Below are 62,965 nucleotides of genomic sequence, written 5' to 3' on the forward strand. Positions count from 1 at the left end.
CTCCAATCAGCCGCTCTCGAGATCGCTGCGCGATAGGTGGCACGCATTTTTTTTGTGGTTTTGTATAACTTCATGAGGCAATTCATGCAACTGAGTCCTACCAATTCGTCAGTAATTCCATAGGCTTGTGGCATTAGGGTTAGTTTGCTCAACAGGTGATGGGCTTGAATCAGCCGCTCTTTAAACAGTTACACAATAGGTGACGTGCATTTATTTGTGGTTTTGTATAACTTCATGTGGCGATTCATACAAGCAAGTCCTTCTACCAATTCATCGGCAATTCCATCTGCTTGTGGTATTAGGGTTAATTTGCTCAACAGGTGATGGGCTCAAATCAGCCACTCTCCAAGCTACTGCACGTTAGGTGGCATGCATTTATTTATGTTTTGTATAACTTCAATTGGCGATTGTGTTTTGTGATATATATATATATATATATATATATATATATATATATATATATATATATATATATATATATATATATAAAAGGTGTTACCTGAGATTTTGTTTATCAAAATCAATGTCCCATTTTTAGTATTAATTATTTTGCATAAATAACACGAAAAAATTAATATGCAAGCAATTCTATAAATTTCACAAATTAATTTGACTGAAGTTTTCTTGGAGCATTCATTAAAAAAAGGCAAAGATTGAATTGAAAGGTCTTCTTGGAAATGGAACACCTCAGGAGAACAGGCATAATGACATTAAAAGTGATCAAAGTTTCATGCGGCTCTTACTTTAGTATCACTTTTTAAAGAAAAAAGCCAACTTTGGTTTGAGTCACTAAAAATTCAACATGACTATATTTCATTAATATCTTCGACCGACATAGTTCGCCGTCATGTCCAATCAACATATTATTCCATAAACTTTGTTGTCTATGAGTCTTGCCCCAAATATAAACCCTAAATCACCAATTCAACGAGATTCTCAAATTCCAAACCCTAAATCAACCATTTAATCCTAAATCGATTTGCTCCCAAAAATTGACAGCTCAATCTTTCCTCAAGGCAGGCAGGTTAATCGGTCCAAAACGTATCCTCACAAAGCCGCCTGCGCGTCGCAGTCAGCATCATCCACCACGACATACATCTAAACGGCAAGAACGATGAAACCGGCGGCAGAGGAAAGGAAAGAGAACAAGCTAAGTCAAACACGCCTTGAGCTTTCAACAAAAGAAATGACAATGCGTCTCCGTCAGCAATGATGCACGCCTAGCCCTCTGCAACGCCTCCTCGAGCTTTTTGGGGAGCTCCGAATCCAACAGTGCGCTGTTCGCCTAAGCACTGATGGAGGCCTAGAGGGCGCGGATGGAGGAGTCAAGAGCGAGGGTGCGCTGCCGTAACAACTGCTCCTTGATCAACGTATGGGCAATGTGCACGACGGCGTAGGCCTAGAGCTCCTTCGTCTGCTTTACAACCCGCCGCGCCTCCTCCTCCAACCGCCTCTCAGCCTCCTTCGGCGACAGTCTCCCATGTCTCCTCAGAGAGAGAGAGAGAGAGCACCTCAGGATAAACAGGTTCAACAACAGAAACAGAAGACAAGCATGCGACATCGATTTTTGGAAGACTAGCCACGTCGGCTCATTCGACCTCGTTCAGGATGTCCACGTGGACCGGTTTTTTTTTAATCAAAATTCAATCCACATCATATTAAAGTTCTCATTATAAAAGTCATGTTGAAATTTCTCGTCAAAGATACTTAAGTGATCATAATTTCTCTGATTTGACCCTCAATGTGAGCTAGCAAAAAAATTTGACAATAAAGGGAGGATCATACGGAACTTTTTACACTTTTAGTATTTTTATGTTGAGAGAACATGTGAACATTGCAAAGTAGTCTATAAATATAGAGTTAACCTAAAAATCATCATCTGCTTACTGTTATGAGGACTTAATATTATTTTTTTATAATTCATAGACACAATGGAATGATAGTTGAAAGATGCAATATCCAAAAATAAAACAAGTCAAATTTTGCGCCCACAATGACTAGTCCATCTCCCTTTGATCATATCAAAAAAATGAATTTGTTAGAATATCTAAATAATAAACAACGGCTTCATTTAATAGTTTAATTTTTTAGAACAGTTAATTGTGATCTGAGCTAAAGGTCTTGAATTCAAATCTTTTCAAGTTCCATTGGTTTCCCCAATTAAATTTCCAAATTAAGTATTGTGAGAAGTATTAGAATATTTAAATAATAAGCCATACATTCATCTAATAGCTTCAACTTTCATAATAGTTTATCGTGATCCCACAAAATCTTTCTTAATTATTTACATTAAGATTAGGTAGTAAAATTTTCCAAAATGTCCTTCAATCTCAAATTTTTCAACTTTGCCAACAAAATTTTGATAATTTGTTAATTTAGTCATGAACCTTTTGACAATTGACTAATATAATCATTTCGACTAATTTTGACCAAAAATTGCTAACTTAGGTCAAGTACACATTAGCATACTCTAGCCAAAATTGGCTAGAATGACTACATTAGTAAATTGTCAAAAAGTTTAAAACTAAATTAGAAAAATTGGAAAGATTAAGACTAAATTAACCGATGTACAATAAATTTATAAATTTTTGGAAAAAGAACGTACAATGTTTTTATTATATTGAACTTGACCCCGACTCAGCCTATCATGTCAAGCAAATGACACAAAAGTGAGGTTTCATATTTGAGCCTCTAAGTCGTAACAACAAACCAGCATGCTAACCCAATGGTAAAGAGATCGCAATGTTTTATGTGAGACCACAAGTTTTACCCAACCTCATGTAAAAAATTTCCCAAGCTTCCAGCACACTGGCTGGGATGTGCCTACGGCTACGATATGTACACCCGCGGTGATTTAGAGTAAGCATGACTTAAACCAAACATTCCATAACAAGCACAAGAACACTTGTAGTAACCACAAGAAAGGTAGTTGCACCTGTCGCCTTTCTCGTACCTTTCATTTCTTTAGCGGAAGGCAAATTTGCCTTTGCAAAGTGTCCGATGTCGAATTAGAAAACAAACGCTAGATGGCCAGGAAAAAAAGGGCAAATATTTTCCCAGCGCAAAATATCAATTGTGCTGCTCCGGAATATTTCTTATGCCCCAATCCAAAATCTTCACTTCTCTAACATTAATCTTAAGTAGATTCTTTCCCTTATCCCGAATCTCTCTAATGATTCCCCAAGAAATGTTACATATATGCGAAATGAAGATTTATCTTGCTCTTTTTCCAAACTGCAGCAATAAGGAAAGTAAATCGCTGCATTGCGATCCATTATAGCGGACCCATTCCGTGGTATGGCGTCAAGAAGCATGTAGCTGCTCTATGCCTGACATCCACCAAAATCTGCAGATGCTAGGAAAAAGAGAATGATGAAACATAATGTATCTGTAGGGGTCATTACATGATTAATCAACCTCTCCTTTTTTGCTTCGGTGCACAAGCATTGTGTGTGAGAGAACAAGCATATCAACATTAAACTCAGAAGATAATGAAACAGAAGGTACATGAACTAGTCAGTAGAATTTGGACATCAAGAACAAGCCCTGGAAATCATGCCCAAGAAGGCCATTCTTAAGAATCAAGCTCATATTCAAATCCAAGGGCAGGATATGGACTTGCAGAAGTAACAGCATATTTTGTATATAATTGACCATCGTGGGCAAACATGCGGTGCCTGTTGTACGGCCAATGACTCTGTCCTGTGACATGCATCCTTAAAGATCAGCAAGATTCGAAGCTACCTCGGTTTTGCTTTAGTAGAACAATTGTACGCCCTCGACTGCAGGGACTTACCCTCGAACGTCTTGCCTGTGATTGCCTGTGACTAACCATTGCGCTGAGATTGTAAAACTTGATGGCCCAGATGATGTCCTAGTCCTAATTTTGCTAAAATCGGGTACATAGATATAAGTTCCCGCTCAAACGCTATAAGAAGTTACTAGTCAGACTCTGAGGACATTGAACATATTTCTTTCGAATACTTGTTGCATCAACGACATTGACCAGATTACTTTTTCCTCCGATCAGCACTAAAAACATTTAGACGGAATTGAAATCTCGTACAATAGAACCCAACAAGTAGCAACCGAGCATGCTCGATGTTTACTTTAAGTCAGATCAAGACAGATTCAATAGGAGCAAAAAATGTGGACGCATGCTACAGTGATAGTGAGAAGGCAATAAAAATAAATGAGGGTCCCTGTTCCAATTGAAATTCGGCTTCCTGCACTTGAAACTTACAATTCTCTATTATATGCTTAACATTAAAGGACATAGAGATTGTGGAACAACCAGCAACGATTCTTTTGGATATGATTTTCCTGCCTCTGAGCAAAATCATATATGAAATTAAAAGATGAGCGTTCAAATGCAAAAAGAAAGGGTGAATTAAAGCCAGATTCCATTATTATCATTGTTTAAAACCCTTCACTTAGAGGTTAAGTGCTACCAAAATCAGATAACTGGACAACCTTTTGATCTGGGATAAGAGTCCCGCAAAAACTTTCTGGAGAAGCATCAAAACACTCAAGCCCGCAAAAACTTTCTGGAAAAGCATCGAAACACTCAAGCTTACATTAAGTGTTTAATCGTGTTGGTATTAATACTCTAATTGATCATGACAAAGCCAAACAAGCCAAATTCAAGATCTTGTTATTTGCTTCTTATTTTCTGGTCTGCTCATATACTGAAATTGATCAACATCTGCACTACTGGACGGGACACCCTAATCAGTCCCAGATCGATACAAAAGTGAAAATGCTGCAGATTATAAGAAGGTTGTGACTTTTTATACTTTTTGTAATTTGTTTGCGCCATTTGTGTAATCATACTATGCTTCAGCTGTTAGAATTGGAAGCCAGAAGGACAGAATTGGAGACCGAAGACCAAAATCGTATAAAAGCCATAAAGTTTGAAGCCTCAAGATTCAGTTGAACATCTAGAGAGGGTAGTTTTAAATCTGAAAGATTATGTCATGATAAACCGATATATACACAAAGTACAAGCACAGAATTTGAAATGCAAATAATTACCAGAATCATCTTTTCTCTTGATTGAAGAATTAAGTTATAAGAATCCATGTCTATCACAATAAAGCTTTCAACTGTGATCTTATAAAAGATCTAATAAGAAATCTGATACGGTATCGCTGATTGCTTATGCCTATTACTGACCGTTTATTTCATTGTGTCTGCTATCTGTAAATTAATAGTAGCTTTAATTATTTGACAGCAAGACATAAGAAGTGGATAGTTCTTAGAACACAACTTAAGCACACCAAACAATTAAAATAGCCACGTACGATTGCAAAAAAGACAGCAAGGTGCCATCAACATCCGACTCAATGCAAATTATGTCAATACCAACTTTGTTGCTATCCACCCTGTCCAACGTTCCAACCATGTCGATGTGTATTGTTCCAAACTATTTAGTTGCTTGACATTTCAGAATATAGATTCATTTACAAAATTCTATAAAACCATTTAGCATAGATTTTGAGTGGAAATTCAAATAAGGGATTGGATATATCTGAACACCTAAAAGAGCTTGTGATCTCTTGATAGAACTCATTCTGTGAATAGCATTACAATTATTCTAGTCTCAAGAAGAGAATGAATCCTTTGGGACTGATCTCCCCAAGTTATAATGTACAAAGACCTTCTAAAATTCGCATAATTAATGAAGAAAATCTTGCGGATGAACTTACCTTCACAAATGGCCAAGGTCTGTCTTCGACACGAGTGCTGCCTCTACCTGTATACCCTGCCCAAAATGAGCAGGGAAAAGCAAGTGGATAGACAATAGCATAAAGATTTCCACTCGAATCTTCAGCTATGAAGCTTTAGAAAATGTCAGACCAAAAGAAAAAGCTTTATAAAAAGACGTTATTTGTACTTTATATCTAAAGCCGCTGATGGACATGACAGGACTTAAAAACTTGTAATCCGGTGATGTGTTAGTGAAGAAAAGTTGAAATCCATTACGATAAGGGAGGATAAAGGAGTAAAATAGGCCACAAAACAGGATATTACGATGAAAACAGCCATTTCATAAAATCAGCCTTTTCCTTTGTTTCTCTTGTACCCTTTCAAAGAAATCCGAAAGGTCAAAAAACTAAGAAATCAACGTGTTTTGTACTTCATCTCTTATCATTTATCACCACATGTATAACATAGATAATAACCCTCCTCGTCAACTTATACTTTGAAATGAACTTAAAAATGTACTCTATAACATGATATCGGACAGGGTGCATTTAACATGAAGAGACTATCTAGTACAGTTGGGGCTGCACCGTGGTACCATTCATTGCTGCTCTGTGATTGGATGTTTAGTAATACATGTCTTAAAAACATAGCATCTTAAAATTGGGTGAGGCAGCTTCCTAGACCATGCTATAGCTGTTGAAGCGTTTACCATATACTTTTTAAAGCTGTGGCTTTCCCCTTTTCAATTAAGACAGCTGTGGGAACTCAATTGCTCTCCTATCTCATGAATATACTACCATCATCGTTTTCATCAATAAGAGCCCGAACATGTGAAAAATATGTAAATGCATCATGTCAAATAGGATAATAAATAACCATTACGACTAGTTAGCTGCACTATGAGCTGAAGCACAACAAAAGCTATCCATACGAAACATAACATATGATAGCGGTAGAAAGGCAACAAATTGGCCAAGTAGTTTGCAAATTGAGGATCATTTGTTCATTCGAACCAATCAATTAGCACACTAGGTGATCATGACAAAGCCAAAGTTGAGTGTTTAACCGTGTAGTTATCAACATTCAATTGATCATGACAAAGCAAACGAGTCAAAATCAAGATCTTGTCATTCGCTGCTTATTTTCCGGTCTGCTCAGATACTGAAATCAATCAACATTTCAACTACTGGACGGGACATCTGATGAGTCTCGGTTTGATACAAAAGTTTAAATGCTTCAGACCATAAGAAGGTTGTGCTTTTCTATAATTTTTATAATTTGTTTGCGTCATTTGTGTAATCATGCTATGCTTCAGTCAATAGAATTGGAATCCAAATGGACAGAAATGGAGAGTAAAGACCAAAAAATCATACGAAAGCCATAAAATTTGATGCCCAAAGAATCAGTTGAACATCTAGACAGAAAACTAATAAATTTTAAAAAAAATTGTCACGAAACATCAATATTTAGACAATGAACAACCACAGAAAATGAAAATGCAAATACTTAGCAGAATCATCTACTTCCTTCCATTGAAGAATTAAGTTATAAGAACCCATGTCTATCGTGATGAAGTTTTCAACCATGATCTTATAAAGATCGCTTAAAAAAAATGATTCAGTATTTCTGACTGCTTATATTATTGCATCTGAGATCTCTAAGTTAATAGTAGCTTAATTATATGAATAAGACATAAGAATTAATACAGTTCTTGGAACGCCTAACATAGTACAGCAAACAATATATATCGCCATGTACCATTGCATAAAAAAGCAGCAATGCCCGATCATCATTCTACTCCATTTTTGTCAATACCTGATGTCAATACAAACTTTGTTCCAAAACGTTTAGTTGCTTGACATTTCAGAGTAGAGTGCTAGATATAGATTGATTAGCAAAATTTTATGAGACTGCTTAGCATAAACTTGAAGTGGATATTCAAATAATTGATCGGATATATCCAAACACCTAAAAGAGCTTTTTTTCACTTTATACAACCCATTTTGCGAATTAACCCTAGCATTACAATTATTCTAGATGAGCACAGTTTCAATCTTCATTTCGATACTGATATAACCTAGTCTTGAGAAGGAAGTGAAGCCTTGGGGACTAATCTCAGTAATTTATAATGTACAAAGGCCTTCTAAAATTCCTTAATTAATTAAGACAATTTTGTGTACGAACCTACCTTCACAAATGGCGAAGATCCGCCTTCGTACGAGCGCCTCCTCTATCTGTATACTCTTGCCAAAAAGGAGAAGGAAAAAGCAAGTGGATAGATAATACCATAAATCTTTTCACTCAAATCTTAAGCTAACAGCTTTAGAAAATGTCAAGACCCCCACCCCCCTAAAAAAAAAAAAAAGCTTTAGAAAATGACGTTATTTGTGCTTTATATTTAAGGCCGCTGATGGACATGACAGGACAAAGCTTTTAAACCGGTGATGTGTCAGTGAAGAACAGTCGGAAATCAAATATGATAAAGAAAGATAAAGGAGGAGTAAATTAGGCCATGAAACGGGGGGATATCATGACAAAATCGACCTTTGCCTTTGTTTTTCTTATACCCCTTCAAAGAAATCCAACAAATCACGATATTCACAAAACGGCACGGTTTGTACTTCATATCTTACATTTATCACATACATAATATATGTGATAACACTTCTTGTCAACTTATATTTTAAAATGAACTTAAAACTATGATACCGGAACAGAGTAAACTTAACATAAAGAGACTATCTAGTATAGTTGTGACTGCCCTGTCATTGTATTGTATTATAATTATGTTGTGACTATATGTCTGATAACACATGTCTTAAAACTATAGCATCATAAAATTGGATGAGGTAGTTTTCTAAATTGTGCTACAACTTTAGAGATACTACGTCCGTTGAAATATTTACTTTGTACTTTCTAAAATTGTAGCACCTCCCTTTTCGATTAAAACAGTGGGAACTCAATTGTTCTCATATCTCTTGCATATAATTTGATCATACTTTTCATCAATAAGCGCCCAGATATATGCACAATATGTAAATGCAACAAGTCAAATTGGATTAAAAAAAAAAACAACCATTACGGCTAGTTGGTTGTGCTATGAGCTAAAGCACGACGAAAGCTATCCATATGAAACATAACATATGATAGCTGTCGGAAGGCGACGATCTGGCCAAGTAGTTTGTAAATCAAGGTTCATTTGTTCATTCGAATCCCTGGAATTAATGAATGACCTCAGAGAATATAACGAGGCAAAAGTACTCGAGCATTGGGGAAACCCTAGATCCAGCTTAGAGAAAGCCAAGGACAGCACCCGCTCACGAGTTCTTGCCCCATGTTCCCACCTGATATTAAGAGATGCAATCTACTGAATATCTAGAGTTCTCTGTGATTTGCTTGATCCGCACTTCACTGCCGTTTGAAATCTCCCGAATCTCTAAACAAGAAGGAGCTAAAAAGCCCAAGGAAACCCCCCAAGAGATCTCCATGTCTTGTGAAGATAATAGATTAAATTTACCATATAGGGGCCTCAAGAAACCCACTAAAGAAAAGAAAAGAAGAGAATATTACCATGATCCCTGTGAGATCTGACCATCACGGACGCTAATCACCAAGAATCAAAATGGCATTCATCTGCACCTGCACCTGCACCTTTCAAGCGCCCTGCTTCTTCATCTGCAGTTTTTTTCTTCCTAGCTTTCCGGGTTTCAGGGAAATATCAATTCGAAACACGTTTAGGGGCAACTTTTTTTTCCTTCTCTTCGAACAACCCTTTTCTTAGTCCCTCGAGATATGGCTCTGGCAAATCTCGGCAGAGAGACGTACGCAGGAAAGAACCGAGCGCGATCTAAGGTGCAGGTGCAAATGCAGATAAAGGCTACACCTTGACGAAATCTTTTGCTTCGGAACTCACTCTCTCTGGGCTCCTCTCTTTCATGTTTTCTTCAGACAGAGAGGAGGAGGAGGAGGAGGAGGAGGAGCCATGGCATCTTCGCAAGTTAACGGAAGTCTCTGGCTTTTTATTACATGAAAAAAGGCGGAGAAGGGGGGAGACAAAGGAGAGAGAGCGGATAAGGATTTGACAGGCTCCACCCACCCACACTGAGGAAGAAATTGAGAGAGAGAGAGAGAGAGAGAGGGAGGGAGGGAAACGAGTACACTATGTGTCTGTCCTATGAGCCTACCAGCACGTGGGACAATAGATACATGGTAAGAATCTCCGTCATCTCCGGCCACGTGATGCAGAGCCCTACCAGCACCAGCACGTGGGACTTCCCCCGGTGGTGGTGGCTCCCGCCAGGCGTCGTCCGTGCCCGAGGCCGGCCCACCTCCTGATTTCCTCACCCGATCTCTCTCTCTCTCTCGCCAGTCATAAATCCGCCTGCGGAGTTCAGGTCATTTGATGAGGGCGGATTGGCCGAGACTTTATCGCCATCTCGATAAACGTCTCCCTCACGTGATCAAATCGATTGAAACCCGAGGCGCCCCCACCACCTTTGGAACGCTCGAGAGGGTGGAGGGAAGCAAAAGGGAGAAAGATGATTCGGTGAATTCTTGCCCGGCTGCGAAGGGCACCTCTGCAGCATCATCAGCAGCACGGCTGCAAAAACACCTCTAAAGACTGGCAATTCCGCTGGCATCGATTGGAACTTGCTTTTTTCTCTTCACAAAGCGAGGCCTCGAAGGCAATCCTGACCAAGAATGCAAATAGCAGCAGCACGCGATGCAAATCGACATCAATCTAATTCGAGCGAAAGCTTTTCTGCTCTCCCGCTCTCTGCTGAGCTAGACTCAATCTCTCGGGCAGCGCCTGAAGTTCCACCTCGAGGCCAGATGATATCCCAATTTTGCCGCGGCAAAGGTCTGCCAACCAAGTCTGGTTGCGACTAGGTATTTCATATTGGACTTTCACGCTATTGGTGTAGAGGGTTTTTGATCAATTTAGCGCGGATTATAAGTAGGATACTATATACCGGCCTTGTTTTATTAGTGATAAATTCATTCATCAGAGTATATATTCTTGAAGCAAATCAACGCGAGAAAGAAGAAAGTTCTTGTCTACCCTAGCATGATTTCGCCGAACCAGACCTACTTAATTTGTGCATTAATAACCATTCAATATTTAAATAGTAAATTTCAAATGAAAATTATAAATTTGATGATGATATGTCGATTTGACACATGATATAACATATAAATAAGAAGCTTTTCTATAACAAGATAGAACCGTCACACATCAAGCCTAACCCATTTTTGCTACACCATGCTAAAAAAACTCTCCACCATCAAGGTGGAAGCCTGATTTAGACTAAAGTCAAAGGGGTCACACATCTTAAAACGAATCTTCTTTTATAAAGTGAAACTTCTACCATTGGACGTGACAGTATCAAATATATTTGCAAATTAATTGGCTTTTTCATCATTTGCGATAAGATCAATGTCACTATCAATAAGTTGCGATCCGTGCATGTATCAAAAAAAGCATTTTATTATTTTGAATATACATGAACTTATCACCAAATAAATCTTGTGTATATCTTTAGAGCCCCCCCCCAAAAAAAAAAAATTGTATATATCCCTATCGAGACTTGAACTTCATTTTGAAAGAATTATTTTTGCTTTTTGGTTTATTCTAAATTTTTCTTCTCACATATCTTGACTCTTTCTAGATTTACGAGTCTCGATACTTTAACAACAATCTAATATTAACAACAAAAGTCATGTATAGTTTTTTTTTTTTTTTTCCATCATCTTTTGATAATTAAATGATATTTCGAATTTTGGTGGAACTCTTTTTACTTTCGTTTAAGTGTAAACAAAAAATTTATCAATGTAATTTTTATTGAGATATATGATCTTACCTACACATGAGGTAGGATCTGGGAGGACATGTGTCACCCTCTCCCTCGTTGCCTCTTTTTTATGTCCCTATCTTACTGAAATAAAAGCTCCTCCGATATCACTGTCTTCCTCTTTTTTCTCCCTTTTATTTGCTTTTCTCTTGCAAAATATTAAAAAATAATAATAATAAAAATCTTCCCATATCTTCCCTTCCCTTTTTTCATTATACTATAAACGAAGCTTTTTCTTTTTTCCTTTTTCTCAATTTTCTTTTGAAGTGAAATTTTAATTTCCCTCCATTCTTTTTGCGTTTAAAGTGTTAGTGTCAGGATGAATCATAAGATTTTAGTCTTCATTATTGTATATTTCAATATTATTTTCTTCCAACGATTTTTTCATTTCCAAGTTACTACTATTAAATCCTATCTTGAAAATTTGATTTCCAGCTTAATTACAATGGGATAACGCCAATTATTTTCTTTAATATATATCACATACTGAAAGTCATACAGTTCATTCTTTTAATTAATTATTAATCTACTAATCTCTTAAATTTCAAATGAAATCATTATGTGTATTTAGATTATGTTTTAGTTGAAAGAGAAATGAACGATCTTAATATTCTTTTGATTTCTATTTGTATGTCAAAATAAAGTAAATAATAACAACTTTCGTGATGAAAATATATACCTTGCCAATGTGCGATATCAAAATGATTAATCAATGAAAAATGTCTTTATTATCATCGATAATTCATGTCTAAATAATTTCAAAAATAATTCATTCATTTTCGTAGACAGTACAAGTGATTAATTTTAATAAAATATTTTTCAAATCATTCATTTTTCATAAATAAATGCACCTTTCGATTTTTTTTTGCATATTTGTGCACCTCATATTTTCTAATATGACAAGACACAATATCACATCATACCATATGCCATAAAATAAGACAACTTGATCTTTCTAATTAATTAATCAATTAAAATTTATTCTACTTACTCTCATAAAATCATACGTTAATGTATTTAATTCAACTTTTACATTTTACGTAGAGATGACACACTTTTAGCAACGCATATATACGCATTGACTGCGGCCTGTAATTAGCAAAGCCAAGTCCATATTAATCTTATTTTTTGGATAAAAACCTTGCCAAGCACTAGAATTTTTGGAATATAAATATACGAAATATTGTATTCATGTTCTCCAGCTATTACAAGATTTTGCCAGAATTTTATCCGATACAAATTCAATTTTTAAGTCAAGAATAAATTTGCTCAATTTACGAATTATTCATCGTGCCTTCACTAATTATTCGCTAGACTAGACAAGGCCCCACCTACTCTCAATTATTATTAGGTTTCGATGGAGACAGCTAAGCCCGTTTTATCAAACCCAATCTCTTGTTTTTGTCTTTCATTGTGGCCCTACTGACTTCTTCTTTTTTCATTGTCGCATATTAATCCATCCCTAATTGTGACATTATACACGTGAGAAGGTTTTGGATTTTTTATTTTTTATTTGGGAGAAAAGAGACTCATTTTCATGTCATTTCTCGTTTTGGCCCTTCCCCTCCCCTTTTTTCCTTTCGTATCCTGGATATGTTTGGCGTAGTGGAATAAATTTACCTCTCTAGGTCCAACGCAAGCCATGAATAAATATCATTGATGGTAGGCGTATTTTAACAGAGAATTTACATTATTAAGCTTTGAATTTTTAATCAACATAGATGTACTCAATTAGCTTTCCCTTTTCTCTGTATTTGATGGATTTGGTTGAAATCCCGTATATTTCTCAGGATATATTTGGTCGAACTCTTGGTAGTTGTTGAAGTGCATGAGGACCAATGAAAAGAATGATTTAGAAGGTTATTGCTGTGGAGTTGCATTCACCAAAGATGCCCTCTGACCTGGCATTAGATTGCCAAATCCCCGTGTTGGATTCAATTAAGGCCTCATCACCAAAGGAGAAAGGAGTAGAACTCGCCAAATGGGTCGAGCTGATCGGTCGATTTGATCTTGAAAGAGATGAGGAGTTGATCGATTTCGTATTGGTGGGCAACGACGACATGCTCGTTAAAAATGAACCATGGCATGAACTGGAGAGCAACCACAGTCTGGCCATGAGGCTCGGCGAGGAGGGCTAGGAAGTCTTCAATGGGTTCAGAGGCCAGGGAGGCAGGGAAGCATGGGTTTTGGGTAAAGAAAAACCATGGGGACGGAGGATATTGAGCGTTAGGGTTTTCTTCTCATTCCTTTTTGAGTCGCCCTGGGAGACACATCCAACAATCGTTTGACAATAGTTTAAGAGGTAAGAATAGGATTCGTCCCCCTTGCAATCACCTCAATATCAAATCAATCACATTTATAGATAAAAATAAAATAATTAAATATTCATAAGATAATTCAAGATTATGTCAAATTAGATCCAATTTTAGCATATTTCCCTCAACTATGTCGGCATTAATTAAATCTTAAGCTAAATATATGAAACAAAGAAAAAAAATTATAACCATCCGACCTTTCTCCTTCTCTTTAAGACAATTTATTGAAATCAAATGCGTTAACTAGGAAATAGTAAAAAGAATTCAAGAAAAACTAACTTGATAAATAGAATTGATCATTTGTTTGGTAGTTCATGCACTTAGCAATTGTTATTGTATAGTTTTTGACCTGAGTATGCCGTTAACTTGTTTCGTCTGAACTCTGGGATATAAAATTCAAAGATATTTAGATTCACATAGACTTTTCGTCTTTTCTTTGGAGAGATAAGTAAGTATAGTAGCCTCTCGTATTTGAGATGAGACAGCGGAACTCATAAGGTTCATATTGGATTGACGTGTATTTCACACAATATATTTCAATCGACTTGTCAATTCGATATCATTGATTGAAAGGTATTGTGCAATTAAACAAAAGTACTCATTTGACTTTTCTATCAAGATTTTAAGAATTATTTAAATCTTGAAAGTTATGAAATTTTTTGGCTTGATATGACTTGATAGAGAATTTAAAAGCAAATGTCAGTCTAATCACTCTGTTAAAAGCGTTTATTCTTTTTCACAAAACAAGAGTCGTAGAGCCAATTAGGCCATGAGTACCTTTTATTTCTATTAAACAAAATAACCTCCAATCACAACCTTTAGGACAACCTTTTTTATAATTTGGTAATAAGTCGAGATCACGAATTTGATTCCAGCTCACATTTTCTTTAAAGTATTTCTAGGTTTTCATCACTTTATATATATTTTCACTCGCATGCTTCACGTTTGCATGTTTAGGGACTTCGTCGGTGGCCTCTGTGTAAAGAGAACGCAGCTTCGTTTTTCGGCTTCCTATGTATTCAACTTCAATTAAATTTACACGTGGCAAGAGTGTTAAAGTCTCATTTCGCTTTAATATAAGCTTAAATGGGCCTTATATGTACATGTAGTCACCTCCACTCATATATAAACTCAAGTGTTTAAGTCAAACCTTGTAACACCGTATAAATACATGCGTTTTGCTGTCTATCGCACAAAATAACTAAGATATATCACTATAAAAAAATTAAAGGAAAATGTGCATATTATTAATGAAAATCCAGTATCCCTAATTTAATTCAAGAAAATCTACCACTTTTATGTACGAGATAATTTACATATAGCCCCACATTTGACAAGTTAAGAGAGTAGATTGATATTTAGCAAATGCTGTCTTAGAAAAGTTGTAGTACCCTTTTTCACAACTACAGTTGCTGAGGAAAAATAGCAATTACACTCATAAGCTTAACCTAGTACAACAAAAAAGAAAAAGAAAGAAAAAAAAAAAAAAAAGAGGATAAGTGTAGATTTAGTGCTCTAACTTTCAACGTTTGTAAAGTTTGATCCCCAACTTTTATTTTGTGCAACCAAATAATATAACTTTCTGAATTTGTGCAATCATTACAATCCTTGATTTGTGAAGGTGCTCCTGTGACCAATACTGTTAAATTAGGTTTTCTTTTTTCTTGCTTATTCGGCGCCAAATTAACATCACTTTTTCATTTTCTGTCACATAAGCAATGAGACGTCATTAACTAATGTGATGGTTTAGCTGTTAAAGGTAACATGGGCTGAGTATCCATCCATTCTCTTGACTAGAAAGCCCAATAGGTCCAGATTTCAGGCAATCTCTCATTCTATTATTCCTCTCTTTTATTTCCCCAAAATCTTCAATTTCCCATAGCTGATGAAAGGAGATTCTTAGAGAAATATTTTTTTTTTCAATGACCCAGACTTCATGCTCATTGGTGCGTAGAGTTTCCTTTGCTCCAACAATTCAACCGACAGTCGATATTTAACTTTACTGTGAAATCTAACAAATTATCTCTAATTTACAAAGTGAAAATTGTTAATGGAAAAAATATGTGGTGTTAATTCTCATTTCATGTTCCAACCCCAAATAAGGGTGGAGTGGACATTCTTTAGTCATTTTTTAGTTCGTGCAATGAAGTGATAATATGGGAAAATGGCAAAAATAATCCATAAACTTTAATGGCAATATGTAATGTCATCTTTGAACTTATATTTTTTTCAATTTGGTCTCCAATGATGTACAACGTCTCTCATAAATTTTTATTTGTTCTATGTGATCCTCAAACCTTTTTACTACTAAAATATATAAAGATATTTGATGTTGTCATTCCATTAATTTGGAAAAAAAATGATTATCAATGTAAGATATTCAACTTAAATTGATAATGCTTTTAATTTGCTTAATTTGTTCAATTTGGAATTAAAATGATTATCAATGTTATTTGATGACATCCATTATCATATTCCAATTTGAGTTGAATATCTTACATTAATAATATATGCGCAATGTTTTTCTTTTCTAAAAAACTTACCGAATCGGAAGCCAAATTAGCAAACTTCGTTAACTTAAATTAATATAAGAATAATATTGAATATTTTCATATAGTATATGGATTATATTGAACATCTACCAAAAATTTAAGAATCATATTGAATGAATTAAGATTTCATGGATTACATTATTTATTGGGTTAAGGTTTAGAGATTTTTTGTAATAACTCTCAATAATATAGATACTTATAATAAACACGAATGAATAACATCTTGTTTCTCACTAAAAAAACATCTAACAGAATTGGCAGAGACATGATGTGAAATGCAGGACGACTGAGATGGAATGCTGAGCATTAGACTCGAGAAGATTAGTTGTCTTGTCGGCGTGTTACGTTACAAGAATTGTATTCTTTATATGGTACCCTGGTTAATAAAATATATAGTGTCCTAAATCCACGTCTGCGTGTACTGACGGAATGATATCCCGTGGTGGGTGGCTTTGCAGATTCCTCTTTGACTCTTCTTTTGGTATTAGGTTGCAGGAGATTTATCATGATTAGGTATATTTCTTCTTCTTTTTTCTTTCAAATCATTGATGTATATATGAAATAAATTACCGGACAGGTCTTAAAATTTATAACTTTCATCCATTCATGCCTTTTGAGTTTTAAAGGGACGGACATCTACACATGACTCTGTTAAGTTTTTTTTTTTTTTAATAGTTGAACATAAAAACATTGTCATTTTATAACTCCACGTCATAAAATTAAAAAAAAATTGGAAATAAATAAAAATGAAAAAATGAAGATAAAAATCAAGTATCAAAATCGAAAAGAATAAAAGAAGAAAGAAGAAGATACAATACGATCGGGAATGGTAGTTTAAGGGGCAATGGTCGGCTTGCCCTTGCAAGTGGCGGGGGCAAATCTCGCCACACTAGACAAGGGTCGCCCGGCCCTCGCATGGCATGGCATGGCAATCTCGAGAGCTAGGGAGGAATATTGAAATTGAAAAACAATTAAAGAAGAAAAAAGAAGACGATGGTTTAATAGCAACAGCGTCCTCTTTATCAAGGCTCAGGCGACAAGCCCAAAATACAAGCAAAGGAGGGCCTACACGCCCTCGCTTATGGCGATTCCGACCTTCGGTCACCCTCACCACAACCCCAGTCGTTCCAGCCAGCAACCTCCCCCTCCACGGGCTCTCATCAGCCCACTTACCTTTTTCTATGTTCTGGATTTTTTATTTTCGATTTCGATCTTTTAAATTTTCTGATGTGGCACCCACAAAATAATGTCATTGTGTGTTCAAAAGCCACATGAATTTGGATAAAATAATAAGAAAAAATTAAGTATATAGACTGATAGACTTAACGAAAGGGCTGAAGCGTGCAAAATCAATAAGTTTTATGATTTAGGTGGACGAATCGAAAGTTTTAGAACTCCCACCACCGTATTTTTCCAAATATTTTATCTCAATCTTCATTTTTAAATGTTCAACTTCACATGCATTTCTAAATATCGAAATTTACAAGAACAATGATCGTTAAAGGGACACCGATGCTCTTTTACAAAAATTCAAGTTTTCTTAATTTCACACCCACTTTTCTATCTCCTCCTCTCGCCCTAAACACGTGAAAATAAAATCAATAGAGAAATCAAAAAAAGGAAAAAGAAAAAAGGGAAAAAGGGGAAAAATCAAATATCCTCCAATTTTTTACTTCAATACCATCTAGTATCTTTTATTTTGTGCGGAATAAGGAGGAAGGTTGGTTGTTTTTTAGGAGGATAATTGCTAGTATCTATTGCACCTAATTTTGTATTCTGAGAGACAGAATTATCCTTAAAGAAAATGCTAACATGCCTCAAATATTTTTGTTTAATTTTATCTTTTTCAATAGATTTCCTAACAATTCTTATCTCTCGTATATTTTTTCTAACAATCTCAAGAATAACCGCCTTATGGATTCTCAAATTAGGACTGCCACTGCTACTAGCGCTATTGGAATTGAATGACGACTTAGAGATAGTGAGAGACAAATATCACATATTTGTGGGTGGTTTGTCGCAGAACATTACTGACCATCAGCACAAAAGAGCTTTTGGTTGTTTCAATAAGACTATTGTGTATAATATCGCCTTTTGAGACTTCAATACCTATGTTTTTGTGAGAGGAAGTTGGACTTTCGTAGGTTTTCTCTCTCTCAAGTTCATGGTTATCTTTTTTAAGCATGCATCTAGAACTGGAAATTGGGGCACTCATATGACTTTCTATTTTTTATTCATGAATTCACTGGTCTGCACATGATTTTTGGTGAAGATACGAAATCGTGATCACGTAATTATACATCGAGCGAGGCATAGTTCGATATTGTAGTGGGAATGAATGGCTTTTAATACCTTAGTTGAGTTTGATTTCAGAGATTATTTTGCCTATTTAATAGGAAAAATTGTTGCCAATGAAGAGGCTTTGTTCAGAACCAACTTAAGGAATACGGTGTCAAGTGTTGGATTACTGAGCTAAAGTGATGATAATTGCTGACTAGCAATGTGTCAAGTGACTTCTGGAAATGAACAACATCGTATTAATTTTGTTATCCTTGCTGCTATGAGCAAAGTGTTGTTTCTTGAACCAATTTTCTTGGATTACTTTTCCACGAAATTAAGCTGAACCTTGGGCGTTTTCTTTTTTATGTCATGTAATCCTCTTCATTGAAAATCTAATAGCATAATGTTCAGATGGATAACGGTGATTATATAATGTGTGGATGTATGGGAAAACACTAAATCTCGTTATCAAGAAGATAAGCCCTTCATTCTTACGTTGGGATATATGCATTTATTCTTCTTTCCCTAAATCTTCTTTATGTGGGAGTTGTTTATATGATTTTATTCTCATCTTTTACTTCTGGGTCATATTGGCAATTTCAATGTGCTAACTGCTAAATTTCTGTATTATTCTGAAGTCTACGTGCGACTGATGCTACCTACATATATATTTATAATTTGTGAAATGGGCTATCTTTTAAATTGCTGTATGAGAATTGAGCGTCCTGTTTTATGTGCGTGAATATGAGACGAAATGAGCAAAAGTGTGGACCAAACATAAAGATATGAATGTCAAATATGGACTTTAGAGTTGCAATTTTGCAGCCATATCGATATAAAATTATGGCATTTTACATGGTGGATTTCTCACTATGTTAAAAGGAAACGATGATGTTAATTAGATCTCACATTCATATAAGGCAAAATCACTATAGGATATGGGTTCACCTTTGATGGATATGCTGTAAGTTGGAAATTAACCAAACAAAAATTATTGAGGGAAATGATGATCCAATTAAACCAAAAAATAAAAAAAGTGACTTGGTTGAAGCAAATGATCTGATGGTGTAGTTGTTGTAGTCATTTCCCAAGCCAATATAGTGACAAATGTGAAAGAATGAGTGGTAAACTCAAATATGGCAAATAATGGTGAGTAGCTAACAAAATTCTTAGTAGATATTCCTTTGTAAATAAAACCAACACCTTTAATATCCATGCATTGCCAAGAGGCAATAACAATTGCCATGAAAAAACTTTCAATGGTAAAAATAAACATATTTGGTTGAGGCATGATGTGAAAAGCAACCGCTTAAAGATGAAATTATGTTCATCGATTATGTAAAGTTAAATGTGAATTTGTATGATTCTCTACTTATACATTGAGGAGAATGGGACTTAAGCCAGTTGAAAAAAATCAACGATGATAGTAACCCAACTCATGTGATTGGCGATTCCATTAATTAGGTTTCTATAGGTAAAAACAAGTCACTTGTTGTTATAGTGATGTACTATAAAAAAAAAATAATGTAATAGTGCAAGATTGCAATGAAAATGAGGCTAAGCCAAGCTCTTAATAAATTCTATAGCTATTATTGGTTGTGTATAAAATTGTAGACCATGCTCAATGGAATCATCTATAGAAGTGTGGAGTGGGGGCGCTCCTATAAAATTATTGGCAATAATCTCTAGAGCACTTATGAATAAATGGAGACGCGCATGACCTATTAGTGCAAAACCACATTGAACAACGAAATTGTGGGAGCATAAAGTGATCGGTGAAAATTATAATTGACAAAAAAAAAAAAAAATCTTGATTCATAACAGTTTCAAACTTTACCAATGATTTCGTGATTTTAATTCCATTTTTTTAAAGTCTGGTTCATAGCCTAACAAACACCGATTCCGATGTATTATACTCCATTACAATAACTTGGCATTATATACAAGGGATTGTTGAAACGGTTTTTGTCCATCATTAATATGTAACATTTTTGTAACATTCTACAATGGTTTAAGAACGGTTTGACCGTTCTCCATTTGCAACGGATTTGTAACATTTTTCAATTAAATGCAAGAATTAATGATAGAAAATTGTTCCGTAACGTTTTTCAATTAAATGTAAGAATTGATGGTGGAAAACCGCTCCCTCTTTCTTCAATCTACAAATTGTTATTGAAGAATATTATTGTTTCTTTTTACGTATATTTTCTTTCAATGCTAGGTTATACGCAGAACATAATTCCTGTTCTTTGAATCTGATGCCTTTCCCTCCAACACAGACACCTATTTCTAATCTTAATGTTAGATCCTCTTCCTCAAATCATCATAGCTTAGCTTTAGTTTCTTCCACCAGCAGTCCGACCTTTAAATTCAAAACACCTCCGGCCACCATACCCCATTGTTGAGCCCCCCGTGAGATGGCCAAAAGATGGCAGCTACTGCTAGTGCGGCGGTCGAAGCTAGGCGGAGTGGTTAAAGTCACGGTTTTCTTAATGAACAGGAATTTTATGTAGTGTGGGAAAATTTGGAATCACAGTCGGGTTGGGGGGTTTACTTTAGGAAGAAGAAATAGCGGCATCATAAATCAATAAATAAAAAATGCCAATTCACGCGGGAAGCAATTCGCCGTCCGAGATGAAATTTTATTTTTTTATGCAAAGTCGTAGTTTATTAAAATGGAGGATGGAAAGTGGCGCAGGGTTAAAAAGTGAGGATGGCTTTTTAGAAATTTTTTCAAAAGAAAAAGGGTGAAAAGAAAAGAGGAAAAGTACACTCCCTCCCCAGCAAATTAATTTTCAGTGATCTATCATGGAATGATCCATTGTCCACCATGATGCATGATGCATGATGCATGATGTGCATGATGTGCATGATGCATGGTGCACGAGCCAGGGCCATGCCCATCCATCCGACTGCCATCGCCACTTCCGTCGCAACTACTCCCCCCTTTCGCAAACCAAAATGCTCGCTCGCTCGCTATAAAAATCACCCCCGCACTGAATCCACCGGTACTTCCTCCTCCCTCGATCCCCCGATTCTATCTTCCGAGTCACGCTCGTCCGCTCGTCCGCAGGCGAAACCCGAGTCTCCCCGAATGGGCAAGGTGGGTCGACTCGTCCTCGTCCTCGTCCTCTCCCCGAGTTCACTCCTTTTTCGCTCTCCCCTTCTTCTTCTTCTTCTTCTTCTTCCCTTCCCTTATTGTCTCTCGTGTTTTGGGCTTTTATCTCGCCGTGTGCAGAAGAAGGGCAACAAGGGAGGTGGCGACGCGAAGCAGGAGGCGAAGAGCAAAGGAGGGGAGGTGGAGAACAAGAAGAAGGAAGGCGAGGATGGCTTCACGGTGGTCCTGAAGATGGACATGCACTGCGGGGGTTGCGCCGACAAGATCGTCAAAAGGGCCAAGAATGTCAAGGGTACTACTAAACATCGTCTCCACTCTCTCTCTCATTCAGATGATTTTTGTGTAAAGCTGCGCGACGAGGCTCTGCTCTGTTTTTCATTTGCGATTTCGAAGTCCCGATCTTAGATTCGTATTTCGCCCCTCTCTCGACTTCGGAGTAGGCGCGCTGAATAGTGGGTCTTGCTTCGTTCTTCACTTACTGCGACTTTTCCAAATCCCCCGATGCCAAAACCGGCTCGGTGCTCTGTTTTTTCCCCTCCTCTGCACCCCGCTTCGACTGTTTCTCGCCCTGTTTTTCTTTCCTTCTTTTTTCCATATCGAGCTCACGGATTCCGAAGATTTCGAGTGAGCCGAGAAAATCTGACTCCGACCCGCGTTCTGCGGTTGGTCTGTGAAGGGGTGGAGAAGGCGAAGGCAGAGTGGGAGGCGAACAAGCTGACGGTGCGGGGGGAGATGGACCCGTGGGAGCTTCGGGAGGAGCTGGAGGGGAAGACGAAGAAGAAGGTGGAGGTGGTGTCGCCTCAGCTGCCCAAGAAGGACAAGGACAAGGACAAGGACAGCAAATCGTCGGCATCTCCGGACGGCAACAACAAGAAGGCCAAAGATAAAAAGGCCGAGGACAAGAAACCCAAAGAGGTTGGCATTCTCTCGACGTTTGAATTTTCACTCCCGGGACCATTTTGGTCTCCTGCTTCGTGTATTTATATCTCGTTTGTTCTTGGGATTCCACGCTCTGCATGTGGCCTTCCTTTCATTCGCTTGTCTCCTTATGGTTCACCAGAAGAACCCCTCCAGTCCGTTTCAAAAAGACTATCCCCTCAAGAATAAATTTGAAAAATAGATTTTTTTTTTTATCTTTTTATTAGTAATAGTTTATGTTAATTGTCCAAGGCTATGAATTTTAGTGAATTTCTTTTCTTTTAAAAAAAAAATATAATTGGGAAGAAAGTTAGGTCCTCTCCATTATGCGGTTAGGTGGCACATTGAATGAATGTTGTGAACTGGGAAATTGTTGTCCCGTGGTTAATTTCTGTACAATTTGTCACGAAATTATGATCATCACTGTTTTTGGGATGCTCGAATTTTATATTGACGAGATTCTGAACGGTCACGTTAATGCATGAAATTGTGGTGGTTGGGTTCTCGTTAGGTCAGAATCTGGAAATGATTGTTTATTGCAAGGTCTAAGGTTTGCTTCTTGACCACACATACATATAATCGCATTTATATCTACTGATAATTAGAAGCTGTATATTTTAATTCAGCCTCCGGTGAGCACGGCGGTTCTGAAGCTGGAATTGCACTGCGCGGGGTGCATCGACAAGATTTACAAAACCGCCACGAAAGTCAAAGGTAGGTTCAATTACTTTAATCTCACTCCCTGTTTTTACCTTACCGTCACGGTAACATCTTTTCCGTAGTTTAAATTAACATTTTAATTTGTGGGTTAATGAGATTTCGCGGCATGGGCAATCGCTCACCGATTGCTTCTGGCTTTGATCCTAGGAGTACAAAACATTCAATTTGACAAGGAGAAGGATTTGGTCGCGGTGACGGGCACGATGGACGCGAAGGCCCTCATGGAGAGTTTGAAGGAGAAGATGAAGAGGCCGGTCGAAGCCGTCCAACCGAAGAAAGACAAGGATGGAGGAGGAGGCGGCGGCGGCGGCGGCAGCGGGGGCGAGGGTGGAGGAAAGAAGAACAAGAAAGGCGGAGGGAATGCGGGTAAGGAAGGAGGGGATGACGGCGGCCATGATGGGGTGGAGGAGAGCTATGGCATACCTGGAGAGTATTTCGGAGGGAGCAGAATGGAGTACTACGGATTACCGCCTGGTTACGGCTACAATTACGCGTATATGTATGGGAACCACTTGCACGCGCCTCAGATGTTCAGCGACGAGAACCCGAATGCATGTCACATCATGTGATGTCCTTGAATCGAATTATGATGTCACTCGAGCTAGTGCTTATCATACATGTGATATGTTTGGAAGCAGGTATTTGGAAATTACTGTATATACGAGGAGAATAGAGAGGCAGAGAAATTTTAGAAAGGTAAGATGGTGGTGGTGGGGTTGACTTTATTAATATCTTTTGTGGGTAAGGGTTGACTTTTCAAGACTAGTTTTGTCAATTAAGTTTGATTCGGACTATGGTTATGGAGAATTGAATTTTTGTTTTTTCTTCCTTAGTTTTTGGTACCTTTTTGGCTCCTCTTTGTTCATTCGTCTTGAATTGGATCTTTTCTTCGTTAGTTTTTGGTACTTTTTAGCTCCTTTTTGTTCAATTTATTTCGAATTTTGTATGGGGTGGGGTTCTTGTGTCCCTTTTGTGGCCAGAATCAACGAAGCTGGGCAGGTGCTATTTGGGGATTTTTGCGATCGGAAAGTTTATGATGTGAGTTGGAATTTGGTAAATGTGAACGACATGCGATCCTTTGTAGTATTGATCAAAGGGTTGTAGTTTAAAACCCGACAACACAAGCTCGGATCAAAACTTTCAAAAAGCGAGAGTGGTAAAATGAAAGAGAGGAAAGAACTTGAATAAAATAAGTAAATGAGAAATGATCATATAACCGAGTAACAATATCACCATTATATGCTGACCACAAGTGTAATGAATGACAAAATAAATATAGAAATAATGGTGGGATTCACCTTTGGTTTTGTGGCTAACATTCAACTATGATACTATGACATGGTTATGCTAGAGGTGCTCTAAGTAAATCTAGTGATTTGGTTGAATGTGTGTATCCTTCTTCTCCATCTCATTAAAGTCTTTCTCTTTCTTTTTTATATATAATTATGAATATTTGGGATTCCACTTTCATATTCTAAGACTTGTCTCTTTTATTATGAATTTGTCCCTTGAGTTTTTGGACTTGGGTTCTAAGGTTTGGTAATCATGTCAATCACTTCTGCTATGTGTTTGGTCACTATCTTAGTCACGTTTGCATCAGCTTTATCATAAAAAATGACCGTCGTTCACATCAGCTATTTCCTATTAAAATTGACTAAATGAATTATATTTTCATCAAATAATTACAATTTTGAAAATTATCTCTAATTTGATAGCGTCAATGGGCGCTTTTTCGGTGTAACAATTTCATGACAAAAATAAAATTGGTTCTTCTTTTTTAAAAAGAAAAAAAGGGAAGATAAAGGTCCATTAATTGAATTTCATAGTTGAGCTACTTTTTTTTCTGCTCACAAGCATTTAAAACTTTGGAGGAAGACCGTTCAAAGACGGGGGCACATGCCTTTTTAAAGTTCGAGACAGGACAGAATGTGGTCACTGGACACCATTCGCCAAAATCCAGGTAGCATTATGGCAACCACTTTCATGAATTCAAAAATCGAAATTGGCACATGATCTGGAAGATTCTCATCGTGCGGAAATAAACCACAAAAGATAATATTAAATAAAATAAAATAAATTATATAAGTTGAACGTGGAATATACTTGGCTCGATTGGTTAGACCTAGACCCACGTTACAAGAAGAATGGCGCAAGATTTTGCTATAAATAAGCGATATATTACAAACACACTCGATTGATTTTACTATAGATCAAAAAGTATATATATATACACGTGACTCAGATTAACATACTCAATAAATTTCTCTAGTGACCTCATACCTTGATTCATCTATTTGTAACTTTCGTGCATCACTCGTATCATTTATTGTTGTGAAAAATAAGAATTCTTTTCATCATTTCATTGTCAAATTTTCACTCGAGCTTTGTCTATATATACATATACTAGATGGAAACAAACGCCCCAAACCCTAATTCAACAAAAATGCGAGACATCCATGACTTCCTCCAAAAAAATCACTTCAACTCAGATAGCCGGATTTAGAAAATCTGATTGGCTTTGGAAGTTTGTAAAGCCCAATTTTAGACTTTCCTTCAATGATGCCGCGTTTGGGTTTCAGCACTTTGACATAACCGGCCTTTTGCACAATTCAAATCCCTATCAAGTTTCATTAAACGAGCTCAAATTCAAAACTTATTTTAAGCACAAATAATATAACAAAACGTCACTTCTTCCTCATTTGTGGATAATAACAAGCTATAGTCTTAAAAGTCCATCAACATTGATCACGTGTAAAACACCACCTTCACCTAGCCGATATGGCCCACTAATCAAACATTCGCCATCCTCGATTGAATGCATCTGTCCTTCAATGAGGCGGGCTGTCAATCTGCATTCCTTCTTTTAACACATCAGTATCCGCACACCCTACTCTCGCTTATTCTCTTATGTATCTTTCTTTTCTCTAGAATGAGATAATATTCTCTAGGTATTTCACATCTGGAAAATCCTGAGGTTTAGATTGAACCGAGATGAAGTTTTTTAAGAACCTCTTTATATCCAAACTTGTTTAGGTCCAAACTTCTTCTTGCTCATAGATAATAATAACAAGCTAAAGTGTCTTAACCGATCTCGTGTAAAACATGGCCTTTGCCCAATTGACATGCCCCACCGATCAAAGCATTCGCCATCACTCAATCGACTTTCTATTGGTAATGCGGATCTCAAAGACCATAATAAATTTTGACTAACCCAATTCGACCAAATTCAATCGCGACATTAGTCGAAAGACGACAAACGGGCGCCCGGTCGGAACTCCGCACGAACCTCTCGTCGCATTCGCGCTGCGTGCGCTCCCGTCTCCTTTACTTTCCAATGGTTGCCCTTTTCGCTAAAAGCAAAAAATGGTGGCGTTCCACACCGCATGCTCCTCCACCTCTTTAAGCAAAAAGGCCTTCCCCGCTCCTTCCTCGGAAGCTGGACAGCAGATACGTCCTCCCTTTCCACCACGACCCCTCTCGATTTAAGTCCATTTAACCAAAAGTCATGTGTCGGCCTGTTGCATTCAGATGCGAAAGCCCCCCCGCCCGCTTCAGTGCAGATCTAATTGTGTTGGTGTCCATCACTGATTTCTTCTTTATAATACTAGTCGATATGGCATTATTGGTAAATAATATGATATCTTGTACATCGAAACTCATGATTATGGATTCCGAATCCATTATTATTGAATGTTTTCTTTTTCGAATAAAATCTCCTAATATATGATCGGATGAAAATGTGGAACATACTTATTGTATCGCATATTCAGAGCAATAACATAATTTGATTGGGTATCGAGAAGGCTCTAGTGCCGTCTTATCGATGGATGATTTGTAAGGTGATTTTTTTTTTTTTTTGTATTTTTTTTCGTCCAAGTCACAAATCAATAATGCCGGGTTCGACGGGGTGTGAAGATCGGAAGGTAAGTGCGTATGTAGACTTGACTTTCGGGGGTCTTTGCGGGGTAGGTGGGACATTGCTAATTATTGAGGTAACAAAGAAGCTCCCCCCTTCAATCATCTCGTATGCTTCCAAACTTTTTTCCAATGTCCCATCTTTTTATCTTTTTCTTTTTCTTTTTCTCTTTTTCTTTTTTTCTTTTTTGTGTCGTACCTTCTTTTAAAAAAAAAAAATTTGTGATGGGAGCGAGAGAAAGGGTATATCTAGGCAAAAAGCCATGCCAATGTCAGTCGCCAGTGCGTGCGTGGAAAGTTCAGGCACCTTCCTCTTCCAACCATTGGTATCCGCTTCGGTAAAGATAAAAATGGCGAAAGAGAAAAATATTCCATGGCGTTGATTGGGTTTGCTTGTGTTTTTGCCAAAAAAAAAAAAAAAAAAAAACTTTGGAAAAATGTAAATGACTTTGGATTAAAAGAGCAATTTCAAAATGTAAAAGGTGTTGGTAAAGTGTAATTTAAAAGTTCATTATGAAGTAATTTGATTTAAATGGTGTTTCAAAATATTACCTTATAAATGACTTTTGCTAAATTCTTTTTATAAAAAACGTACCCTCAAAGTATTCACTAGGCACCGACGACCAACGACCGATAGTTATTACCAGTGGTCACGAGTGCCAAATATAGCTTGCTGGCTATCAAATCTAGCATCAATGGCGATGTCTCGTGAGGTGGAAAGCGGTAAAGGCTCTTATGGAATTTTGTAAAATTAGCGAGAGCAAGATTGAAAAGAAAAAAAAAACATATAAGCATTATGAAAATACTAAAGCCATAACTTTTTTATGGGTTCATCTTGAGACTTCAAAGGACATTGGAAATGCATTCCCCCCAAAGTCTTTAGCAAAGTGCTTATCAAACACGGTCATTATCTAACATTGCTCCTCTCAAATCAAGTTGTCAAATATCGCCCCTTGAATTATATTGAATTGATTAACTAAGGATGCCTTCGATAAAAATAAATAAATAAATGAACTAAGGATGTCACGTCATCATTAATCAAATACAATATTAGAGGATTTCCAAGGCATATTCGACCTTGAAGGTCACACTTTATGGCAATAAGTCTTTAGTGCGAGAAACATGGAGTACCTAGAAAATCAAATATGCGATCATGTTCGTTCTTTGACGAAAGGAAAAACGACAATGTTGACTCAAATTCACACCATTATTCATTTAGACTTATGGAGATTTGAGAGCAATCTCGACCTTTGCATCTAGATTTCTCCAATTGGTCCTGGAATAAAAAACTAAATTAGTAAAATAAAATTACTTATAGTTAAATTGCTCGAGTAACAAGATATTTTTACGAAAAGAAAATAAAAAAAAAAATGACATTAAGAATAATTTTTATAATAAAAAATAGAGGGTGACATTGCATGTATATTGTTACGGTAATTATAGTGTATACTGTCAGTATAAAAAATAAAAAAAATTAAATGAGCGACTCTATAATTTTAGTAGTGGTATTTAATTTAAACAGGCGATACGTGATCAGATTTTTAATTTAATTCTTCCACGATGTGCTAGAGATGGTTGAGCATGCATGCGTGAATGCGCTAGGCATGCATGCATGCATGTCAGTGCCAGCGACATGCCACTCATGTGTACAATGCGGGCCCCACCCGATGTTTCCCTCCCCATCTTTAAGAAAGATCATAGGGACTTTACATAAAGTGCCCCGGGGGGGAAGGCCAAAATCCATTCTTTATTACAACAAATAAATGAAATAAAATGGAAAAAGGAAAAAGAAAAAACACACCAAGAAAAGGGACAAGTGTCTGTATTTTTGTTTCTCTTTTGGGTCAGAAGAAAAGGGAAAAGTTCAACGTTGTATTGATTGGAGAAGCAAATTGCACGTTGGCGTCAGGAATTTCGAATATTCCCCGTGGGTTCAATTAGGGGAAATTGGAAAGAAGAAAGAAAGAAAGAAAACTGAAAAATAAAAAAAAAAATGAAGGAGATTGTAATCCTTTGTGCTGGAAATGGAATCCATTGAATTCGAGCATATCCTTTGCATTTTCTATCCACCAAACCAACTCAACGAACCTCATCAAGTCTGTCATTAATGTCCACCAAATTAGTGAGAAACCTAAATTTAATATATCGAATCGAATCTAATCTAATGAGTCGGAATCCGATGAAATTTATGTGGTACCCACAAAAATCCATCAATTCGTTTGACTCAGACTCTGTGTTCAGACGACATTTTTATAGTAATTTCACAATCTTTTAAGATGTGATTGATGGAATTTAATCTCGACTTATATAATTTTAAAGGCTCGGGAGTGTGCATGCGTGCATACGTGGATGCTTTTGGGACCATTAAGACTTCTAAGGGATGGAAAAAAAGAAGTAATTGGGGTTAGATTCCCATCCATGTGATTAGAGAATTTTTTTTGAAACATTTTCACACTAGACGTGATGATTGCATGAGCACATCCCATGTGTCGTAGACCTAAAATGCATAAAAAGTAGAGGGCTTTTTTTACCCCAAACCCTTCCTTTCTCCTTTCCTTTTCTAAACTTTTTTCTTGCCTTTATTTTGTTTTTGTTTGGCGTATGAAGAGAGGTTGCCAATTTCAATGGTTGTGAGCAAAAGGTTAAAAGAAGAAAAGTGTGTCAAAGGATATTTAAATTTCTTTTCGCATATAATTATGTTTACGAAAAAGTTTAAAAAACCCATTTGAAAAGATAATGATTTTATAGATGGAATGTCAATATCTATAAACGTGGCTCACAAATTATGCACATTGAAATGTACCCTTAGATTATGTGAGTATGCATACAAGACATGAATACATAATCTTGACATAAATCCATTCGATTTGAACCGGTTCACTTCTCGAAACCGTTTGGAACCAAAGTTGACCTTAGGCCCCATTCTCAACTAAGCTGACGTAAATGTTACGCTCTATACACCATCAATTGAAAGCCCTATACAGCCTAGCAAATTATTATACGTATGTAGATACATAAGTCTTAGCATGTCATCATTAACTCAAATAATTCATTAGCTAGCTCCCAACTTTTGACCGTCGCTTCCTAGAAATCGACAAGAAAAAGGCTCATCAGCCTGAAGAGGCTTTGAGCTAATGGCTTTGATGGGCCTCGAGATCTTGGGCCGATCTAATTGGGCCTTAGATGAGCTGATTTTTGGAACTGGGATGGGATGGGCCTCGAGATCTTGGGCCGATATAATCGGGCCTTAGCGGAGCTGATTTTGAGGGATGGGATGGGATGGGCCCACCTAGTTTGGGTCTTCTTCCCTGAAGTCGCGAAACAAAGTGAAATGGGCCTTCGACGGGAACATTAAATTGATGTCCATTCCTCGCAAGAACTAAAAACATTGAATGGGATTCGAATCCAACGAGAGTTGGCATTGAATTCGTACTTTTAATTTTAAATGGGTCCGAAAGTAATGTCGTGCACGGCCCATTCGACCGGCCGTGCAAGAGGACTGGCCTTTTGGAGCCGCGGTCGCCGCATGAATCTCGCCAACCGTGAGCAAATTGCTGGTGGCTTGCGGAGAAGCCCAGGGACCGGGCTTAATAGATCTGTTGGTCTGGCAGGGCTTGTCGTAAACTTCACGAAGCCGCTGGGCCGGATATAAAAAATAAAGACAATACAAAGATCACGAGTGATCTATAGACAAAGCAAAGTATAATCAACATCATTAGCAAGAGATCTCAATAGCTTGATCAATACCCAAATCAGTAGGCTTCCTTATTCGTTTCTGTTAGCATCATTTTGAACTTTGATTCAATGTGGTATTTTGAGATTAGGGCATACGGTCGAGCTCAAGTTTACAGAAGTACAATGAAATATATATAATTTTTACTTTTGATGGCACGATGAACATATCGCAACATACGGAAAAGCAGTCGGTGGGTTAAAGAGTTGCTCAAAGTCATATGTTGTCAATTTGGTGCATGAACTACTCAAATCTAACTCAGTCCAATAGCAGTAGGAATTCAGCTCATTTGGTCTAAAATATCTAAGGTCAGGCAAGTAATTTCACATGATATCTAACAAGCTACCGTCCATTTGGTCAAAAATATCTAATAAAGAAGCAAGCCACACTCGTAAGTCGCAGTCAAACATAAAATAAATGGTTAAATTAAGCGGTATTGCCTTTTCGTACGATAAAAGCGAACTCGAAGCAGCCTATTATCTTTTATGCGCTAACATTTTGTTCCGCTGTGATTTCGTTATCTACGAAACATCTTTTATTGAAATTCGCGTTCTGACTTTTATTAAGAGGAGATAGTTCTGTGGAGATTTTCGAACATGAACAAGGAACGGATATGCTTTATTAGAATTTAATCGATGACGAAGTATAAAAAAATCTATCGGAATTTAATCAATGATAAAGTATGATGATTAAAAATACAACATCGAAATTTAATCAAGTACGAAGATCCAAAAACAATAATTAAAATACATGCTGAAATTTAATCGATGACGGGATTTAAAAGTACGATTAAAATATGAAAATTGAAAGATATTTAAATGGTGGAAAAGTAAATATAGAGATAAGTTGGTGAGATAAGTTCTTGGTTAGGGGCTTTTACAAAGTAGGGGTGATCAACTTGGGTGGTCTAATTCTCAGGTGGGCCAATGGAACTCGTGGCATATCCTCTTCTTTTTTTTGTTCTTAATATCCAAGACAAATTTGAAGATGTTCTTGAAAATCAATCATTTTTTACAACTAATGAGTTACTCGTAACATTTCAACCAAAAAAAAAGGGCAACTATTATCGTGTTTTGATTTGTTCTTGTCATCTTACTCACATGCATAAGTATTGGACATGAGCAGATCCTTAAAAGGCCTTGACCATCAGGAAAGTCTGGGTAAAGGCCCGGGTCTAGGGTCTCAATAAAAATATACCATACGAGCTATTATTCTTATTGTAATTTATTGGAATGTAACAAGTTGTATTGCATAAAAAAAAATAGAATCTTAATGTAGATTAATCTACAATATGTATTTTTTTGATATATGTATTGATATATGTAATGTACATAGCATCCCAATTCTATTTAATTTGTCTTGATTCCAATCAATCGAAAACAATTGAAAGGCAATTCTTAATAGTACGCTTCGAATTCCTAGATTTCAAATTATTTTCAATACGAATCCCTGTATCGATCGAAAGAATCAAATCCATGGGCGATGAAGGTATGTAATATAGTATATTAAAAAATGAAAATCGATTAATTTTCTTTTAGCATTCCGAAGAAGTAATTGATTGGACATGAGCAGGTCTTTAAAAGGCTCTGACCACCAGGAAAGTCTGGATAAAGGCCCGGTCCGGATCTCAATAAAAATATATCGGCCCAAAAAGTCTAAAAAGGGAGACAGATTGAGTTTTTTTTTTTAATGCAATTTTTTTAGAAATAATTTTTTTTTAAAGAAATTTGTCCAAATGGGCAGTTCCACACATGTAATTGATAATCATATTGAAATATAATTCCAACTTTATAAAACCAAGAAACGGATTGGTGCTTTTAAGAATTGCTTAGAATCGAATATGTAATTCGATCCGAGTGATTTGTTTTGCTAAACCCTATGGCAAAGAATACAGTTTTCGGCATATCTAGTTGGATTCGAATTGTTCATTTAACTAACTCTTATTGCAAAGAGTACACTTGGGTAGTTACTATCCTTTTATGTGGATTTATGTATACAACTTCGAATTCAAACAAATAAGTAGCTTCATAATGGCAAGTATTAGAAGCTACTCCAAGAGTACTTATGCTAAAAAAGGTACACAAATCCTAAATTAGTAGATGTGGACATAACTAACTTCTCGCCAGTATTGATGGTTTTGTCAAATTGATAACTTCAATCGTATTATCAATGACTTCATTGACGAGTTGTCGATTTTGTTCAAGTTATCAATAATCCTATTAATTTACGATTAAATTCTATTCTCTCATCGACTAAAGTTTATCACTTTTTGATAATAACCAAAAATTTTGTCATTTTTTTTTTCATCCCGTGAAGATTTCGAGAATTCGATTTTGGTAAGTATAAAATGCGTTCGTAGGAATATCTAAAGTAAAAGCGAAGATTATTCAAACTGCACGATACGTGATGTCCCCGGGGCATCGAATATTCCAAAGGCCAAGGAGGAAAGGAAATGGGGTTGGGGGAGGGGGCGAAAAGTCCGAGCTGCCCTCATCCGTCCCGCTGCCTCCGGACACGTGGCCGCGTCGAGTCCCTAACCCTCGCGCGAGTCCGACGATCTCACACGCCATCCTCGTCCCCTATAAATACCTCGCGATCTCCCCCTCTTTCCTCCCCACCACCATTCCCGAAATCGTCCCCATCCGCGACGGTGCGGTCGATCGAAACACCCCCGACATCGGCGGAGCCGCCACCGCGCTCGGAAACCCTAAAGATCGTCCCCCGCTTCCGCCTCCCAGGTACTCGCGAATGCTCTCGCGCCGATCGGTGCGCTTTTCCTTTTTTTTTTTTTTTTTTTTTTGGGATTCGTGGTTTATTTGTTCTTCGTTCGTCCTTTCTCGTCTAGGGTTTGCTTGCTTCTTGTCATTTTTTGGGGCTGTTGAAGATGGTGTCGGACGCGAGCAAGAAGAAGGCCGCCCAGAAGAAGGCGGCGGCCGCGGCCAAGAGGGGAGGAAAGGCCGCGGCGGCGGCCACCTCGTCGAAGGCGGCGGCGGCGTCCGCTGCCGAGGCGCAGAACGGGGCCGGCAAGCTGGCCGACGGCATCGGGAGTATGGTCATTTCGGATCGGACGTGCACCGGGGTGCTCTGCTCGCATCCTCTCTCCAGGGACATCCGTGTAAGTGTGCTCTTCCGTGTTTTGATTGGTGGACGGGATGAGACGATTTCTACCTGTGCGGATATATATATTTTGTTTGATTTTGCGGTCAGATTTGGAGATTGGGAGTTTGTCTACGGCCGAAGTTGATATGAGGTCGTTGATGGATGCGTTGGTTTTAGTGAATTTCGGTGATTGGAGTGGGCGGTTGGTGTTTGACGTTCTGTTTTGGCTGCTGTCGAGGATTTGACATCGGTCGATTCTTGCAGAGAAACTTATATTGTTGTTTTAACGTTTTCAAAGAACTTTAATACTGGATATGACTATTCTAGTCTGGAAACTATCGTAGAAATCTATGGTATGGGGGCCCTTCCTTTGAATGGATGAAGGGAAATGTTGCATTTTGAGGAGAAATAAGATAACCTAGAGGCGCTTCCGGTATTTAAATTGTTTTGATATGTTGCTGCTTGATCTAAATGGCAAAACTCTTTCTGGTCATCCTTGTAGTGTCCAGTGAAAGTGGTCAAATATGTTAGCTTTAGTGACACTGTTGTCCCAAATATGTAATGACGAAAAATCTATCTTTATGTCAGTGTCATTTCGAGCATGTCCTTGTATCTTCTCAGAGAGCAGTATTTTAAGCTTAGGTGCTAAGTCTAGGAGGGTAGCTCACTGTACATGTAATCACAGTAGAACTGGGATTGCAGGTCTGGATATAGTCCTAGCCTGCCTCATGTCCTAAATATCACACTCTCCCGTTTAACCTCTTACTGGATGCCCTGGGTATCTTTATTCTTGTCTCTAAATGAGTTCTTTCAACCGGTATTGTGTTGCTCTTTCTGGAGGGTGTTTTCCTGAATAAATGATCTCGATCAACATCTTGTCTGATTAAGTATGACTAAGATATTTACTTTGTTCCATCATATGCGTAATTGTTCTATTTTGGGTCACTATATCTGTCATTGCCATTGGACAGTCATGACTTGAGGTTTTTGCTGCTGCAGATAGAGTCTCTCTCACTTACATTCCATGGACATGATCTTATTGTTGATTCTGAGCTGGAGCTTAACTATGGCAGGTGCGTTAGATACTACATGTGTGAGTATGTAAATCAAGCAAGATATCTTTGGAAGTTAATAGCGCATTTAACATTGCCATTTTCAATTTGTAGGCGATACGGTTTGCTTGGATTAAATGGATGTGGGAAATCCACACTCCTATCTGCAATTGGTTGCAGAGAGCTTCCAATACCAGAACACATGGATATATATCATTTGAGTAGGGAAATTGAAGCTTCTGACATGTCTTCACTCGAGGCTGTCATTAGCTGTGATGAGGAGAGATTGCAATTAGAGAAAGAAGCTGAAGCCTTGGCAGCACAGGTGCGTCTTGCAGCCATCTGTCCTAGTTTTTTTCCTTTGAGTTCCACTGATTGCTCTCTGCTCACCACATGATTGTATTATTTTGTCGCGCTGTTGCTTGGTAATCAATGACATCTTCTCCCTGTTCTTTTATCATCTTTTATCTTCAGGATGATGGTGGTGGAGAAGCTCTGGATCGTCTTTATGAGCGCTTGGAAGCTATGGATGCAGCGACTGCAGAGAAACGTGCTGCTGAGATATTGTATGGTCTCGGCTTTAATAAGAAGATGCAGGCAAAGAAGTCTCGAGATTTCTCTGGTGGCTGGAGAATGAGGATTGCATTAGCACGAGCTCTCTTTATGAATCCTACTATCTTGTTGCTTGATGAACCTACTAACCACCTTGGTAAGTTGAATCAGCTAATAGTTTTTTTTTGTTTTTGGTAAGAGTGAATCAGCTAATAGTTAACGCATCATGTTTGCAGTTTTTTTATTTTTGTGGCCTTTGAAAATTTGGTTTAGTCATTACTGGTGCTAGTTGTTCTACTCTTTCTCAGGATCAATGGTTATTTCAGTGGCCTTCCCATATTCCTATTGGTCAAGAAGCCAATATGCATAGTTCATTGTAATTGACGAGAGCAGACAACATTGTTAAGACAATATACATTATAGACATGTTTGATAGATTTCTAGTTTTTACTAAGTTTATATCTTATGATAGATGCAACTTTTTTTCTAACCATAAGAACATGAAATTTTTACAATATACAAATGATGGCATGCAAATTCAATTTATTTTAATCATGCTTTATTGAAATTGGGATAATGTTTTCAATTTTGGCCGGAAAAAAGAGTTATTTTTTATGCAAACTAGCTTGCGTTGCTAGAGCTAGACCTTTGATGTAGTTAGATTATTTAGTCTATTGGCTATTTTTGGATAATATTTGGCAATGTGCAATTTTTTCTGATGTTAATCCTTTCAGTAACTCATCTGTTTATCCCTGTGGCAGATCTGGAGGCTTGTGTCTGGCTTGAGGAGACATTGAAGAAGTTTGAGAGGATCCTTGTTGTGGTATCTCATTCACAGGATTTTCTGAATGGTGTTTGTACGAACATCATTCACATGCAAAATAAGAAACTGAAGATCTATACTGGCAATTATGATCAGTATGTCCAGACCCGTTCTGAACTGGAAGAAAATCAGATGAAACAATACAAATGGGAACAGGAGCAGATTTCTTCCATGAAGGAATACATTGCCCGCTTTGGGCATGGGTCTGCAAAATTGGCCCGTCAAGCCCAGAGCAAAGAAAAGACTCTAGCCAAGATGGAGCGTGGTGGGCTTACTGAACGGGTTGTGAGGGACAAGGTCCTAGTTTTCCGCTTTCCTGATGTTGGGAAGCTTCCCCCACCAGTGCTCCAGTTTGTAGAAGTAACCTTTGGTTACACACCTGACAATCTTATCTACAAGAATCTTGATTTTGGGGTTGACTTGGATTCTAGAGTTGCTCTGGTGGGACCTAATGGAGCAGGAAAGAGCACGTTGCTGAAGCTAATGACAGGGGACTTGGTACCTCTAGATGGCATGGTCCGGCGACATAATCATTTAAGGATTGCACAGTTCCACCAACACCTGACCGAGAAACTTGACTTGGATTTGCCAGCACTCCAGTTCATGATCAAAGAGTACCCCGGGAATGAGGAGGAGAAGATGAGGGCAGCAATTGGCAAGTTTGGTCTGACTGGCAAGGCCCAGGTGATGCCCATGAAGAACTTGTCTGATGGTCAAAGAAGCCGAGTGATCTTTGCATGGTTGGCATGGAGGCAGCCTCACATGCTTTTGCTGGATGAGCCGACTAACCATCTGGATATTGAAACAATTGACTCTCTGGCTGAGGCATTGAATGAGTGGGATGGGGGCTTGGTGCTGGTGAGTCACGATTTCAGGCTCATAAACCAGGTGGCTCATGAGATATGGGTGTGTGAAAATCAGGCAGTGACTCGGTGGGAGGGTGATATTATGGAGTTCAAGGAGCACCTGAGGAGTAAGGCTGGCTTATCAGACTGATCCCCCTCTAGTAATGTTATATTGCAAAACAGGGTTTGTCACACTATCGATACCCACTGCTCAAGGCTAAAGCATGGATCTGCTATCCCAGTTGCCGTGCAAGCCATTAGGGCAGGAAGAGAGGTAGTGTATGGCTTGGTTATTATTTCAAGCCTACATGTGACCTCCACATGATATTTTTCTGTGTTTACTGGTCCCTTACTGCTAGCGATTTATCACTGTAGCATGGCAAGACCTACTTCTAGATTTTGCTGGATGAATACTTATGTCGGTTCTGTTGAGTTTGAGTACAACACTAGAGTATGAGATTGTACTACTATACTTTCTCCATTAAATATTATTTCGGTTTTCTTACTTGTGTTTTGCATCGTCCGAACCCTGTCCCTCTTGCGCCCACTAAAGAAAGGCGGATTCAAGGTTATAGTCTCCATCTGTGTTCTTAGGTGTCGATACCAGCGAGTATTGAGGGGAGGGAACTCTGGTTGAATTTTAGAGTAAGTTGCGGTGGGCGTCAAGTGCCTGTACTTACCGGCAATTCGGGCGATGGCAGTTTGTGCTGGTTTCAAATGCTTGATTTCACTACTGTTGTCGTGCAGAGCAGAGCTGAGCATCAGGATGCACGGGTTACTTCATTCAACATGTCTGATAGATTTTTGTGGTCCAGCCACAGCCAGGGGACAAAGCGGTGAACACAGTTATTTTTCCTCCTCCCCTCTCTGGATTGCTGTCAGAAGCAGGAGAGGCCGAGGCATGTACGACCGCATCGCATGAATTACATGACTCCTCCCCTGCGTTCACATGAAATAAATGCACTTCCCCGGCTGTGGCCTAGTCGGAGCATACACCTTTTCTCTCTCTCCACCCCGCCACTGCTGCACGGGATCCCGGCGCACACGCATCGATTTTTCAGACGGGCCTCTGCATGGTTCACGGAATTCTTTCATTCGAGAACCGTCCGAATTTTTCGAACATTACATCGTAGATTGGAAATCCTTTTGGGGTGTTTTCTCATTGCAAATGGAAACCAATCTGTGACGCAAATCAAAAGAAAAGCATCGGTGGATCTAAGAATGTCTTTTACTAAACAAAGCTTATACATAGATATGGAGACATCCAAGTGTCACCAACAAGATAGCAAACAAAATTTGAGCACATTATCATCGTCAGCAAAAACCAAAACATGGTCCGAGAGAGAGAGAGAGCCTATACAAATCCAAACATGGCTCTCGTCTCGGCATTTAGTAAAAAGATAGTTCGGACAACATGGCCTTTGCTTCTCCTCAAACTTCCCATGATACAACCGTAATTAGAAGACAGACACATGTACTTCTAGTATTCTTCCTTTCTTTTTCGCCTCCCACAAGGGTCATTATCCATCCACGATGATGGGAATCAAGGCCTGGTTGGGCTAGGCGCGGAACACCGGGCTGACGACCCGAGAGGCTCATAGTTCACGTACCGGCTCGGTGCGGAAGTGTGCGGAGACCCCTTTGGCATACAGTTCCTCAGCTGCTTCGCCCCAAAGGCGCGCGTCTCCTTGCGAAGAAACGGGCGCTTCATCGTCGCATACTCCTGCGAGTCCGGGAATAGGGGGATCATCGTGCTCGGGACGCTCGACAGCATTGCCCCGCCTCGTGCTGCTGCAGTGAAGCCCGCCGCCGAACCTAACAGGAGGAGGATGAGGACAGCCGACGACGAAGAAGACATCCTTTCAACGGCAGTCTCTTGAACGAACGGTTCCGCTCTCTCTCCTTTTAACCCTTTTAAAACTTGGTGAGAGATCAGGGTTAAGCATATGACGAGTTTGTGTGCGTTTGAAGTTCATGTATATATACAAAAGAGAGGGAAAAGAAGGACGGGGGTGTCTTAAATGGGCTCGTGAGGAGCTGATGAAAAGTGCAGAGATGGAGAAAACACAACTCATAGAGAGAGAGAGAGAGAGAGAGAGAGAGAGAGAGAGGCCATCAGTGAATGAGCTGGTGAGGTGGGTGTTCTTGCTTCCTCTCCTTCGCCTCCTTCTTTCTCCTTTATTTTTATTTTTATTTTTTTTGTGGGGAGGACTGAAGGAGATAGGGAGATGCTCGTGAGCTCTCGTTACTGCACTGTAGCCAGATCGTTGCAGGTTTCATCTTTAATGATTTCTAGTCTTAGTACTTGCGGGTTTCATTTGATTTCCTCAAGGTGGGAGAGGTTTCCCGCTCTTGGCGTGGCAATGGCCTTTAATATGCATTGCACAGTGTTATAAAGATAGTTTCCTGGTGAATTGCAAGCCCTTCTCATTAGATTTGAAGACCAGATTGCTTCGGAAATACCATCAGGATTCAAGGAAATGCTTTGCGAATCCGAAAGTTGAGAGTTTCGACTTGTAATTGGCGGGAGTTTATGGAAGATAAAAGTAAAAATGCCTGTTTAGATTATGTAGATATTCACCAGGATATTAGATTTGTTCGATGGTTAATGTGTTCTAAACCATCTTCCGACAATTTAGAACTTTTCTGAACAAACAGGCACACCATTTATGTATCTCTCTTGAAGTAGACATTTGATAGGTTTAGTGATATCAAGAACGATGTTCTCTTTTATGAGTTTTGTTGATTAAAAGGCTTACGTATCTAGAAACCATCTTTTAAAATGTATATTTCATTATTAGTCTTCGGAGTTCTTAAAATTAATCTTTTAAAATTGAATTGTTGGTCTCTTTAAAATGTTGGCCCATTTTGCTTGCTCAAGTGAACTGAACTCACTAATAAAAATTAAGGTTGATTGCTCACTTGAAATATATAAACCTATTAGATATCCTCATATTATCGCATGCTTTGTGATTGTGTTGAAGATACCACCTAAATCATCTTATCGTTGCTTGCTTAGATATCATCATATCATCATATCATCACTCTTTTTTTTTTAAACTAGAATCACTAAAATGTTGGCTTACCTAACAAAAGTTATTGATAACAAAAAGCTCGGAAACTACAATTAATTAATAATGGCAACGAAATTAAGGGGAAAAAACAAAATGAACCAAAAATAAATTCTCATTAATTTGCAAAATAAATACGGATGTCTCCTGAAAAAAATGTATAGAGAAATGATGGATTAGGATGTCTATATTACACGTAAGTTTTTCAAATGTGGCTGCCAAATTTTCAAATTGTGATGAGACGCTGCTTTTAAATCCCTCCGTCCAACCTCGGCGACAACTTTATCGTTAGCGAAAGGGTTTCAAGTGAGAGGTCAACCTTAATTGCCACCTTGTCCTGCCAAGCTGGAGCTCTCGTGTCCTGCCACGTGGGAGCACATTTAAGAGAGCCGCACCGAAGCATCCGTCTTTGCCATGTGACAACCCCGGGGAAAGCGTGGACGAAAGAAATTTTTTCAATTTGTCAATTTTGTGGAAAAACAAATATTTGAACAGCTTTGTCTATTAAGGAATTTCATTTAAATTTTAATAAACGAGAAGAGTTGAATTTTCCAAAGAAGATAGGAACTTTTATAAACTTAAACTTGGCACAAGTTCGAAAAATTAAAGAATCGCATATAAAATATTAAAGATAATATTTATTTTTGCCTTATAATTTTTTCCCGCAACTATGATTCACATTTATACCATATGAGCCTCTTACAAATTTTAGGGAAATATCTTAATCTTCTTTTATGTATTTTCACGTCATTTCTAATTAAGTCTCCATATTTTCAATCTAGAATCTAATCAAGTCACTTTATTTAGACAGAATTTTTAATCAAATCTCTTAGACATTGAATTTGGCTAAATCCAGCTGCTGTGACCGTTGAACAACATTGTGGTGGTATGATGTGAACTAAAAGTACATAAATTTGATTAGAAAAGATTGCGAAAGTATAAATGAAAAATATCGTCTTCCTAAGTCCTTCGAGGGCAGTGGCTTTTTTGTGAATAAGTGAACTATCGGGGGCAAGATCGATTCAATGCCGATTCCGTTAGCCGAGGATAAGAGAGGCTAACGATAACTTCCTGTCCTGTGTTCGACTCGAAATGGAGCTCGCTGTAGTTGGCAACTGCTCTCCCGCTTTCTTGAACAAGAGTAAGATCACCCATTACTATCAAATAGCAATTTCGTACCTTTGATATGCGCCGACCTTCGATCGCCATTTGCTTGGCATAGTAATTGCATTCAACCCGATCAATTTCGTACCTTTGATATGTGCCGAGGACGTGATTCTAGCTAAGAGCTCAGCCTACTGGGTCCTGGGGTGATCAGGAAACGTGTTGAATTTGATCGGGTTGGGCGGTCTGAGGTTGACGAGAGAGGCAGCGATTCGATATGAGGCCTTAACTGGGCAATCGAGATTTGATTGGGGTTGGGTCTGTTTTCATTTGTGCCATTGTGGGTTTTGGTGAAGTGGGTCTCTCCTGAAAATTTGGCGAAACCGCCTTAACTACTTTCGCTGTTGATCTTTCATGGCCATTTGTGATGGTCCTCTTGATTGATGGTTGGAAAGATGGCCGCTTTGTGTGCTGTGGCTGTTGATGCTGTGATTGAAGTTATCTTTTTATTGCTCTGCACTGGGAGGCGGGATGGGTGCAGGGATTTTTAGATAGCTATATCGTGCATCCGTGTTATCGGCTGCGGTCATTGTGGCCTTATGTTAAACATCCAAGTAGTGCCCTCCAATTTCTTGTCCTGACCTGTGGTTTACCTCAATTTGGAACTGTTCCTGTGCCTTTGGGTAGCTTCTGTGACCAAGAGTCACATCGAGATGCTCCTGCCTTGGCACTATGCCTCAAGGCTTAAGCATGAGTAGTTAGTATATCTGACCTTTGAAAACCAATTATCATGAGAGACAGCTTAACCAACTTAAAAATTTGAGTTTTGATACCGTATAGGAAGCATGACTTGCTATATATTGCTAGGGCTCTCGAAGCTGATGCTTATTTTTGATGTTTTTGAAGCAAGTAGGGAGTCCGAAGGTAAAGTTTATGATGCACTTACAGTTGGCTCTTGTTTCCCCGCTGGAGTTAATGTTCGATACATTCGACAAAGAAAGCGACCAGTTTCTTCTGCACTACCAGAAACAGCCATTTCCATTGCAGTTGCTGCTGCTGCCGTGGGTGCTGCCACGACACTTCTTATAAAGAGAACCAAAGCTTCCGAAGAGACTGAGGTGCAATCAAGTACACCTTTTTTAAGCAGTTGATTGATATGAAATGGGTTAATTTTCTTGTAGATGCTATAAAGGAACATATGTACCTATATTACTGAGAATTTCAGTTTGTGAAATATGTTTGTTTTCTTGCTTCTATTACCTCCTCCCGGCTTTATTCTCTCCTACAACAATTTCTGCCTGTTTCCAAGATGTTGAGTGCGTTTGGTCATATGCTGATTTGAATGAGGTTTAATGGTTAAAGCAATACCGAGCATGGCTAACAAAGTTAGAGACTTTTTTCCTATGGTAAATTATGCTATCAAAAGATATTTCGTCTGTGGCACTTCCCTTTGATTTCTTCATAGTTTAAACCTGTCCCATGCGATACTGAAGGAGACTGATGATGGGAGATTTCTGCATAGTAGCTTGATGTGGAAAATTTCAACTAAATCATGATTTGAAGAGTGCTTATAATTCAATTATACAGCGATGAATGTCTTCAATTGGTTCTTTGCAGAATATCTTTCGTCTTTTTGGCCTAAGGTCTTCATCAAATTAGAACATTAGTTTCATCGAATTTTATGCCAACAAACAGAAAATTCTGCTTGCATACAGAAGTTCTTCAGAGATAGTACTAGATGAACTCTACCACTTGGTTTTACGGACTTCTGTCAGATGCCAAATGCTAAGAGTTTGTCGAACGGAAACTTCTCTTTTCTCTCATTTTACAGTCTCCAGTGCTTCTCATAAGTATGAGTCATCAAACAACAATAATCAGAGTAAGTTTTAGAACGTAATCATGCCTGACTGAAATTCTCCAGACTGCCTGTAAACTATCCATAATCAGCATATTGTGCATGTTGAAATCCTGTTTCTTATACCATCTTTGCCTGAAGAATGCAGATCCCTATGAAAACTTGTGAAACCTGTGGAGGTTCAGGTATATGCTCTGAGTGCAAAGGCGAAGGCTTTGTGCTTAAGAGACTGTCAGAGGCAAGTGCCGAGAAGGCAAGATTGACTGCAAAGAACATGGCTACCCGATATACTGCAGCGTAATTCTCTTGGCAAACTTCCTTTAGTACTCTTCTAATTTGCCTTGTGCGGTAGATTGACAATCTGATAATTGATGACAGGCTTCCAAAGAAATGGAGTTACTGTACGAAGTGCTCTTCCTCTCGTTCTTGTATAGCTTGTGGCGGGCGAGGGAAGTTAAGCTTATAGCTCTGCTCAAGTGACTCTTGATGGGTAAATGGATGAGTTTAGAAACTTCTATTTTGTATAAGTCAAATTCAGCTCGGCCATCTTCAGTTTTGGTGGTTTTAGTATTCGTTGCTTAATGTAGATGCAATGTATACACATGTCGATTATTATAACATACCTACATGTTAGACTGAAATTAAATGCCTGCTACAAATGTTCAAGATACATGGTGCTGATATATTGCTATCAAATTTACTCTTAGTTCATTATTGTCACTGTGAGGACAACTACTCTTAGTTCGTTATAGTCTCTGTAAGGACAACTATGTTTATTTTGTTTCAGATCTTCATATTAGGAAAACTTGAGAACTGTGTGATAAGATGCAGGGTCACTTTAGGGGATTAAAATATTAGGTTTGCTAAAGAGCTGTTTAACTGCAAATCCAGTCATGTCGTTTACTTTACCGAGTATAACTGGGAAAGGCAGAAGACAGAAGATATCTTCAAAATGATTGGGAAAAGAAGAAGCTACGTCGCTTATATATGCTGTTGACACATCTTTCATTGCACATCGTTATGATTAAAGCTGGCAAGTCGATGTCTTTGTATTATAATCGCCTTGTGTCAATTTTAGGTTTAACCTGAACCATACGTGTATCATCCGTGTCGTAGCTCTGAAACCGAAACCTGACATATTTATCGATTGGGTCACACAACACGAGACTATGACATGTTTAAGCTATAAACTCTTGTATACACTATGTAAAATGTGTCCAAACATTTATAACATGTTTAAATATATCTACATGTATTCTGTTAACTTGGGTAATAGTATTAGTTTGATCAATTTAACGTGTTAAAGGGTGTTGTTTGAGGGTTAACCATAATCTGCTCGAGAAAGGTCAACCATATGGTTAACCTGCAAACAACATGTTTCTTGTGTCATGGCGCCTTTATCACACAAACACAATTAAGCCCGACTCGAGCGCACTTAATTGTGTGTAGTGCAAATGGGTCGTATCATAAATTGCCGGCCCTAATTATGACCTGAAAATCAGGTAGTTATTGGCTGTAATAGTTTGAGTATGACAATCAGCTAATTGCCTACACGAAAGATGAAAAGATAAGAAGGGAGCGATTGATGCTGGTAAATCTTAGATGAACTCATCTCACTCAGTCTCCATGAGATAAGCGAGGTAGTTGACAGATTCAAGGTTTGCAAAACTGAAAGCGGATCTTCCACTAAATAGCAGAATCCATTGGCTTAATTTCACGTGATGATAGGGCTTTTGGAACCCCATTTCTCCTAAATGCCTTATAGCATTTGATCTGTCGTGCTCTTTTACCATCGGAGGCCGCTTAAACATCAACCTGGGAAAAGCTTAAATCACAAAAATCAGGGGCAAAACAGTAGCTCCCCCTGCTTTTAATTTGTACTTCTGGGATATTGAGTCAAAATGAAATGAAAGAGAAAATGTCAAATATGACTGTAAAAAAGTGCAACACAGAGGAGTCCCCCGGACATCGTTTTACAGTAAATCTCTTGAATAATAATTTAAGGTAAGTGCTTTCAGATGTTAAGTGACTCACAGCAAAATCCAAGAGTGACAAAGCCATAGAAACAAACCCCCTCCCCCCCAAAAGAAATTTCACAAGGTGAGATGTCTAATGTCTCTGCCTGTCCAAGTGCAGACGTTCCATCTGTTGTTGGGAGGGGTGCAACCTATGTCTCCCTCCATCAGATATAGATACGGTTTTTTGGCAATCTTTTCGAATCACAAGATTCCTCTCGTATGTTTTCTTCTGTTACTTTATTCCTGGTTCTTAAAATATTCCGAGTCAACGTCTCTCCTCTCACCAGGGGGAAATAATAGAGGATCCTCCACAATAAAATAATTCTCCGAAAGAATTCACGCCACGTCTTCGATCTGGAATATCCCGATTACACTTTTACAAGACTTGAAAAGGCGTACATTAAACAAAAACTAAGTCTTTTTAATAATCAGTTGAAGGGTCCGCTTTCTCATCTGGGAGCTATTGCAATTGAATCTTAGTGACTCTAACGTTCCCCCTAGAGTTCCTTAGAATCAACTCCACGACGCTCCTATTTGTCTGAGACATGTACACTTCAAGCTGATGACGCGACCAACTTGCATGTCCAATAGGAAGCAATCACGTGGGATGTTATGAATCCAAAAGAGAGCGCAAGCTTTGATATTAGATCAAGGGATTATTTGTTTTGGAGATGCTGAAATTAAGGAGATAAATAACGAATAATGCGTTGGCTGCTGATACATAATTCGTTCGTATGTTTTTTCATGTGGCCATGGTATGTATGGAAGAACCGGGGCAAGTATAAGCTAAATTTGACCTTGGATGTTCAGAATATGATAGCGTTATACTTGTATAATAAGTGAATTTAATGATGACACGGTACATGACCTGATCTGACTGTATGTTTTATGTTTGGACCAAAACATAGTCACCTTCCTCGCCATTGGCAGTCAGATGGCACTATCGCAGGCATAACAAGAGCCTAGCAGTTAAAACAAACTCGTGATTAAAAAGATGAAAACAAGACACATACACGAAGCACTTCTTCTTACTGAGCACCTGGTGATTATAATCCTTTCCTTCTCACCATGACTCTTATCGAAGTTTTTCCCCGGGAAAAGTCCTAGACGTGCGACGGGGTCGAGCCGGGTGGAGTCGGCGCGGAGGCGACCTTCCTCCCACGCTCCGAGCGGCTGTTCTCGGCAAACTTGAGGCTCCCCTGGTGCATGCCCTCGCGCTTTTCCTCCTCGTTCCACTCGGACTCATAGTAGAACTCCTCCGTGGACTTCACGACGTCCTTCGATGGGGGGAAGAACATGCCCCCCCACTGTGGGAAGTGCACCAGGGTCACGGGCAGCGTGCAGCACACGATCATGACCCCCATGAGGGAGAGGCCAGTCGCTGTGGAGTAGCTCGAGCTAGCGAAGAAGATCAGCTGGGTCAGTCCAGAGCCGAAGTTCCCTCCCGCGCCAGTGAGACCAGATATGATGCCCAGGGACCGGCGGGAAATGAAGGGGATGATCCCGAAAGTCGCTCCGCACGCCGCTTGAGCTCCAACCGAGAAAAGGATCATGGCAAGGACTGCAATCGGGAGCGAGTTTGCGCGGCCAAGCCAGATGCAGAAGACTCCTCCTAGGGTTTGGAGGATCCAGAGAACCCACAATCTGCCTCTCATGCCAAAGTATCTGGCTGAATAGTCCGAAGCATATCCGCCGAATGGACGAGCCACTAAGTTTGCCATCCCGAACGAAGCGGCGATTATTCCGGCAGTGTGGAGCTTAAGATCAAACCTGTCATTAGGCAAGAGAGATCATAAATCTCTTTTTCCAGGGACATTACAATTTAAGGAGTTCCAATGGCTCAATGAAGCATGAGTTTACCGGTCATAGAAATACTCGGCGATGACATTGTCAGTCGATAGCTCAACACCCATGGAGTAGCCATACAGCAGAACAAAGACCCAAGTCCTATAGTTTGTAACAGCATACCACAAAACCTGAGACGTCAAAATTTATTAGCTGAAACAATGTCCCATGACAATGACGACGACGATGATAACAACTTAAGCACTTAGTTTCACCCACCTTGGAGAACTTATCCTTGGTAACATCACCCTTCTTTTGCAGTGTGCTCAAATTCCCATCAGGCAGGTCTTGGCCAAGAGTGAGGACCAAGATCCCCGTAATCACATTAAGCCAACCAGGGATGAAGAAGGCGATCCTCCAGGCGCTGAAGGGCGTTGAACCGGTTCTCCGGATCAGCTCGTAGACCACGGGCATGATCAGCTGGGTCGCGCCACCACCCATGTTGCCCCAGCCGGCAGCAGTGCCATTGACAAGGCCGATGATCTTGCTGTTGAACATGGTGCTCATCCAGTACTGGCATGAGACGAAGGTGGCAAGGGAGAAGCCGATCATGAAGCGGACCGCTATGTAGCCACCGGCATTAGAGACGAAGGACATGCAGAAGACGGTGGGGGCGGAGAGCATCATGAGGAAGGCACAGCCGTAGCGGGGCCCAAGGAGGTCGCAGACAGCGCCCATGGCTAGCCTGGACAGGATGCTGCCAGAGACGGAGGCAACGCCGGCATTGCCAATGTCGGCCTTAGTGAGGTTGAGGTTGTCACGGATGATGGGGACGAGGGGGGCGGCAGCAAAGGTGGAGACGAAGCAGGTGAAGAAGGAGATCCAGGAGAGGTGGAAGGTCCTCATGTGGGGGTTGGCGAAGGAGAAGATCTTGAAATCCTTGGCCTTGTGCTCGGAGTCCACGGGGAGAGCGAACTTGGCCGTGTGGTCGGTGGGGACGGTCGGGGAGGCCACAGAGAAGGCGAATGTCTGCTCTCTGCCGGTCACTCCGTGCATCGAGCTTCCCGGTGAGCCTTCAATTTCCCCCATTTTAGAGAGAGAGATGCGAATGATCTGTGTTTGAGAAACGAAAGGAGTGTGTTTAGTGATTTGTGTTCAAAAGAGAGATGTGTCTTTGTGAGTTTGGGTGTCTTTTGGATGGTTTGTTGTGTGGAGGAGTTAAGAGAGAGGGTATATATAGGATCAAGGGTTGACTTTGTAAAATAGCCGATGGAGTTTCCGAATGGTCGTGAGGTTGCATAGAAAATCAAAGAAAACAGAGAGAATCCACTTCGCCGCATCTATTTGTAATAAGGGTCTCATCGTATATCCCAAGGGATCACGAGGTATTTAAAATTGGGACCCGCCCTCCAGTTCATAGTCAAGTGGCAATTGCTGGCCCGACACGAGATTATGGCTCAAATATGGCACAGATTTATTTAGAGGAGTCGAAATATCGACAAGCCACGACCTGATTAACTCGAATTAGATATGAATTGACACATAATTTTTTTGTTTTCTTATTTTTTTTTTTTGAATTAAAAGATACGAATCATTGATGAAAATATGATAACCACCGCAAAAAAGATGATTGAAACCTTAGGTATGTGTGAAAATATGTTGTGAGACTATTATGCAATCTGTCCAAGTTGAGGCCATATTAGTAATGAGTTAATTTCATTCTAAAGATGGCGAGAATAAGCAAGAACTAGTGATAAGAACACCCCAGCTTTTTGCCCTTTTGTGTTTTGGAGGGCAACGTTTAACTGATCTCTAGGAGTCAGTCAACAATATTTTTGTTTAAGTTGACCCCTATGTTGGTGTCCATAACTGTCAGTTCAGCTGTAAACTTTGATTTGCTTTTCTGTCTCTTCGCTCTGAAGTCGACCGGCGCAAGTAGTTCTTGCTCAACCTGCTGTTTCCGCACATGCAAAAAAGGGAAAGCAAATAGGGAAGTATAAAATGGCGATCCTACGTTGTCCATTCGGCACTCCATGAGATCTTTAGCAGAAAACGAAAAGGCACTCCATGAGATGATGATGAGTACATTTCAATTTAACTGCAGAGACTCAGAAACTTCCAGGCTTGCCCCAAATTGAGCAAACAGCGTTGACTTCTATTTATATTTAGTTTCTCCTTCTAGAGAACTCCTTTAAGTTCAACCCTAATAGCAGGATTAGGGTTGAGAGATTCAATGACGTAAAGTCTCAGCAAATGAACTCTCAATGTGATAAAAGGAATTAACCAATTTTACCGTTGTATAACACGAAAATACAAAGCAGGAAAAGGGAAATATCACAAAGTAAAATAGCGTCAAAATGACTAACTATTTGTTCATTTCAAATAAAACCCTAATAATTTATTTCCCTACATAGTTGCCCCGAGCACAAACTTGCTCAATAAAGAAGTGTTTTCACCTATTCCCAATGCCCCGCAAGATGTATCTCCTCCTACTTCGCAGGTCAAATGATGCACAATGCAATTTTTTTTCGCCTAATTTTAGATTTGCTGGGATGATGGAGACAAGAATATATATGATAATGTCGAACCCTACCCCTTCACATGTCCAGAGAGCTTCGAGTCATTTGTTTATGTCCAAGAACTCAAAAACAAAGAATCTGACTAAGTTCTTGTGGACACAATTTGTAAGAATCGAACCAGACGTTGAAACTGTTTAGAGCCCTTTGACGTTACAGCTGCTGCATCATGGTCACCCGTTTATATCTACGACACGATGACGAGGGGTCTGTTCGATAGTCAAGAGAATATTCGCAAAAATTAATGATAAGTGCTGCATTATAGCAGCTTCCGTCGATCGCCCTCTATTATTCATTGCTTAGTAGGACAAGGATATGAAAGTTTCCAACTGGGGGATTGATTACGTAGGTTTTCGGTCATGGTGTTGGCTTCTGCTTCTACGGCCTTTCGGTTATTAATAAATTATGGTAGGATGAGAGGCCTCTCGATGCTTTGTTAAGGTAGGTCTCAAGATTATCAATTAAGAAATGGAATTCATCGATGAATTATTTTTCGCGAAAAAACAAGTGGTCCAGATTGACGAAATCATGATGGCACAATGCATAATAATTATCACTCAATGAAATGCGTCTTTCATCAGATATTATATTTTGTGGTATGGTCATGCATATTATACCGACAAGCTTGGTTATCAGAGGAGACGCGTCCTGTACTTGAATCGCATTGTTTCCAGCTCAGAATAGCCTCAAGGCGACATAAGCTGTTATGTGGGTAGAGTTTTACTTGGTATACGTGGACGGTGAGGTTTGCACGAGTAAAAGATTAGACTATCCAAAAAATGTAAATATTAATACGAGTGTTATAAGAGATGACTAGAAGGTTCAAATATCCAAAGCGTAAATGCTTTTGCTTACTTTTCAAATTTATATTATCTTTGCTATGAAGAATGACTCGGATCTTGGAGGCTTGTTCCTCAAAATAATGTCCCTACAGGTGGTGAGGAATGTGCATTTCATCTAGCTGAAGTACAATTGTCCCTTTATCTTCTCCCTCTTTGTCGGAGGATAAGACAGACGACATTTTATAAATGAATTATCATTAATTTTCTTTATCATTATCTGCTTTATCGAGCCATATCCTCCAGGAAGTCAATGGAGAGCTGAGGTACATGGCATGCATGCAAGGTTTTAGCACCAATAATTCAATCGATGAAAGCCTTTTTTTTCAAACATGTTTCTCTGCTCATCTTATCGAAATGTCATGTCAGGCGAGCTATCCGGAAATTTGGTTTAATTGTAATTGATGTGTGCCGCAATCCATAGCCCCACCCCACATGTAAGCTCGGCATCAAGCTTGAAATGCGCAAGAAATGTAATTACGTCGAACAAACCCTACAAAGTAGAACGACAAAAATAGAGAGCACTGGTGTTTTGTCCTCCGACTAATGCTCCAATACCTGGCGAGATGATTTGTTTTTCATGAATTAACGGCTCGAGATTGGCTAATTTACTAGCCAATGTACAAAACGAAAACTAGTCTGGATAGAACCGTGTACGTATCACGAATATCACGAAATTACAAAAGATGCACCGATCAACATGCCATCATTGTTCCTGGCTATCGCTCCTATCCCTCCACGAGACTCCTCGATATCTATTGCTCCATCACAAACGGGTCTAACATGACCTGCCTCAGGTGTTCGGCAGTCCTTATCCATGTTTTCTTGAGGTGGCTCTGCCCTCGTTTTTGCTGCACCTCTTCGACTTCATATCGCAGAACTCAGCAACGGCCCTTTCGATCTTCTGCGCCTTCACAGGTTCGGTGTGCCGCCGACAAAAGAAGCTTCATCCCCGAACTTCCACCACCGTGGCTAGGAATTTCTCTTCCCTTTTCCCCCGGAGCGGGCATTGCTCTATCGATTCCGCATCCATCGATCCATAGCCTGAATGGCTTCTCCGTTGAATCTCATCCTCAGTTCTTCTAATCAGACGCAAGCAATCCATTAGCAACTGAGGAGTATATGTTGTCTGTTGTTTCCTGCTGATAGTGGAGAAGGACGTTCAACCTCGAGGCAATTTTTAGTAGTCTTCACAGTCGTTATCAACGGTATATAATTTGTTCGATTGCTATTATATTATCAATAATTGATAATTACCACCCGTCAGTTTTAATTGTGATGTTACATATTTAACTTATAAATCAAATGAGTATTGCAAATCACAAATTTGATATTGGTAAAATATGCTGTGCAATCTATAATTACGATCTAGTTGGTTTTTTTTTTTGGTAATCATGAATTGTCTCCCCTAGAAACCGTTGGAAAGAATGCTCCTAGATCAATATATATGAATCTTTACGATTACATTTTCAAATTTAAAACTCAAAGCATCAAGTAAGATCAATTACCACCAATCGAATACTAACAAAATATAAATTTATGATTATGATCTAGTTTGTTGTTACTATTTATTATCACAGGAGAGTATGTATTTGATATAATTAATCATGACAAAAATGTACATCGTATCATATTTGTGTTGGGCTAGCCGAAAACTTAAAAAGGAAATTATCTTTCCATCAGTTGGGGAGGGAAAAGTATCAAAAAAATCATAAACTTATTGCATTTGTACCAATTCAATCCTAAACCTTTTAATTAGACCAATTTAGTCCTAAACTTTTTCACATAGGTATTAATTTAATCTTAAACTTTTCAATTAAACCAATTTAATTCTAAACTTTTTCACATCAGTACGAATTTAGTTTATTTGACCAATTTTGGCAGGCCGGTGCTAATGTGGACACCGGTCGGCGTTGACTTGGATATTAACTCGGATGCTGACATGACAAATTTTAAAATTTTATATTAATTTTTTTCTCTTCTTTTCCTTTTTCTTCCTCCATGGAATTTCTCGTAGTGGTGGGTGAGCCTCCGATGAGGCTCGTTGACCACTAGAGGAGGGCTGCAAAGCCCTTGCCAACCATCAATGAGGGTTGCCGCTTTACCCTAAGCAAGGCTAGGCAAGGGTCAAACCCTTGCTAGCAGTTGGTAAGGGCTTCGCAGCCCTCACCCAATGGCCAGCGAACCTTGTTGGGGGCTTGCCGGCCACTATGAGAGAGTTCAAGGAGGAAGAAGAAGGAAAAGAAATGGAAAAAGAAAATTAATAAAAAAATTAGAAAAAAAAATTTAAAAATTGCCACGTCAACGTCTAATCATTGCTCGATGTCTACGTCAGTGCTAGCTAACCAAAATTGACAAGTAAACTAAATTAATATCAATGTGAAAATGTTTAGGATTAAATTGATCCAATTAAAATATTTATGACTCAATTGGTACAAATGTGAAAATGTTTAGGAATAAATTGGTCCAATTAGAAGATTTATGATTGAATTGATACCGATGTAATAGATTTAGGACTTTTTTGGTGCTTTTCTCTAGTTGGGGATGCTGATGGTTATTATGTATAATGGAGTCTTTCTATAATACGTTTCATTTTGTACTCTAAATATAATTAATCACTCTTATTGAAAGATATCTCGCAACTCTAATTCGAGTTAAGTCACTAGAAACATTTTATGGTTATTTTTTCTCTAACTCTAAAGATCAACAACTAGAATCCTAAAAACGTTTCAATTTCCACATTCATAGTAGCTAGAGGACACAAACTTACGAAACTATTTTGCCCTCCTCAAAAGAGGAAAGTGCATTCGATGGTTCCTTTGTATTTCCATAACGACTTCAATTTACATTTTAAAATTAAAACGTCTAGCATTAATTATGTCCCAAAACCATGAAAAAAAACAAAAATCTCTAAAATGTCAGCAAGCTTCAGAGAATTCAACAAAAATGTTGATTTTAAGTTCTTGAATAAAATTTAGTGAAACTCAAAATACAAAAGTTTTGTTGGTACGATTATGAAAAGTCACTAGGAAAATTGGACAGCAAGTTTAGACTGAATACCATTTGCCATTGATGGATACCTGAATCTGACGAAGGAATCTCTTTCTTCATGGCTTTTTGGTAACTTGCGCTTCAAGCAAAAGCAAAAAACTTCGGAACGAAGGGAAAAGACAGAAACATATGAGAGAAAGTAGATTGACTTACTCGATTTAAATATCTCGGTCATTGTACAAGTTTAGATAACTTGTTACTCGAAGTTTCCTAATTCCACGCGACTTAATTTTTCCTAATTCAACTTGACTTAGACTATGACTCAAGCCTGTTTGTATCGACATGATCTCTCCCGCTTTATTCAATCGCTGCTTTACGCACTCATCTCACGCTTTACCTCGACTTTTAGGGAAATATGCTTTCTGTTCACACAATCCTCTTCTACGAGGATGAAATCAAGGCATGGGTTACCGACGAGCCTGCTGTTGTTAGCCGCTGGATTCGCGAGGTCGAGCACTTCCATCATCGCAAGCTCAGGAGGCTGATCATCGGTCTTGATATTGAGTGGTGCCTGAGTTCTGAGTCTAATAGCAACTTTCCCCAGGTCGCAACTCTCCAGCTTTGCGTTGGTCATAAGTGCCTCATCTTCCAGCTCCTTCACGCAAGGTACATTCCCAAGTCACTCTTTATGTTCCTCGCCAATATGAACTACACCTTTGTCGGAGTCGGTGTGGATGAAGACGCGAGGAAGCTCACCAAAGACTACGGACTCGACGTGTCGTGCTCCGTCGACATCCGTGGACTAGCAATGAATAGGTTGCGAAACGATTTGTGGGGTTACAAGAGTCTCAAGAAGCTGTTCAAGGAGATCCTCCATAAAGAGCTTGAAAAGCCGAAGGAGATTACATTGAGTAAGTGGGACAACAAGGTGCTCACGCATCGTCAAATTGAGTACGGGTGCCTTGACGCATTCGCTTCTTTCGAGCTTGGGAGAGTCTTGAGGGCATCCTCAGTGAATAGGGTCTTTGATGGATGGTGTGTGAGGATTGATGAGAACTTCTTGTTTGAGAAAGATATTTACCCTTGATCCCCATGAATTTCACTTAAAAAGTTCAGGGAATATACGAAGATTTTGCAGCTTTTATGATTGTTTACTACTTAATTTTTCATGCAAATATTGTCTGATTATGTTTCATGAAAATCATAGTTTTATTTCTCAATATATTTACCGTACTATTCTATTCATGGGTAATATCTTACATAGTCAATATTTTCACGTGGAAAGAAGGCTAGTGATCATTCTTTTATGAAAAAAGGTTAGTTTTATTACCTGTGCTTTGCAGGGATATGGTATAGTTCCCGAAGTCTAAAACGATGATATTCAATAAAACTTGAAAGGATTATGCGAATGAATAGCTGTAGAGTTACAATTGTCAATATACTTAAAAGGATGATAAGAAACAGGGGTATTAATTATCAAAGTAACAGATTATGGGCAGCAGCAGTTCTTTTTAGATGAAGTGGAAGACTTTGATAATACCAATGATCCAATGAGTTCAGTGAAAATAGTGTTGATACTGATATTTTTGAAGGTCTTTGGATATTGACACTGCCATTCAGTGAAAATAAGGAATCAATAGAGATGCTAATGTCCTAAAAGTATTTGATCATGCTGCAAAAACTTTAAAGAGTACTTTATATCATATTATAGTCAAGTTGTCCATAAAAAGCAATGTAAAGCAATTATTGATGTGACGTTATCTTCTTCTTTTTTAGTGCCTAACCAGTTTTTTTAATTAAATTTATTTTAAGTTATCATGTCATATTCTTGTACTTTATTGCGCTCAATCCCTCTTCTGAAAGGGAGCGAGTTCGAATCCCCGCAGTTGTTTGTGCTCGTGGTTCGGGGGACTAGGTTTATGCCACCGGCTGCCAACTGTATGGCGGTTTCTGGGTCAACAAAAAAATAAAAAAAACAAATAACATATTAGATAAAAAATATCAATATTAAGAACACGCGTAAACAGAAATAAAATTAATTACCTGGAGTGTCCAAAAGAGTATACATTTGAATCTCATTGTGCTTGTTATGTTGATTTAAATGAAATATCTAAGAAATGCTATCTCGTGTCATCTTTCGTGTGCATTAAAAATAAATTGTTTTCTACACTATACATACAATAAATCAAAAGAGTAGTTTTCATCCTCAAATATTTTCACTCGAAAATTCCTAGAAAACCTATTCTTAAAAATAAAAATGATAACATTAAAAATAATACCATAACGATTTAGCGAGCACAATTATGTATATGAGGATTTTTTTTTTTTTCCGTTTCTCTCTCTCTTTTTGTCTTTTTTCTTTTACATGAAGTGTGCCTTTCGCTAGTCTTTTCAAATGTATCAGATCCACGACATGGACTCAAGGCAAAAACAAATAAGCTAATTTTCTCTGAATTAGGTGTAACGAGTGACAAGAAGTAAAAAAGAAAAATCACTTAGAAAATGTCGTCTTCGAAGGATAGGATCTTGCGATCAAATGGGCCTTCACTTAACAACATGAATAGTTTATAAGAATAGTTATTTAAATTATCGGTCTACTCCCGATGAAACTGCGTAATTAGTACGGTTACAAAAAGAGAAATTAGTACGAAACTAGGACCACAATTAACCCCACAAACGACACGAGACTTGAAATTGTTCTCCAAATCTTGATTGAAATATATCGAGAAATCTCAACCATTCCTCTTGAAAATTGCAAGTGTCACCACAGAAAAGAAAACATACTCTTGCTTTTGCTCAAGTGAAATATGCTTTTAATACACATGATTCTCTTCTACTACAATGAAATCACAACATTGGTCACCGATGAGCCTGCTTTCGTTAACCACCGGATTCACAAGGTCAGGGGCATCCACCATCAGGCTTGGTAGGCTGATCGCCAGCCTAGATACTAAGTGGTACCCCAATAAGTGTAGGGAAAAATATGACAAAAGATCGGGAAGAACAATGAAATCAGACTTTAAGACTTAATATGACTTTCTTTAAGAATTATTTGTTTCAAAATGTTGCTAATGGTTATTAGCAAATTTCTTTTAAAATACAATAAAGTCTAGATTAAAAATACTAGATATCAATTATAGTATTTCTTTAAGATCTCTCAAGGGAAATATTTGAAATGATTGTTGTATTGTTTTCTTTAGAAAGATATTTCGAAAAGATTTAAACATCATTCATCCCAAAACTAATGTATTTATTTCTATCTTAATAAATAGAAGCAACTCTTTGGAAATGTTTGCAAAGTGAACAGGTACATCTTCAAAGGCTACCTTGAAATAACATATAAAATTCAGAACAAAATAATAATTAAAGAAATTATATATTAAAAAATTTCGAAATTTCATGATTTCCCAAAAATACTGATTAAACAAACTGCATGTGTGGTCTAACCCACAACCCATTCTCTTCTTTTAAGCAAATTAGAAGACACTCACACTTATAAAATAGTCTACTTCCTCCCATCTTTCCCACGCGAGATAAGAAAAAGCATCATTTATTTGATTTACAAGCAAACAACCACACGCAAGAAGCTCGTCAAAGACTTTGAACTCCATGTGTCGTGCATCATCAACATCCGTGGACTAGCAATGAAGAGGTTACGAATTGTCTCAAGGTACTGTCCAAGGACATCCTCCGTAAAGAGCTTGAAAAACCGAAAGAGATTACCCTACGCAGGCGGGACAGGACGGCGCTCACGAATCGTCAAATAGGGTATGGATGCCTTGATGTGTTTGCTTCTTTTGAGCTCGGGAGAGTTTTGAGGGTGTCATCGGTTTTTTTTTTTTATGGTCGGTGCAATAGGATTGATGAGAACTCCTTATTTAAGAAAGATGGGAAAATTGTCCAAAAAGTCCTAAACCTATTACACATTTACCAATTCAGTCATAAACCTTTTAACTTTGCCAATTGAATCCTAAACATTTTCACTTCTTGTCGATTCAGTCTATCCGGCCAAAATTGGCCGGAAAATGCTGACGTGGAAGCTGGCGGTGTCACGTAGGACTGCTGGCGCTAACGTGGACAATTTTTAATAATATTTTATTCTATTTTTATTTTTATTTTTATTTTCTGTTTTTTCCCTTTTTTATTTTTTATTTTTGGCTTTTTCCTTGGACTTTTCCGGTGGCTAGCCATCGGCCACAAGTGACGGCCGGCCACAGTCAGCTAGGTGGCCTCGCCCGCCACAGGCGAGGCCCGGCCGAGCGAGGAGGAGCACCGGCAAGGGGAGCCCTCACCCAGGTGTGGCCCAACAAGGGTCGCATGGGCAAGGCCAACCCTCCCCCAGGCTAGGGCGACCTTGTCGGGCGTCAGCTGGGTGATGGCGACGCTGGGCGAGGCCGCCTTGGCCCTGACGAGGGCTGGCCTCGCCAAATTTGGCAAGGGAAGCCCTCGCCCGGCAAGCGTTGGCCTCACCTAGACCAGATCTAAGAGGTTGGCCCTCACCCCTGGCCGGGTAGGGAACGGTCGGCCACCGGCCACAGGCCGACCGTTGCCTGCCCAGCCAAGGGCAAGGCCAACGCTAGCCTAAGCAAGGGTGAGCCCCAGCCAGGGCTCCCCTCGCCCGGCCGACGCCTGGTGAGGCTGCCCTAGCCTAGGGTAGGGTCGGCCTTGCCCAGGCAACCCTTGTCGGGCCGCGCCTGGGTGAGGGCTCCCCTCGCTGGTGCTCCTCCTCGCCCAGCTGGGCAAGCGAGGCCGGCCACCGAAAAGGCCAAGGAAAAAGCCAAAAAAAAAAGGGAAAAAACTTTTTAAAAAAATTTCATAAAAATTTAAAAACATTAAAATATTAAAATATTATTAAAAATTGTCCACATTAGAGCCAACAATCCTACGTGGTACCGCCGGCATCCACGTCAGTATTTTCCGATCAAAATTAACCGGATGGACTGAATTTGCAAGAAGTAAAAAAATGTTTATGACTCAATTGGAAAAATTAAAAGATCTAGGATTGAATTGACAAACGTATAATAGGTTTGGGACTTTTTGGACAATTTTCCCTAAGAAAGTTATTTACCTTGATCTTCATGAATTTCACATTGGAAAGTTAAGAGAATGTGTTCAGAAAGATTTTGCAATTTATATGAATATTTTTTAATGCAAGTAATGTTTGATTACTGAAATCGTCATCGTGCTTTTCCAACTATATATATGGTACTGATCATTTTTTTCTTTTATGAAAAAGTAAGCTTTTGCATGGATACGATAATTCCCCATGTACAAGCGGCAAAACCTTGAGAAATACTTTATATCATATTATAATCGAGTTCTCCATAGAAAGCAATGAAAACTAATTAACGATGTCATGCTTTGTTATTTTTAGTTTTCAACCGATTTGTTGTATTTTTTTTTTTACATTTATCATGTAATATTCTTGTGCTTTATTTCCTAGTGATTTACATTTAATGCCTTCATAGTGTCTAGCATATTCTATAATATAACATACAAATACAAAATTAAGAAAAATACACTTGCGGAAATCCAAAGTAATTGAATTTAGAACGATACTCTATTCTAAAACTTAGAAGCAATGAAAATTTTGGTCAATAAGGTTATATACGATTCACTTTGGACCTCAACATGGTTAGATTAACAAATTTAAGTATTTAGTTCTACATATAATGTAGTCTCAGAGTACAAATAAAGCCATACACATGTAATTGTATGTATAGCGTCTCGAGGCAATTCCAATTTTCATATTACATATTCTTAATTTAGAAGTGACCTATTTTTTTTTTTTAGTAAAGATAAAAATATATTAAGGGAGAGCTAGCTATACAAAAAATTGGTGCCAAAAACTTTCACTCATAGTGCAAAAAGCAGAATGAGTGGAAAGAGAGCCGATATAAAAGAACCAGAACAAACACAACAACACCAGCCGAAACAACCGGCAAACACACCACGGCAAACGCCAAAGATCAAAGAAAATAAACTTAGTAACAGCAGCCATAGCACTATCCATAAGTCCGGAATGACCCGCCATCAATCCATATGCTTAGCAGGGCCACCGATGAAGACAGAGGGGTCAAATCCCCATCCTTGTTGGAGCCTTCTATTCTTAGGGTTGTCCGATACTCTACTGAAGGTGAGGGCTCTGTCTTTCACAACTTTGATGAGATGATTCTTCAAAGCTGCAACCTCAAGGGCTTCACCTCGGAAGATGATACTGTTCCTTTTCTTCCAGATAAGATGACATAAGGCCCCAAAAGAAAAACGGGTGATAGAGTGAAAGAAATCATTACCCGACAGGAATTTTAAAGCCCAGAGGAGATTTTCCGCCCAAGTTCTGTTACATCATAGAAGATTACATCTTCCAACTCAAAAGAAAGCAAGTGTCGCAGGAACATGACAATCAAAGAAGAGATGATCAATAGAGTCTGGGATACGATTGCAAAAAGCACATAATGCAAAATCAATCCTTCCAATGGAAATGAGAAAAGCCTGAGTAGACAATCTGTTCTTGATAATCAGCCAAAGGTTAAATTGAAACCTTGGGGCTATAGCATTATTCTAGGTAAAACGAGCCCAAGGAACTCGATTCTTTTTGGTCCTTATTGCCTCCCAAGCTGAGGCTACCGAAAAAGCACCATCAGAAGACTCGCGCCAATAGAAACGATGAGGGGTACGAGGGAGAACCGACAAGGAAAACTTCCAAGACTCCAAAAGAGTCCTGAAAGCACAGCCCTCAGGCGGAAGTAAATCTGCCACTGTTGCTTGTCTAGTAAGTCCCGAGGTAGCAATAAGAGAGTCTGGAAAAATGAGGCTCCAAGGGCCTTCCTGATGCCAATTGTCATACCAAAGCGAGACCGAATGACCATCATCCAGTTTCCACAAAAAAGAAGCCCTAAAGTCTCTTCTTAGCTGGAGAATTTTCCTCCAAGCCCAAGAACATACAGTAGGAATGGAGGAAACCCACAAGTGATCATTTTTTAAGAAATTGGTGTGGATCCACTGACACCAAAGGGATTCTTTGTCAGTAAACAAAACCCAAATATACTTAAGCATGGTAGCTTTATTACAATCCTTTAATCTACGAATACCCAAACCACCTTCCTTCTTAGGAACACAAACATCTTCTCAAGAAACTTTTGCTCCCCCTCGGCCTAGGGATGGGCCTTTCCAGAGGAATTGTCTCAAAATACATTCAATATGATCAATAACCGAAGCAAGAAGAGTAAACACACTGGCCCATAATGCTTGAATAGAGTGGAGTACTAACCTGATCAACTAGAGTCTTCCAGCAAATGAAAGAAACCGCTGAGCCCAAGTCTAAACTCTAGCTGTGATTCGGTCAATAAGTGCAATACAGTCCGTTTTACCAAGCCTTGAAGAAATAATCGGGACTCCCAGATAGCGTACTGGAAGCTTCCCTTCCTGAAAACCCAAGGTCAGAAGAATATGCCTTTGCAAAGTAGGAGAGCCTCCCACCATAAAAACTTCACTCTTATTTTTGTTAGGTAATAAGCCACTCCAAGAGGAAAATATGTCAAGTCCTCTCTTGAGTATAGTCACCGAAGCCCAATTAGCTCAGGAAAAAAGGAAAACATCATCGGCAAAGAAGAGATGGGAAAGCTTCACAGGTTTACACCTCCAAAAGTATTTAAAGTCCTTATGAGTTGTGTGAGAAACCAAGATACCCGAGAAAACCTCCATTATTAGGGTAAAAAGGTAAGGGGACATAGGGTCCCCTTGCCGAAGTCCTCGTCCGCTTGAAAGAAGCCATGAAGCTCGCCATTGATAGCTATGGAGTACTTGAGGGTGCGAACACAAACCATGATGAGTCTAATCATCCTGTCAGGAAAACCAAAAGCTAAAAGAGTAAGCTCCAGAAAGTCCCAATCCACTGTGTCATATGCCTTTTGGAAGTGCACCTTAATTGCACATTTCAGAAGATAAGGGTCGAGGTGGAAACCTACAAATAGATCCTGAGCTAGGAGAATATTATCCGTGATTCTCCTACCTTTCACAAAGGCATTCTGAGGAGGGCTTATCAGGTCATTCAATACAGCAGCAAGGCGATTGGCCAATATCTTAGTGATGATCTTATAAATTGTGTTACAACAAGCTATGGGCCAGAAATTAGAAACCCCACAGGCATTAGAAATTTTTGGCACCAAGGTTAAGATTGTGTTATTTATCTCTCTCAGCAACCGGCCTGAGGAGAAGAAGTCCTTCACCGCTTCAACTACAAGAGGCCCCACCAAATCCCAATTTCTCTTATAGAATTCAGCTGTAAAACCATATGGTCTGGGGACTTTACCACGGGCCAGAGAAAAAATAGTATCGCGGATCTCAATGTTAGTAATTGGGCAAGAAAGAACACCAACCTAGTTGACGGAAAGAGGCCGTCAAATGAACGCCTTCAGCTCTGGCAACGAAGGCTTTGAGAGGGCAATCTAAGGCATCAAGAGATTGCTGAAATAGGAAACAAAGACAGGAGGCACCAAGGCAGGGTCCGATATAAGAGAATCAGTGGGATCCTCCACCGAAAGAATCATGTTTTTGAGTTGTCTTCTTTTAACCGAATGATGAAAAAATTTAGTGTTTCGATCACCTTGCTAGATCCATCTCACTCTTGATTTCTGTTTGTAAAAAGGTTCCTCCTGAGAACGTAACTCCACAAACTGACGACTCTGAGATTTCTCCAACTTAGCAAGGGTGATACTGCTTGGGTTTTGCCGAAAGCCAAGCTACATAACTCGAAGGGCCTCTCGAGCAGCAGCAGTTCTCGCAGAGATATTAGAATAAGCCTCTTTATTGAGCTCTTTGAGACGCCATTTCAACATTTTTAACTTGCACATAAGTATAAACATGGGATGCCCCACCACCGGGCTTTCCCAAACTTGTTGAACAATGGAAGTAAAAGCAGGGTGCATCATCCAGAACGCAAAGAATTTAAAAGGTTTTTTTTTTTTCTTTCTAAAAACCGGGTTAAGAACTCTGACAACCATGGGGGAGTGGTCAGAGATACTTGAGTTTAGAAAAGAAGCTTCAGAAAAGGAGAAGACATGGTTCCATTTTGCATTTACCAAAACATGATCAATTTTTCTCATTTTTCTTCCCGCACCTGAAGAAGTAGACCAAGTGTACTAAAGTCCAACATACCTCAAGTCCTCCAATTCAGTTTGTTTTAGACAAAGCCAGAATTCGTCAAAGCAAGGGATCCAATTGGAAGCTCCCCCAACTCGGTAA

At 38.8% G+C, this 62,965-nt stretch overlaps 5 protein-coding genes and 1 long non-coding RNA gene across 6 annotated transcripts; 4 read left to right on the forward strand and 2 right to left on the reverse strand.

The window, feature by feature from the left end:
- Positions 1 to 2,905: 2,905 nt before the first annotated feature.
- Positions 2,906 to 10,261, reverse strand: LOC120289063. Its single transcript, XR_005547011.1, has 2 exons — positions 7,898 to 10,261; positions 2,906 to 7,524 (listed from the first exon to the last, which is right to left on the reverse strand). It is a non-coding gene; the product is annotated as an uncharacterized LOC120289063 (long non-coding RNA).
- Positions 10,262 to 21,589: 11,328 nt separating this feature from the next.
- Positions 21,590 to 24,369, forward strand: LOC104421629 (heavy metal-associated isoprenylated plant protein 3). Its single transcript, XM_010033640.3, has 5 exons — positions 21,590 to 21,811; positions 21,947 to 22,118; positions 22,503 to 22,741; positions 23,371 to 23,458; positions 23,612 to 24,369. The coding sequence occupies exons 1-5, from the start codon at positions 21,605 to 21,607 to the stop codon at positions 24,031 to 24,033; spliced, it is 1,128 nt and encodes a 375-aa protein (XP_010031942.2). The 5' UTR covers positions 21,590 to 21,604; the 3' UTR covers positions 24,034 to 24,369.
- Positions 24,370 to 33,703: 9,334 nt separating this feature from the next.
- On the forward strand, positions 33,704 to 37,988 carry LOC104421630 (ABC transporter F family member 1). Its single transcript, XM_010033641.3, has 6 exons — positions 33,704 to 33,850; positions 33,958 to 34,227; positions 35,211 to 35,284; positions 35,378 to 35,588; positions 35,738 to 35,972; positions 36,577 to 37,988. Exons 2-6 carry the CDS (start codon positions 33,997 to 33,999, stop codon positions 37,632 to 37,634), a joined length of 1,809 nt encoding a protein of 602 aa, XP_010031943.1. The 5' UTR covers positions 33,704 to 33,850; positions 33,958 to 33,996; the 3' UTR covers positions 37,635 to 37,988.
- A 3,607-nt stretch (positions 37,989 to 41,595) lies between these two features.
- On the forward strand, positions 41,596 to 44,224 carry LOC104421631. The gene is made up of 4 exons (XM_010033643.3): positions 41,596 to 41,695; positions 42,565 to 42,776; positions 43,662 to 43,810; positions 43,892 to 44,224. Exons 1-4 carry the CDS (start codon positions 41,647 to 41,649, stop codon positions 43,977 to 43,979), a joined length of 498 nt encoding a protein of 165 aa, XP_010031945.1. The 5' UTR covers positions 41,596 to 41,646; the 3' UTR covers positions 43,980 to 44,224.
- A 2,133-nt stretch (positions 44,225 to 46,357) lies between these two features.
- Positions 46,358 to 48,503, reverse strand: LOC104421632 (high affinity nitrate transporter 2.4). Its single transcript, XM_010033644.3, has 3 exons — positions 47,596 to 48,503; positions 47,392 to 47,507; positions 46,358 to 47,301 (listed from the first exon to the last, which is right to left on the reverse strand). Exons 1-3 carry the CDS (start codon positions 48,403 to 48,405, stop codon positions 46,635 to 46,637), a joined length of 1,593 nt encoding a protein of 530 aa, XP_010031946.1. The 5' UTR covers positions 48,406 to 48,503; the 3' UTR covers positions 46,358 to 46,634.
- Positions 48,504 to 53,993: 5,490 nt separating this feature from the next.
- LOC104423505 (Werner Syndrome-like exonuclease) lies at positions 53,994 to 54,863 on the forward strand. Its single transcript, XM_010035991.3, has one exon. The coding sequence runs from the start codon at positions 54,138 to 54,140 to the stop codon at positions 54,807 to 54,809; it is 672 nt and encodes a 223-aa protein (XP_010034293.1). The 5' UTR covers positions 53,994 to 54,137; the 3' UTR covers positions 54,810 to 54,863.
- Positions 54,864 to 62,965: the final 8,102 nt, after the last annotated feature.

The sequence above is a fragment of the Eucalyptus grandis genome, chromosome 10 (genome assembly GCF_016545825.1).
Source record: "Eucalyptus grandis isolate ANBG69807.140 chromosome 10, ASM1654582v1, whole genome shotgun sequence".
NCBI lineage: Eukaryota > Viridiplantae > Streptophyta > Magnoliopsida > Myrtales > Myrtaceae > Eucalyptus > Eucalyptus grandis.

Coding starts and splice junctions, on each gene's coding strand:
- LOC104421630 (XM_010033641.3), top strand. CDS start 33,997: ATGGTGTCGGACGCGAGCAAGAAGAAGGCCGCCCAGAAGAAGGCGGCG. Junction 35,589..35,737: donor CTGAAGCCTTGGCAGCACAG/GTGCGTCTTGCA, acceptor TTTTATCTTCAG/GATGATGGTGGTGGAGAAGC. Junction 35,973..36,576: donor TGAACCTACTAACCACCTTG/GTAAGTTGAATC, acceptor TCCCTGTGGCAG/ATCTGGAGGCTTGTGTCTGG.
- LOC104421629 (XM_010033640.3), top strand. CDS start 21,605: ATGCCCATCCATCCGACTGCCATCGCCACTTCCGTCGCAACTACTCCC. Junction 22,742..23,370: donor AGGACAAGAAACCCAAAGAG/GTTGGCATTCTC, acceptor ATTTTAATTCAG/CCTCCGGTGAGCACGGCGGT. Junction 23,459..23,611: donor AACCGCCACGAAAGTCAAAG/GTAGGTTCAATT, acceptor CTTTGATCCTAG/GAGTACAAAACATTCAATTT.
- LOC104423505 (XM_010035991.3), top strand. CDS start 54,138: ATGCTTTCTGTTCACACAATCCTCTTCTACGAGGATGAAATCAAGGCA.
- LOC104421631 (XM_010033643.3), top strand. CDS start 41,647: ATGGAGCTCGCTGTAGTTGGCAACTGCTCTCCCGCTTTCTTGAACAAG. Junction 41,696..42,564: donor TCCCGCTTTCTTGAACAAGA/GTAAGATCACCC, acceptor ATGTTTTTGAAG/CAAGTAGGGAGTCCGAAGGT. Junction 42,777..43,661: donor AAGCTTCCGAAGAGACTGAG/GTGCAATCAAGT, acceptor TGAAGAATGCAG/ATCCCTATGAAAACTTGTGA.
- LOC104421632 (XM_010033644.3), bottom strand. CDS start 48,405: ATGGGGGAAATTGAAGGCTCACCGGGAAGCTCGATGCACGGAGTGACC. Junction 47,508..47,595: donor CCAAGGATAAGTTCTCCAAG/GTGGGTGAAACT, acceptor TTGACGTCTCAG/GTTTTGTGGTATGCTGTTAC. Junction 47,302..47,391: donor GCCGAGTATTTCTATGACCG/GTAAACTCATGC, acceptor GCCTAATGACAG/GTTTGATCTTAAGCTCCACA.